The sequence below is a fragment of the Coenobita brevimanus genome, chromosome 32, assembly GCF_032717465.1.
Source record: "Coenobita brevimanus isolate Jiangsu-jjx chromosome 32, ASM3271746v2, whole genome shotgun sequence".
NCBI classification, from domain to species: Eukaryota; Metazoa; Arthropoda; class Malacostraca; order Decapoda; family Coenobitidae; genus Coenobita; species Coenobita brevimanus.
In genome coordinates, this window is record NC_136985.1 from 2,337,437 (window position 1) to 2,409,525 (window position 72,089).

General features: G+C 43.9%; 4 protein-coding genes across 4 annotated transcripts; 2 read left to right on the top strand and 2 right to left on the bottom strand.

Moving 5' to 3' along the window:
• The first annotated feature begins 390 nt into the window (after positions 1-390).
• LOC145395640 (uncharacterized) lies at positions 391-3,281 on the top strand. Its single transcript, XM_080269209.1, has 2 exons — positions 391-574; positions 2,975-3,281. Exons 1-2 carry the CDS (start codon positions 391-393, stop codon positions 3,130-3,132), a joined length of 342 nt encoding a protein of 113 aa, XP_080125335.1. The 3' UTR covers positions 3,133-3,281.
• Positions 3,282-9,468: 6,187 nt separating this feature from the next.
• Positions 9,469-14,955, bottom strand: LOC145395641 (peptidyl-prolyl cis-trans isomerase-like). The gene is made up of 3 exons (XM_080269210.1): positions 14,894-14,955; positions 11,743-11,922; positions 9,469-9,966 (listed from the first exon to the last, which is right to left on the bottom strand). Exons 1-3 carry the CDS (start codon positions 14,945-14,947, stop codon positions 9,469-9,471), a joined length of 732 nt encoding a protein of 243 aa, XP_080125336.1. The 5' UTR covers positions 14,948-14,955.
• Positions 12,034-13,020, bottom strand: LOC145395625 (uncharacterized). The gene is made up of 2 exons (XM_080269192.1): positions 12,409-13,020; positions 12,034-12,219 (listed from the first exon to the last, which is right to left on the bottom strand). Exons 1-2 carry the CDS (start codon positions 13,018-13,020, stop codon positions 12,034-12,036), a joined length of 798 nt encoding a protein of 265 aa, XP_080125318.1.
• A 7,507-nt stretch (positions 14,956-22,462) lies between the features above and the next one.
• Positions 22,463-35,759, top strand: LOC145395643 (uncharacterized). The gene is made up of 5 exons (XM_080269211.1): positions 22,463-22,632; positions 23,914-24,128; positions 25,973-26,182; positions 26,581-26,728; positions 33,497-35,759. Exons 1-5 carry the CDS (start codon positions 22,463-22,465, stop codon positions 35,757-35,759), a joined length of 3,006 nt encoding a protein of 1,001 aa, XP_080125337.1.
• The last annotated feature ends 36,330 nt before the right edge of the window (positions 35,760-72,089 follow it).

A 72,089-nucleotide genomic window follows, 5' to 3' on the forward strand; every position in this document is an offset into this window, starting at 1 on the left:
GGGTAGCCGCCCTGCTGGGAGAGGCAGCGCTTTCCCGTCACCTAGCGAGGCTGTATGATCTATTATGGTCTTGCTCGGCGATTTAATTTCCCTATATATAAAAAAATCCAAAATACCAATGAAGTGAGGGGAAGGGTGATCAGTACATATTAACTTAAATCATTATAGCACTGAGATATGTATTGCGTGCGTGCGTGCGTGTGTGTGTGTGTGTGTGTGTGTGTGTGTGTGTTTTGCCTGTCTGCTTGTGTGTGTGTGGGGTGTTTTGTCTATCTGTCTGTGACTGTTTTTATTGTGTGTGTGTGTGTGTGTGTGTGTGTGTGTGTGTGTGTGTGTGTGTGTGTGGATTCGTCTGTGTATGTGTTCAATTATTGATTCATTTTTCCAGCAATGACCAACTCTGTGATGATGATGATGATGGTGGTGGTAGCGGGGTATCCGAATTATGTGCCTAATTCGGCGTGTGGATGGTTATCTCCCTGGCACGAACCTTTCTACAATCCCTCACCCCAGCCGTCACCCTACACCCTTACGCTACACAGCCGCTTGGTACACCCCAGTACACTTGTTTCTGGTAAGTCAAGGTATACCCAGTTTGGATGATGGCAGGCAGTTTTGGTAGACTTCATTTATTCATCCAATCCTGTGTTGCCCCATGAGGAGCGTAGGAGGCCGGGGCTAGGCAAGTTGGTGCTGACATTTAAGATGAGAGTGACCAGCCTCACTCATCCCTGAGTGGCATTACGTGAGCAATAAACCCAAACCACCCCTTGGATATAAACCTGCCCCAACTCAATCCGACTGGAGTGCAATAATTACCCACTAAACCACCAGGCGCCAAAATTTGGTTATATGGTTGCCACCCAGCGTAGTACATGGTTTCCTGGTGTTCAGGAAACCATTTGGCTTGTCACTCAGTGTAGAGTCACCCACAGTCAGAAGGAAGAGGAAAGAATGAAGGAAAGAAAGACAGAAGAGGGAGTGTAAAGTCACCCACAGTCAGAAGGAAGAGGAAAGAATGAAGGAAAGAAAGACAGAAGAGGGAGTGTAAAGTCACCCACAGGCAGAAGGAAGAGGAAAGAATGAAGGAAAGAAAGACAGAAGAGGATGGAAGGAAAGAAGGATGGGGGAAAGGAAAGGGCAGACACCCGAGAGCAGCACTACATCGAGTGAGTGGATGGTGAGTGTCCCCACCTACCACAAACTTTTAATATAAAAATGCAAACTAGATTAATTTTGAGAAAGTTAATAAAATACCACAATTTAATCCATGTTAGTTGTTTTATATCTATCTATCTATCTATTGAAAGACACCATAATCCTGTAAGGGGTGGCCGTTTGTCTTTGAGTTAGTTGTTTTGTCTATCTATCTATCTATCTATTGACAGACGCCATAATCCTGTAAGGGGTGGCCGTTTGTCTTTGAGTTAGTTGTTTTATATCTATCTATCCATCTATCTATTGCCAGACGCCATAATCCTGTAAGGGGTGGCCGTTTGTCTTTGAGTTAGTTGTTTTATATCTATCTATCTATCTATTGCCAGACGCCATAATCCTGTAAGGGGTGGCCATTTGTCTTTGAGTTAGTTGTTTTATATCTATCTATCTATCTATTGCCAGACGCCATAATCCTGTAAGGGGTGGCCGTTTGTCTTTGAGTTAGTTGTTTTACGGGGAGGGGCACTAACCCTCCACCAACCCACTTGTTGACACGTAGGGAACACGCATCGTTTGGTTATATGGTTACCACCCAGCGTTGTAAATAGTTTCTTGGCTTACAGGAAACCATTAGGCTTGTCCCTCAATGTAAAGCCACCTGTAAAGGAAAGAAAAGCAATAAGAAGTGACAGGAAAGATGGGAGAAATAGGAAGAGAGGAGGACAGGTACAGAAAAAGAATGATAAAGGCTAAGGAAGAAGTAGGCAGCACTACATCAGGTGAGTGGATGATGGTGAGAAATAGGAAGAGAGGAGGACAGACACAGAAAAATAATGATAAAGACTATGGAAGAAGTAGGCAGCACTACATCAAGTGAGTGGATGGTGGTAAGAAATAGGAAGAGAGGAGGACAGGCACAGAAAAAGAATGATAAAGGCTAAGGAAGAAGTAGGCAGCACTACATCAAGTGAGTGGATGGTGGTAAGAAGTTGGAAGAGAGGAGGACACAGAAAAAGAATGATAAAGGTGAAGGAAGAAGTAGGCAGCACTACATCAGGTGAGTGGATGGTAAAGGCGGAGTTTTGTGAGAGGTAATAAATGGAGGTGATTGAGAATTATTACACTATTAAAACAATATTATTTAAAAGATTTATTTTGTTAATATTTACTACATCATCACCATCATCACCACCACCACCACCACTATCATCATCATCATCACCATCATCATCATCATCATAATCACCACCATCATCATCATCATCATCACCACCATCATCATCATTACCACCACCATCATCACCACCACCACCATCATCATCATCATCACCACCATCATCATCATCACCACCACCACCACCACACAACACCACCATCACCACCAACATCAATATCTTCATCACCATCATCATCACCACCACCACCACCACCACACCACACTACCATCACCACCAACATCAATATCTTCATCACCATCATCATCACCACCACCACCACCACCACCACCACCACACCACACTACCATCACCACCAACATCAATATCTTCATCACCATTATCATCACCACCACCACCACTACCATACCACACCACCACCAACATCAATATCTTCATCACCATCATCACCACCACCACCAACATCAATATCTTCATCACCATCATCACCACCACCACCATCATCATCATCACCACCACCATCATGATCACCACCACCACCACCACCACCACCACCACACAACACCACCATCACCACCAACATCAATATCTTCATCACCATCATCACCACCACCACCACCACCACCACCTCTCCCCCACAGTGTGCATCGTTGGTCAAATTCCACTGAAGGGCTACATGATCCAAGGCCAAACCGCCGATGGGAAGGCGTTAGGGTCTTGGATGGTCTATAGCAACGCCTCCCAGACCCTCTCCTGCAACCAGACCGTGAGTGTATTCAGTATGGACGGTGGGTGTTAGTGCCACAGTGGTGATATGGGAAGGTGGTAATTCTTATCTATAGGGGAGATTTTTATTATTATTATTATTATTATTATTAGTGGTGGTGGTACTGGTAGTGGTGGTAGTAGTAGTAGTAACAGCAGTACTGGTGGTGGTAGTAGTGGTGGTAGTAGTAGTAGTAGTAGTAGTAGTAGCAGTGGTATTATGATGATGATGATGATGATTATTGTTGGTATTATTATTATTATTATTAGTAGTAGTAGTAGTAGTTGTGGTAGTAGTATTAGTAGCTGTAGCAGTATTAGTAGTATTGGTGGTAGTAGTAGTAGTAGTTGTAGTGGTGGTGGTGGTTGTGGTAGTAGTAGTAGTAGTAGTGGTGGTGATTGTAGTAGTAGTAGTAGCAGTAGTGGTAGTAGTAGTAGTAGTAGTATTGGTAGTAGTACTGGTGGTAGTAGTAGTAGTAATAGTAGTAGTACTGGTGGTAGTAGTAGTAGTATTGGTGGTGGTGGTTATAGTCACGGCGCACGACTCTGAGGTTGTCATTATCGTACCCTGGCAACCTACCATTCAAAAGTGCGTCTGATTTCGTATCATATTATACACGAATCATATTATTATGCACGAATATATTATACACGAATATTATTATACACGAATATATTATACACGAATATATTTTACACGAATACTATTATACACAAACATATTATACACGAATCATATTATTATACACGAATCATATTATTATATATGAACACATTATACACGAATCATACGCATCTCATATTATACACAAATCATATTATTATACAAGAATATATTATACACGATTATTATACACGAACATATACACGAATCACATGCGTCTCATATTATACACGAAATCTTTTGAATGGTAGGTTGCCAGGGCACGATAATGACAACCTCAGAATCGTGCGCCGTGACTATAACCACCCTTCATCTTACCACACAGGACGACACCATCACCCACACCAGCAGTCATCTCAAATCCAGTAGTAGTAGTAGTATAGTCTCACCAATCCAAAACCAAGGTTTGGGTGGAGTCCAGCCGGGGATTTCCCGGCGTACAGCGTTGCCTTGTTTCCTATACTCTGATTGGGTAGTGGCTGACCTGACACCGTTAGAGCTCGCCGCTCACATCTCGCCACCTGGCCTGACATGACTTCACCCACTTCTGTGTGTGTGTGTGTTTGTGTATGTGTGTGTGTGTAAAGACAAACTGATTTAAGTTATAAATATAACCAAAATAATGAATTAAAAAATAGCATTCTCTCTCTCTCTCTCTCATATAATTTATGATTCCTAGTATGGGCCTGGATGTTGCCGCTCGTGAGTGTTTTAACTTATTTATTTCTATTAAGAAAATAGCGTATGTTCTACTGATTCCTTCAAATTATATTATAAACGTAATTGTTACATTACTTACCCAACTTAGAACTACCGTGAAAGTCGGTAAAAGTAACAACTTTATTTTTCAGCAACACTGTAAAATATGTATGCCACGTTTCTTTATTGATGTACAAGAGCCATATGCATTACACGTTTACCTTCCTTTGATATGTTAGAATACTTACGTTTATATTGTATTAGTATGTGTGTACCTATCTGTGATGCCTGTTACATATATAACAGAATCTACTCATCGCTCGTTTGGGAAGTATGGCATGGCTGCACCCAGCGCCAGACCCCACCCAAATCTTGGTTTTAGATTGGTGAGACTATAGTAGTAGTAGTAGTAGTAGTAGTAGTAGTAGTATTGGTGGTGGTAGTAGTAGTAGTGTGAAGGTGAAAAAAAGGATATGGAAAACACTAATAATACTTTCTACTTACGGAAGATGACACATAATAATAATAATAACAATAATAATAATAATAATATAATAATAATAATAATAAACAAAATAATGATGATGAACGATAAATGATTGAATGATGGATGTTGAAGATATTTTACGATTGATGATGGGGGTAAGACACAGATCAACACACACTCACCGCCCCTTATCTTCCCAAACAACAATAATAATAATAATAATAATAATAATAATAATAATGAATGACTGATGTTGATGTTGATGATATTTGACGATTAATGATGAGGGTACGATAGACAAATTACCACACACTCACTACCCCTCATCTTCCCAAACAATAATAATAATAATAATAATAATAATAATGATAACAATAATAATAAACAGAATAATGATGATGAATAATGAATGAATGAATGATTGATGTTGATGATATTTGATGATTAAAGGAGGTAAGACAGACACAGATCAACACACACACACCAGCTCTTATCTTCCCACGCAGGACGACACCATCACCCACACCAGCAGTCACCTCAAATCCAAGGTGCATCTCCACTGGCTGGCCCCAAACGACTTCCAGGGTCAGGTCACGTTCAGGTCAGTATCAGGTCGCGCGGTCATATTAGGTGGGTCACGTCACTTTTAGATTTCTATGAGGTTGGATGTGGTAGGATAGGTTAGAGATGATTGTACCTGTCACGAAGAAGTGCAGTGGAAAAGATGTATAGTTGTAGTACTATATTGTCTTTTTCTGCCACTGAACTAGGTGAAATAAGCTGCAAAAGGTCGAAAATCCGGCCCAAGTTAAGGTGAAAGAACCATAATTAGAGACTGTAGTAGTAGTAGTAGTGGTAGTAGTAGTGCAAGCAGTAAGTTATTATTATCATTATTAGCAGTATTTGTAGTAGTAGCAGCAGTTGTAGTAGTAACAGTAGTAGAAGTAGTAAGTTCGTAGCAACAGTTGTATTTGTATTATTATTATTGTTGTTATAACAATAATAATAATAATAATAATAATTATTATTAATAGTAGTAGTAGTAGTAAGTTAATACTAATAGTATTATAAATAGTACTTGTATTAATATTTAGTAGTAGTAGTAGCAGTCGTAGTAATAGTAGTAGTAGCAGTCGTAGTAGTAGTAGTAGTAAGTTAGTAGTAATAGTATTATAAATAGTATTTGTATTAATATTTAGTAGTAGTAGTAGTAATGGTAGTAGTAGTAGTAGTAGTAGCAGTAGTAGTAGTAATGGTAGTAGTAGTAGCAGTCGTAGTAATAGTAGTAGTAGCAGTCGTAGTAATAGTAGTAGTAGCAGTCATAGTAGCAGTAGTAGTAAATAGTAATAGTAGCAGTACATATCTTTGTCTCCAGGGGTGCAGTGGTGGCCAACTATTCAACCTACTGGACAGACATCACATCTCAACCCATCCACGTCCACACCCACACCTGAGCCGCTGTTTTACCTTCAGCAGTGACGCCAATAAATACACAGATCAATAAATAAATAAATAATGATAAAAATAAAGGGAATTCTCCATTATTACCCTATTTAGAAGTCTATTATTATGGTGTTCAACCCTAAGTTCTTTTTTACTCCAATTTGGCCAAGATTTTCGACCTTTTGCAGCTTATTTTTCGTAGCCCAAAGGTTAAAAATGATAATATATGATTCTACATCCTTTACAGTGCACTTCTTCGTGATTAGCACCATATTCTAGTGTAGATCTTCAGGAATTTTGGGACAAATTAGAGTAAAATGAGTATGGTAGTCTCATAATTTGATAACGCTGAGTCAATAGCAAACAATTTCAAACTTGTCGATCGCTGAACATCTTTTACAGTGCACTTATTCGTGACTAGCACCATATTCTAGTGTAGATCATCAAGAATTTTAGGCCAAGTTTGAGTAAAAGAGTATGGTAGTCTTATAAATCTTTAATGCCATCGCCTGCGCGCATTTTCAAACTTGTGGATCGTTGACGCATCCGTTGCTGTTTTGAATTTAAATTTGGCGGGATAATCAAGGAAGTCTGGCATTATTTGTTATTTTCATTTGTTTATCTCTGCCAAGTTAGAGTAAAATGAGTATAGTTATCTTTTAAATCAACAACACCAAGTCGACGGAACACATTTTCAAACTTGTTGATCGTTGACATGTCCGTTGGTTTTGAATTTAAATTTGGCGGGCTAATTAAGGACGTTTGGGATTATTTTCTATTTTCATTTGTTTATTTCCGCTAAGTTAGAGTAAAAAGAGTATAGTTACTTTTAAAATCGATAAGTCGAAAGAACACAATTATCACTCGTTGATGTGTCCGTTGCTGTTTTGAATTTAAATTTGAGGGACTAATTAAGGACGTCTGGCATTATTTTATTTTATTTTCATCTGTTTGTCTCCATGATCAAAGCTGGATATAAATAATTACTAAAGTTAGGGTGAAAATGGAGTGATATTCGGTCAGCGCTACTTTTTCACTATCTGGCATCACTACTATGAGTTTTTGAGAGAGAGAGAGAGAGAGAGAGAGAGAGAGAGAGAGAGAGAGAGGTAAGAATTTATTGAGAGGGCTGAACACTGCAATTTTAAGCCCATTCATACATCCACAGTAAACTCCATTTGCTTTCTCTTTTGCAACACTCACAATTATTTTTAGCCCAATTGCACCCAGTGTCCTCAATATAGGATGGAACTGGGCATTTTCAAACAACAATATAGGATGGAACTGCATTTTCAAAAGCTACAATACAGGATGGAACTGGGCATTTTCAAAAGCTACAATACAGGATGGAACTGGGCATTTTCAAAAGCTACAATACAGGATGGAACTGAGAATTTTCAAAAGCTACAACACAGGATGGAACTGGGCATTTTCAAAAGCTACAATACAGGATGGAACTGGGCATTTTCAAAAGCTACAACACAGGATGGAACTGGGCATTTTGAAAAGCTAATAAAGAAGGGAACCCCGGGGAAGGGACCTATGAACTTTGCAACTATGAGGCAATAAGCGGAGGGCGGTACGTTTGGTATCCTTCCAGCACAATCCCTCACACAGGAACCCTGGGAGTTAATGGATTAAATCAGCTATGTCTAATGGTAGCCAAACCAACATGAGACTTAGATGGATACTTTTCATTACATGGGAAGAATACAGAGGAATTAAATGTAAACGAGTGGATGTTTGTTATTGGTCGAGTCAAACGCTGGCAGAAGGTAAGCAAGTGGATGTTTGTTGTTTATTGATCATGAGTCAGATGCTGGTAGAATGTAAGCGAGCAGATGTTTGTTGCATATTAGTCGTGAGTCAAACATGGTAGAATGTAAGCGAATGGATGTTTGTTGTTTATTTGTGAAGTCAGATGCTGGTAGAATGTAAGCGAGCGGATGTTTGTTGCTTACTTATAGAGTCAAACACTGGTAGAATGTAAGCGAGTGGATGTTTGTTGCTTAGTGGTCAAGTCAGATGCTGGTAGAATGTGAGTGGATGTTTGTTGTTTATTCATCATGAGTAAAACGCTGGTAGAATGTATGTGAGTGGATGTTTGTTGCTTAGTGGTCGTGAGTCAAACATGGTAGAATGTAAGCGAGTAGATGTTTGTTGCTTAGTGGTCAAGTCAGATGCTGGCAGAATGTAAGCGAGCGGATGTTTGTTGCTTACTTATAGAGTCAAACACTGGTAGAATGTAAGCGAGTAGATGTTTGTTGCTTAGTGGTCAAGTCAGATGCTGGTAGAATGTAAACGAGCGGATGTTTGTTGCATATTAGTTGTAAGTCAAACGTGGTAAATGTAAGCGAGTGGATGTTTGTTGCTTATTAGTCATGAGTTACACACTCTTAGAATGTAAGCGAGTGGATGTTTGTTGCTTATTAGTCATGAGTTACACACTCTTAGAATGTAAGCGAGTGGATGTTTGTTGCTTGGTGGTCTTGAATCAGACGTGGTAGAATGTTTTGAATCTGCAATGGCCAGTTACCCTCTTACCAAAGCTGCTGAGGAAATTGTTTTATGTGTACGTGGTATAGTCATGACACTGTGCAACACACACAAAGGAAACTCTCTACCTATACCCAGGAAAGATTGTAGACAGAGATCAACTATTGTCACGGTGCACGATTCTGGGGTTGTCATTATCGTACTCTGACAATCTACCATTCACAAGTGTGTCCGATTTCGTATCATATAACACACAAATCATATTATTATACACGAATATATTATACATGAATATTATACACGAATATATTACACATGAATATTATTATACACGAACATAATATACACGAATCACAAGCGTCTCATATTCTACATGAAATCAGACGCACTGCTAAGGGGTAGGTTGCCAGGGCACAATAATAACAACCTCAGAGTCGCACGCTGTGACTAAACTCCTGGGGTGTAACACAACTCACTCCCAACCAAGCATCCAGTGGCAATATGGAGTCTTTACAACCTGAACTCCTGGAGGTTAATCTACAGGCCCACATCTGACAAAGTACACGATAGCAGTGCGGTAACTAGCGGCTGAGCACAATACCACAGTCCACCACAGTGATGCGGGTGTTGTTACTCTGTTCAAATACCTCTCTCACTACCTCCAGCCCGCTCTCCACCTCACCAAAGACATTAGGGTACTGCATGCCACCATCAAGGCTTCTGGTGGTGATGTTAAACTGGGCAGCCTTGGTAGCATCACCCAGAAAACCTATGACAGCACCAGCCCTGTCTGACATCCGGTACTCCCCTACAACATCCATTATCCCTGGCCCTCCATTCTCAGCATACTGCCCACCACTCACACAGTCCCCTGGGATGCTGTGGTCCTTCATCGGTTGTAGTTTGGTGTTGCGGTATGAAATGCCGAGCTGACCGGTACACAGCACGATAAATTGCTGAGACAAAGGTGTGTAGGGACTCAGACGGATGTGGACCCGCCCTTTTGTTGACCCTCCCCATGCCAGGTCGAGGAATGCAAAGGCGAAGGAAGGATCCACTACGGCCACCACCTCACTCACCTGCACAACACAACACCATCAGAAAGGAAGGAAGAATGCAAGACAGGAAGGGAGTAATGAAGGAAGGATGGAAGAGAGTAATGAAGGAAGGGAGAGAGTAAGGAGGGAAAGAAGGATATATATATATAATTTTTTTTTCAGATGATGAACAGAGGAAGGAAAAACAAATGAATAAAAAAAATAATCCATACACCAGATGACAGGTGTCCTCCATTCATAAAAAAATCTGTAACAGTTAGACTTGAACTGATGTAGGTTGAAGTTTGGGGGGAAACCACTCTGGGGATGCGAGTTCCAAAGAGATGCAGTTCAGGGAATAAAGATAAGCAGAAGTTGTAAAATATGGCTGTGTGACAGTCCAGTCATGTGTGCTACCAGATGCATGTGTAGCACGAGGGAAGACATGGAGAGGTGGCACCATGGATGCAACTTCGTCTGAGCATTTGCCATAAAAATATCTGTAAAATAGTGCAAGGGAGGCAACATTTCTTCTGACTTGCAGGGGAGGTAGTTCATTTGTAATATTAGGGTTATCAACAATTCTAACAGTTTTGTTTTGAATTCTGTATAGTTGTTTTGTGTAACTTCTCCACATCCATTCCACAAGGGTGAGCAATATTCAAGCTGAGAGCGCACATGACTCATAAATTATAGCTAACTGCTCGTCAGTGAAGAAGTTACAGACTCTACAATAATCCAAGTTTCTTCGAGGCGGTTTTAGCAAGTGATCTGACATGAGAGGTCCAGGAAGAAGTGTTAGGGAGCTTCCTTGATCGATGAGAATATGGAATAAGCAGATAAAAAAAAAAAATGCCTAGATTAATAAATTAACTCTTTCGGTTTCGTCTTCAGTACCCCGTACAAGATAGGGAAGTGTAAGCTGGGGGAGGGGCAGCGAAATGGCAGGGGACAACGGGACATGGAGGCAATTAGTCTGTGGCTATCCCTTACGAGATTAAGGCGTCTGGCTATAGAAAGATAGACAGATAGATAACCCAATATAGTGCACTTTGTGAGCACGTGACGAGCGAGCCAGCATTTGTACATATGCCTATCATAATTTCATCTTGGTGTAAACTTTCAACATTTCTGGTGCGGTAGTTGAACAATAGCAGGAGAATAACTGAGTCAAAATAATTACTTTCTCACATTTTCTCTCTGGATGTGCACATAGCGAGGCACTGTAGCATTTATCACATAAGCAATGTTCAGTTCTCTGCCCCTGACTTGCCGTGTCAACGAATTGTGTCGGTAAACGCTTGGCTATTGATCGAATGATAAAACCCAGAAATGGGGTGATTATCCTTGCTGATTTCACCCCCTAAAACACAGAAAAAAACGTTCATGTAAAATTATGAGTGTAATATCCGATATTTGTTAGAATTCATGCAAGAAAACATAGTGTTACAACAGGAAACCTTTTTTAATTCGATTTCATGGTGAAGCATGTCAACTGAAGCCCTTAGTACTGTACATTCCCTTGGAAAGCTGGGATTCCATGGGGTTTCTTTGGTCTCATGAGTAAATACCGTATATAGCTAAAAACAAAATTTATTTAATGTATCTACTATCTGCCGAATCTCTTCTCTACCTCACACAGCACAGTAGTTATTAGGCTCTGAAAACCATCGCGGTCGGGTCATGCCGTGTTGGGCCGCTCATTTCTCAGCTGAATGTAAACATCACTTTGCTCGCTCGCCCGTGATTATGCGTGGCATAAGGGGTAACAGGCAAAGAAGTATGACAGATGAGGGTACAAGTGTGAGTGTTAGTTACCGGAAGTATGCGGGCGTGGGAAGGCGGGGGCTGATCTTGGAGGCAGGGCAGGCAAAGTCGGTCATTATTCAGGGTTATCCTGGAGGAGCGGAGGCAATCACCGTCTTTCAGGACAGCAAATACCAGGCCAGCCTCTACCAGCCTTCTGGTGGACCAACTCATGCTAAGAAGCTGCCCAATCTGTGACAGGACCAGTACAATTTCTGTGTTAGCACATTATTACCTGTGATACCAACAATACATTATTAGCTACGATTATACCAATACATTACTACCCGTGGACAGTGGTGGTCAGGGTGGTGTGTACTGGGTCAGTACTGAGTAACATACTGTTATTTGTTCCATGCTTTTCTTGATGGTGTTGACGTTGTCCATGATAGTGGAGGCCGGGTCTGGGTGTGGCAGGGGGGTGGGGGTGTGTGTGGCATCAGTGTCCTCCGATGCAATGTCCAGGGCCGTCTTGATGTCCTCACACACCTGTACCAACACAATAGTAAGTGGTGGAGGCTTTGACTGATGCTTACCAACGATACAGTAGTGGTACATCACTAGGCTTCATACATCAACCCCAATTATGTGATGTTTATAGGAGAGCACATGCGTCCTTATCTTATACATAAGTCTGGTAGTAAAAGCATAAGTGAACTTGAGGGAGTGGCTTCCTACCTTCCAGCTGGTGGTGATAGTGTTAGCGTCTGGGAAAAGTTCCTGGCACCTGCGCCTCCAGTCCTCCACCTGCACACTGCTTTGGTCAGCATGGCCGATGGCTGCGCCGATGCCCTGTGCTGTGTTGGCATCGTCCAGATGCCTGAGTGTGGCTTCCAGTTGGCTCTCTCTTTCCTTTCCTTCGTCCTTCATGGCCACCACTCTAGCATCCTCTTGTTCTATCAGCGTCATGGCATCAGTATTGCACTGCATCAGGTCTTGTAAACTGCTTCGTAATTGGAGGTGTTGGTCCTTCCAGTCTGCCAGCTGGGTCCGGTACTGGTCCAGCTGGGACTGGGTGCCTTGGCAGCCAATGGCCTGTTTGCTGATATTGTTCTTCTGCTCCTCCAACAGGGACCATAACTTCTTGCTTGTCCCGCTGGACATCTCGTGTACTGTGCAGTCTCCTGTCTTAAATGCTGCTGCTGCTTCCTGTGCCTGTTGTACATGTTTGAGTCTTTGGATCACAGCCTCGAAAGCATAGCTGATGGGAATCTGATCCACGGAAGTAACAGTGTGGCAGATGCGGCAGTCAGGGCAGGACAGCTGGTTGGCTGCGATCAGCTGTGACATGCAGGCTGAACAGAAGGTATGTCCACAAGGCAGAGTACGTGGCCGACGCTCACTCTGGTCAAAGGGGATGTAGCACACACCGCACTCCACAGGGCTAGGCTGTCACACAACAACAATATTACTTTGTCAAACGTACTGACATGTTAAAGTTGTATCCTATCAAGATGTATTAACAGTACCATGATAAAGCAGTACCGTGACCTCCATAACACTTTTGTCTATATTGTGTCCTATAAATGATAAACTAATACCAGTGATATGAACATCCTATACCAGGTGGTGGTATTTGGTATAACAGCCGTAGTAACACATATGGTTGTAGTGACAGAGAGGTGTGTGTGTGTGTCCACTACAAATGTATCACACACACACACACACACACACACCACACACACACACACACACACACACACACACACACACACACACACACACACACACCACACACACACACACACACACACACACACACACTTTTTTTGAGACTTGTTGAGAGACAAATGAGGAGAGTAATAAAGGACAGGATGTCTGGATGGAGGGAAGTAACAAGTGGAGTCCCACAGGGCTCGGTGTTGGCGCCAGTAATGTTCCTGATTTACGTAAATGATATGGTAGATGGAGTGAACAGTTATACAAGTCTGCTTGCTGATGATGCAAAGATCCTGAGGAAAGCAGAGGTTGAGGAGGATTGTAAAATGCTGCAGGAGGATCTGGATAGGATACACGATTGGAGCCGGATGTGGGAAATGAAATTCAACGCAAAGAAATGTAAAATATTGGAAATAGGTAGAAGTACCAAGAGGCCATCACTGAATTATTTGATGGGTAATGAACCAATCACAAAAGCGAGAGAAGAGAAAGATTTGGGAGTGCTGGTCCAAGATAGTTTGTCACCAGAAAAGCACATTAACAAGATAGTTGGAGAGACGTATAAATTCTTGACTAACATAAGAGTAGCATTTCATTATATGGATGACGAGATGATGAAAAAATTGATAGTGGCCATGATTCGCCCCAGGTTGGAATATGCACCCTCCACGTCAAAGTGACAATAACACACACACACACACACACACACACACACACACACAATGATCCGCCCCAGGTTAGAATGTGCAGCAGTAGTGTGGAGCACACACAAAAGGAAAGATATAAACAAGATTGAGAGAATACAAAGAACAGCAACCAAGATGGTCCCCAGCCTGGGAGATATGTCGCACAGAGAGGATCTGGAAAAGCTGGATTTGCCTTCCTTAGAGGAAAGGAGAAAGAGGGGCGACATGACTGCAGTGTTCAGGACCATGATGGGAGTAGATAAAATTGACGTGCAGTGTTCAGGACCATGATGGGAGTAGATAAAATTGACAAAGAAGATCTGTTTGTATGGGATGGGATAGTACCAAGAGGATAATGAATGAAACTGAAGAAGCCCAAGCTGCTTGAAGGATATCAAGAAATATAGTTTTCCAGATAGATGCATAGACCTGTAGAATAGCCTGGACAAAGATATCAGCCAGTCTAAAAATAATAATGAGTTTAAAGCAGAGTCTGACTGGTTGAGACACAGAGACAGGACCCCACAAGTGTAGCTCATTTCCTGTATATCACAACTAGGTAAATACACACACACACACACACACAAACACTATTAAGAAATTTAAGGATATGATAAAAATGGTTTAATACACGGGACAGTACGAGCTTGACTCATTCCTGAAAAGATATAATTAGGTAAGACCAACACACACACACACACACACACACACACACACAATTTATTTAGTGTACAGTTCAGAGCGTCACTAAAATTAAGTTTCAACCCCAAAACACACACACATACAGTACACACACACACACACATGACCGTACTCACCGTTACGGGGTCGGTTGGATTCAGTTGTGACTGTTGTGACTGTTGCCCTCCCATTGTGCTGTTGACCTGTTAAATATAAAAAAAATAGATAGATACATAGATAAATAGATAGACTGACAGACAGGTAGATAGATTAACACAGATAAATAGATTGATAAACAGGTTGACAGGTAGATAGATTGATAGATAGATGGATATAGATATATAGACAAATAGATGGGTAGGTAGACAGATAGATAAACAGATAGATAGATTGATAGGTAGAGATTGAGATAGATTGATAGATAGATAAACTGGTTGACAGATAGATATACAGATAGGTAGGTAGGTAGATAGATACAGACTGATAGATAAACAGGTTGATAGATAGATATATAGATAGGTAGGTAGGTAGGTAGGTAGGTAGGTAGATACAGTAGATAGATAGATAGACTGGAAGATGGATAGATATACATAGGTACGTAGGTGAGAGAGAGAGAGAGAGAGAGAGAGAGAGAGAGAGAGAGAGAGAGAGAGAGAGAGAGAGAGAGAGAGAGAGAGAGATCCATTCACATCTTTATCACACACTATATTCACGTTTATTCTACAATGTAATTTATTTATATGACAGAAAGCGTTAGGAGGAATACACTGAGGTGGTTTGGCCATGTGGAGAGGATGGAGGGTGAAAGACTGACGAGGAGCGTTGTGGTGTGGATGTGATAGGAAGCGTTAGGAGAAACACACTGAGGTGGTTTGGCCATGTGGAGAGGATGGAGGGTGAGAGACTGACAAGGAGCGTAATGGTGTGGATGTGGACGTGATAGGAAGCGTTAGAAATACACTGAGGTGGTTTGGCTATGTGGAGAGGATGGAGAGACTAACTAGAAGAGTGTGAGTGAGGTGGTGAGGGAGACAGCGGATGAGATAAAGGGATGGACAAATATATGACAGACTCTTATACAATCTCCTCGTTAGTCTCATATACCTCTCCACTCCATCCCTCCATCTCATCCTCTGCCTTCCCCTCTCTCTCATTCACATACACTCTCCTAGTTAGTCCCATATACCTCTCTCCATCCCTCCACCTCCTCCTCGGCCTCCCCCTCCCTCTACCCTCTTCAGCTCACTCACATACTCTCCTCGTCAGTCTCTCACTCTCCATCCTCTCCACATGGCCAAACCACCTCAGTGTGTTCCCCCTAACGCTTCCTATCACATCCACATCCACACTACAACGTTCCTTTATATCCTCATTTGTCAGCCTGTCTCTCCATGTAACTCCACATCCACACCACAACGCTCCTTTATATCCTCATTTGTCAGTCTGTCTCTCCATGTAACTCCACATCCACACCACAACGCTCCTTTATAGCCTCATTTGTCAGCCTGTCTCTCCATGTAACTCCACATCCACACCACAACGCTCCTTTATAGCCTCATTTGTCAGTCTGTCTCTCCATGTAACTCCACATCCACACCACAACGCTCCTTTATAGCCTCATTTGTCAGCCTGTCTCTCCATGTAACTCCACATCCACACCACAACGCTCCTTTATAGCCTCATTTGTCAGCCTGTCTCTCCATGTAACTCCACATCCACACCACAACGCTCCTTTATAGCCTCATTTGTCAGCCTGTCTCTCCATGTAACTCCACATCCACACCACAACGCTCCTTTATAGCCTCATTTGTCAGCCTGTCTCTCCATGTCACTCCACATCCACACCACAACGCTCCTTTATAGCCTCATTTGTCAGCCTGTCTCTCCATGTCACTCCACATCCACACCACAACGCTCCTTTATAGCCTCATTTGTCAGCCTGTCTCTCCATGTAACTCCACATCCACACCACAACGCTCCTTTATAGCCTCATTTGTCAGCCTGTCTCTCCATGTAACTCCACATCCACACCACAACGCTCCTTTATAGCCTCATTTGTCAGCCTGTCTCTCCATGTAACTCCACATCCACACCACAACGCTCCTTTATAGCCTCATTTGTCAGCCTGTCTCTCCATGTCACTCCACATCCACACCACAACGCTCCTTTATAGCCTCATTTGTCAGCCTGTCTCTCCATGTCACTCCACATCCACACCACAACGCTCCTTTATAGCCTCATTTGTCAGTCTGTCTCTCCATGTAACTCCACATCCACATCACAACGCTCCTTTATAGCCTCATTCGTCAGCCTGTCTCTCCATGTAACTCCACATCCACATCACAACGCTCCTTTATATCCTCATTTGTCAGCCTGTCTCTCCATGTAACTCCACATCCACATCACAACGCTCCTTTATAGCCTCATTTGTCAGCCTGTCTCTCCATGTAACTCGACATCCACACCACAACGCTCCTTTATAGCCTCATTTGTCAGTCTGTCTCAAATACATTATCTCCAAAGCACTTCACTATTATAATGCTTTGTTTTTCATATTTACTCGTAATATTTAACTTGACTGGGAAGCACTAGATAGCAGAGAGTTAGGGCATATTTTTATACATGTTATTCTATACAAAGTTAAGATTAGGAGTGTTTATCAAGAGCGTATATCTGATAAACTCGACAGCTGATAAAGAAATGTGTATGTCTGTTCCCTAACTCGAACTGTCTCCCTCTGCGTTTCCTACTGCCTATGACCTCCAGTGTAGGTAGGTAGGTAAGCAATACTCCCAGTCCTTCATGTATGCAATTGGTCAACTTTGGAACTGTCTCCCTCTGTGTTTCCTACTGCCTATAACCTCCAGTGTAGGTAGGTAGGTAGGTATGTTAACCAATACTCCCACTCCTTCATGTATGCAACAGGTCAACTCTGGAACTGTCCTCCTCTGTCTATTTCCTACTGCTTATGACCTCCAGTGTAGGTAGGTAGGTAGGTAAACTGTTACTCCCAGTCCTTCATGTATGCAACAGGTCAACTCTGGAACTGTCTCCCTCTGTCTGTATTTCCTACTTCCTATGATCTCCAGTGTAGGTAGGTAGGTACTAAGTTAGCCAGCACTCCCTGTCCGTCACGTATGCAACAGGTCAACTCTGGAACTGTCTCCCTGTCTGTATTTCCTACTGCCTATGACCTCCAGTGTAGGTAGGTTGGTAGGTATTTTAACAAACACTCCCAGTCTTCATGTATGCAACAGATCAACTCCGGAACTGTCTGTCTGCATTGCCTACTGCCTATGACCTCCAGTCTTTCAAACGCAGTGTGTCCAGGCATCTCGAAATGAACGCATCTTGAATTTAGCTGTTAGCTTATTTTTGTTTTGTTTTTTTGGAGGGAACAATTTGCAGACTTCTGGCCTTGGGTTCCTTCTTCCTTGCATAAAAAAAGCTATTCGGACAACACAGATAGAATTACAGGGATTATAGTAATTTAGTCTTTACTGGGTGTTATATAGGATAGAAAGAGTTAAGAGAAATAACACTGAGGTGGTTTGGCCGTGTGGAGAGGATGGAGAGCGACAGACTATGAAGAGGAGAGTATGTGAGTGAGGGAGAAGGGGGCGACCGAGGATGTGATGGAGTACGTGGAGGTATATGAGGGGACTGTGAGATGGGGGGAGGGCAGCGAAGTGGCGGGGGACAGGTTGACATGGAGGCGATTTGTTTGTGGCCACCCCTCAGGGATTAAGGAGTCTGATAATAGATACATAGATATATCATACACACCATTTTTCGCTAAAGTAACTTATTTAACTGAGATGTGTCGAATCCTGCATCCTTTGGGCAGTGATATCCAGAACACCTTAAAAATGACCCTGGGTGCGCCCCTGAGCAGCAGTAACAATGAGTCTGTATTTCTCAGCATATTAACTCAGCATATCAGTAATGTTTATAAATAGAGCCAATTGTACGCCATCTATGTTGGGTCGATCAGTGACAGTAACAATAACATCAGCATATGAAATAAGAGAGAGAGAGAGAGAGAGAGAGAGAGAGAGAGAGAGAGAGAGAGAATCTTTTTCTCTTACGTTCTGAGCTGCCACAGAATCTCTCATTATATTCAAGCTCTACCTTGCCTTTCTCTCACCCACCACTTCCAACTCTCCCTCTCTCACCCAAGATTTCCACTTACCACACTAGCTCTACATGAACAACTGGAGAGAGAGAGAGAGAGAGAGAGAGAGAGAGAAATATCACCACTCGTCACCCGTTCAATATAGAGACTGAGAGGCCAGGAGGGGATCCGTACGTGATAAATTCCTGACAAAACCTTCCCCTCCTCCCTCCTCCCCCATGGCTCTCTCCCCAGCTAGGCGCCAAGGCCAGACATTAGCGTTGCCAATTTAGCGTTTTCAGCTAGATCTAGACACATTACCCTCCATTTAGCCACAATTTTTAACGTCTAGCGGCATAATATCCAGCTACAGGATTTATTAAAGCTATTTATTCTGATTATTGCCCCTTTTCCTAGCGATAATTTGGAGATTTTGCGGCTTAGCGATAATCAAGCGGGTTCTGAGCGCACGTTTAGCTGTATATGTGGGCTTGGCATCACTATCAAGCAGTCTCATGATAACGCCGTACATTAGCCTCTTGCATGAGCGTTGTTTAGCACGGTATTTGGTGTTTATATCCACGCAGATGACCTAGAGTGTATAATGCAGTGAAAAAAATACAAAACAGTGATTCGTAACAACATTTAACTGACATGGGAATTTGTTCATGGAAGTGTGCAGTGTAGCGGTTGCTTGGGAAATTGTTTGTTCACACTTTCACCACCCATAGCGCTACACGTCACAGCCGAACAACAATTGAACGATTTTTTTAGAAGGTAAGTAAAATGATAAAGTGATTTATTATTAATTAACCAGTAAAGTAATTAGTATTATTAATGTGATTTATAAGTGGCGTAAGATTATTTAGCCTTACCCATTCACTTATGGATTATTATTATTATTATAATTAATTTTTAACATGCTTTCAGAGGACCACATTTGATTAATTTTGATCTTACATCTCTACGATTTTCTTATATGAGAAAACATGATGAAACATGGTGCAACAGGGTGACATGAAAGCGGTTTGTTTGTGGCCACCCGTTACGGGATTAAGGCGTCTGGCTGTAGATAGAGAGACGGACAGATAGACAGACAGATAGACAGATGGATAGACGGACAGATAGATACATACAAACAGACATGGATAGATAGACAGATAGAAAGATAGATAGATAGCTAAATAGACAGATAGATAGATAAGGTTAGATAAATGCAATGGCTATCTTTAAGGGTGTGGATGATAAGATTTTTACACTATTGATAAGAGCAACACCTTATCTGATAACACTGCATTCCTTGTTCACCCTCAGACAGTTCCTCTACTGCTTCCACTCTTCCTCTACTCCATCCACTCTTCCTATACACCTTCCACTCTTCCTCTACTCCTTCCACTCTTTTCCTATACACCTTCCACTCTTTTCCTAACTCCTTCCACTCTTTTCCTCTACTCCTTCCACTCTTCCTCTACTCCTTCCACTCTTCCTCTACTCCTTCCAGTCTTTCTTGGCCTAAAATTGCCATCTCTCCATCATCAGTGCTGAGTTTGAATATATTACCACTAGAATACGATGCTAGTCACGAAGAAGTGCTATGGAAAGTATTGTATTTTCAACACAAGAATGATACTAGTCACGAAGAAGTGCTATGGAAAGGATGTAGAGCCGTAGTATTGTCTTTTTAACACTGGAATATGATGTAGAGCCGTAGTATTGTCTTTTTAACACTAGAATATGATGTAGAGCCGTTGTATTGTCTTTTTAACACTAGAATATGATGCTAGTCACGAAGAAGTGCTATGGAAAGGATGTAGAGCCGTAGTATTGTCTTTTTAACACTAGAATATGATGCTAGTCACGAAGAAGTGCTATGGAAAGGATGTAGAGCCATAGTATTGTCTTTTTAACACTAGAATATGATGCTAGTCACGAAGAAGTGCTATGGAAAGGATGTACAGCCGTAGTATTGTCTTTTTAACACTAGAATATGATGCTAGTCACGAAGAAGTGCTATGGAAAGTGCTATGGAAAGGATGTAGAGCCGTAGTATTGTCTTTAACACTAGAATATGATGCTAGTCACGAAGAAGTGCTATGGAAAGGATGTAGAGCCGTAGTATTGTCTTTTTAACACTAGAATATGATGCTAGTCACGAAGAAGTGCTACGGAAGGGATGTAGAGCAGTTCTTGTTAACACTAGAATATGATGCTAGTCACAAAGAAGTGCTGTGGAAAGAATGTAGAGTTGTAGTATTGTCTTTTTCACAGTAGAATATGATGCTAGTCACGAAGAAGTGCTATGGAAAGGACGTACAGCCGTAGTATTGTCTTTTTAACACTAGAATATGATGCTAGTCACGAAGAAGTGCTGTGGAAAGGATGTAGAGCCGTAGTATTGTCTTTTTAACACTAGAATATGATGCTAGTCACGAAGAAGTGCTGTGGAAAGGATGTAGAGCCGTAGTATTGTCTTTTTAACACTAGAATATGATGCTAGTCACGAAGAAGTGCTATGGAAAGGGTGTTGAGCCGTAGTCCTGTCTTTTTAACACCAGAATATGATGCTAGTCACGAAGAAGTGCTGTGGAAGGATACTGAGCCGTAGTACTGTCTTTTTCTGCCACTGAGCTACGTGAAATAAGCTGTCAGTTGGAGTGAAAGACTAACTAGGAGTGTATGTGGGTGAGGTGGAGGGGGAGACCGAGGATGAGGTGGAGGGATGGAGGGGATAGGTATAAGAGAGAAGGGGGTGTAAGTTGGGGGGGAGGGCAACGAAATGACTGGGGACAGGACGACATGGAGGCGATTTGTTTGTGGCCACCCCTTACGGGATTTAAGGCGTCTGGCTATAGATAGACAGAGATAGATATAGATAGATAAGCAGATAGATAGACAGATAGACACACAAAGGTAGACAGATAGACTGAGATAAATGGATGGATGGATGGATAGATATATAGATGGACAGATAGATGGATAGATAGATAGATGGATAGATAGGTAGATAGATGGATAGACATAGATGGATACATAGACAGATGGATAGATAGATGGATAGATAGATAAGTAGATAGATGGATGGATAGACACAGACAGATAGATGGACAGATATGCAGATAGATGGATGGATGGATAGATGGATAGATAGATAGATGGACAGATAGATAGATGGACAGATAGATAGATGGATAGATAGATAGATAGGCAGATAGATGGATGGATAGACAGATAGATGGATAGATAGATAGATGGATGGATAGATAGATAAATAGATAGACAGATGGATAGACAGATAGACAGATAGATAGATAGATGGACAGACAGATGGAGTACCGTGCTGTAACCATCATCTCTTCCATCAGAGATGGAGGGACGTTGGTTACAAGATTGTGACAACGTGCGTTAACTTTTACCTGGTCGTGGTGTAGTGGTATGCTGCCTGGCTCTCATCTGAGAGTCCCTGGTTCGATTCCCAGCATATTGGTAATTTACCAGATGATTTTTCCTGTGTACAGTACCGGTTTCTCCCTTCAGATACTTTTAAATTGACCGCCAAGAGGAGACCAGAAGAGCGATAGAGAGTGAGGACGAGATGGACCAGAGGAGGGAGAGGGACAGCGAGGACGAGGACGAGATGGACCAGAGGAGCGAGAGGGACAGCGAGGACGAGGAGATGAACAAGAAGCGGGAATTAGTCAGTCATCTCAGCATAGCACTTAAAACCACAGCCAAGGATGTGTTGCTGATGCTGTACAGACAAAGGTAGGCACAGCATCCTAACTACAGTACCTCCTATCCCATCCTATCCCACAAAGGTCTGTGTGTGTGTGTGTGTGAGGAAGAACACCATAAAGTATTGCCAACAGAAAAAAATAAGTTCCAAGTATTGCCAACAGAAAAAAATAAGTTCCAACATTTACCCTACTTTCCATTCTCACCAGGTATCCCCCCCCCCTCGCTCTATCTCTGTAAACATATTTGCATATATACAGGGTGTCCCGGGAGTTAAGTCAAAAACTTTGGGAAATGATAGAGGAGGGAATTCTGAGGAAAAAATGTTATATGAACATGTGTCCAAATCTCAACCGTTACGGAGCTACAGTTACTGATGACCTTATGGGTGAATTATGAAGGAGACCATTTTCGCCCATAAGGTCATCAGTAATTGTAGCTCCGTAACGGTTGAGATTTGGACACATGTTCATATAACATTTTTTGCTTAGAATTCCCTCATCTGTCATTTCTCAAAGTTTTTGACATAACTCCAGGGACACCCTGTATAAATATGTCAGCCAACCAGTCAATTTATCTACCCATCTCTATCTATATCAGTCAGTTCATCTATCTTTTTATCTATCTACTTACCTACCTGTCTTCACTGAAGCACTCCATAAAGTGTTGCCACCATCAGAAATAAACCAGTGCCAACCAGAACACCGTAAATTTGTCTAAGGACAATTTTGGTAAAGAAAAACTTGTGCCAACCATTGCCTACCAGAAGCCGAGCTATAAAGGCACCTTAAGGCCAAGGTGACTGATCTTGTGCAGGTCACCTTAGGTCATCACAGTCTATAAGTCCACCAAGTTTGGCGGCTCTGGCTTTAATCCTTCATGGACAATTAGCTGACATCCGGAATATCCGGAAAAGTCCAAAATTTCGACCCCAGGCAATCTCAGAGAATAATCAACTGATTGGAACCACACTCCCTTCCAGCCTGTGTCTGCCTTAAGGTTATATTGTGGTCAAATTTCAGTTTGCTAGCTTGTTTCATGAGATAGCGTAGCTGTCTCACTTTTCTATGTTCTGGATAATGTTCAGAGATCCAGTTGAAGGACTGCCACCATATTTGGCCAAAAGAAGTGAACAGCTGTCCAACTAACTTGACACAGTTTGAAGTCTCTAGGCCAAATAGCCTTTGGAATATTCCAATTTTAAAATAAGTAAGAATATTATTAATAAAAATAATACTGACAGAAGCAAAAAAAACTTGCCAGAGGGATGTGGGAAGTGTTAACTAACACACTACTTTTCTCTCTCACCAGGTACCCAGCCCAGAACCCATTCGTTGCCCCAATCGTCGCCCTGAAGCGCACAAGCCAGGGCAAATTTGTGCTGAAGACAAACAAGGCAATGGAGAAGACGATAACAGCCAATAAGGTGGAGGAGTTTGATGTAACCATCTTATTCCACCTTCTGAAACACACGTGTGGTCTGAAGAAGAATGAGAAAGCTTGGAGCAATAACACCACTCTTGAAGGTTTGTCCACTCCCCAACATTTATGGGTATAACTATTTTTCACCCAGAATCGCGATTTTCAGCGATTTTGGGTGGTAGCCCTTAAGTTTGGAAATGATCAGCCAGACCTGACCCAACCGTCACGCTAAGCAAAAGCTAATAACTTTACACCTATGTGAAGTAGAGTTTAAAGTCTTTCTCCATGTGATCCATTCATTCAATAAGTTTTGTTTTCAACTAAAAATTCACCCATAAAGGCATGGGAACCCCTTGGAATTTCCAGTTTTCCAAGGCAGTGTTCAGCTCTAATCAGTCAACGCCTCAATTACCAAATCAAATTAAAAAAGATTTTCCATTGTAACACTGTATTTTTTGGCACCGGAGCTAGCAATTAAATATTGGAGATCCTGCTTATAATTTGATATCAGAGGGAAATTGTGATAACATGACACTCAATGGGTCGTTGGGGGTCTACTGGTATTTACCCTAGGATGTGTCAGTGGATTTCACCCAATTTCAGTGAGATAAAGATTGGTACCTCACAACTGGAAATCAGTCGCTTAGTTTTCGAATTAGGTACAAATTAGGGTAAACTAAATACCACTTCTAAAAATCGACCTTGTCCTACAAAATCTCCTGTATCTTTTTTTTTTTGGTGTTAGCCTAGCCCACAAAAGATGTTTCTTGATTTTGTGTTTGAGCACTTTTGATATTATATCTAATTACGAAATTAGGCGATTAGGAAACTAAGTGATTTTTTTTTAATCGCCTTTTCAACTTTAACCCCTACGCGCTGGTTGACGTGTATAGCTGTCACAATTTTGGGCACGGAGCAACACTGGTAGACGTGTATAGCTGCAAGTATCTTCCCGCCACCCTTTGAACTTTAACTTATCCTTACTCATTGACAGCACCAACTGGAGATGAGGCGATACTTGCATTTGAAAGAGCAAGAGTTGGTGAGTCTTATGTATCTTTAATTTTTTCTCTAGCTGTTATTGGCAGATATCAGGATTTGAAATAAAGTTTTTTTTTTTTTCCCAAAATCACAGAAATCCCCCGTAGGGAGGAACGTGCAACATCAGAAAACCCCCGGCATGTAAGAGTAAATGACACACTGCACAAACAGGGGGGAGTAGAAGAAAATGGTTAACAAAGATTATAGAACTTTTTAAGCACTTTTGATTGGTACATGAAACATCCTAGTACGACCAGTAGTTACTCAGCTTATCGATTTTGCAAACTTATATTTCAAGGAAACGGCCCCAAAGTTCTTTTGGCTTTGAAGACACATAATGCACAAACAGGGGGGAGTAGAAGAAAATGCTGACACAGATTTATAGGACTTTTTACGGGCTTTCAATTGGTATATGAACGATCCTTGTACAACCAGTAGTTACTGAGCCTTTCGAGAAGTTCGAGAAGTCACTTGCAAGGTATACTCAGAAGGCCACAGCACTGTGGTCTGTCTTGTCATCTCCACCCTTCTTCCTCCGACTCCTGACAGTCTACTTGAGGGTGTTGGATCATGGGAATTCCTTCTGCTGGAACTGAAGGTTGGCAGTCATGAAGGCCGTAGTCTCGAGTCCCAGGCAGCATGGGAAGTAAGCTGCGTTGAAGCCAAAGTTGTGCTCATGCGCCACAACGTGAGTCCCAGACTTGACTGCACAGCCCAGCAAACTTGTGTTTGGCCACCATCATCCAAACCATGGTGTGGAGACTGTGATACATGGCGCTCACTCTTTCATCACGCGTTCACAAAGCACACTTCACTGGTTTTACGAACATTGTCTTTGTCCTTTATGGTACTGTACATGGTATATTGTCTTCAGTCCTGTCTTCAGTTCCCTCTCTCTCTCCTTTAGGCAGCATCAAGATCGTGCATAACCTTCGTAATGACAACGCTCACTGGACGGAGGCAAAGTGTACACTGGAGGAGCTTGAGAAGGCTTGGGTGGATCTGCAGGGTGCCCTCAGGAATATCCTCTCTCTTGCTGGCTTTACTGCTCACCTTCATCGAGTGGAGGAAGAGTTAAGGAATATCCGCAAAGACGACACACCACATAAGCTGCAGGGTCAGTGTTATGCTATGCTATGCTATGCTGTTTTATGCTATGCTGTTATGTAATGTTTTTCTGTTATGCTATGTTAGACGTTATGTTGTGCTACGGATGATGGTAAGAAATGGGAAGAGAGGAGGAGACAGAAAAAGATTGATAAAGGTGGAGGAAGAAGTAGGCAGCACTACATCAAGTGAGTGGATGATGGCAAGAAATAGGAAGAGAGGAGGACAGACACAGAAAAAGAATTACCTTGATGATGATGATGATGGTGGTGATGATAGTGATGATATTGGTGTTGATAATGATATTGATGATGATACTGGTAATGATATTGATAATGATGATATTGATAATGATATTGAAGATAATGATACTACTACTACTACTACTACTAATAATAATGATGACAGGGAAGGTGCGTGAAGAGCTATTGTCTCAGTACCGTGCCAGGCACAAAACACAGCTACAGCCGCTGGTGTGGGCCGGAACAGACTACGCCTTCCACCACTCTGTTACCAATACCTACACGCCCATCAGAATTACCACACTGAGACACGGGTAAGATAGATAGATAGAGTTAGATGGATAGATAGATAGATGGATGGATAGATAGATAGATGGATGGATAGATAGATAGATAGATGGATGGATGGAGAGATATTAGGGATGTATCGGATGTCAGAATTTAAACATCCGCGGATGCGGATGTGAACGCGGATATCACTTTTCTGTATCTTGCGGATGCGGATATTTTCAGGATATATTGTTGCATAATCATTTAACTAAAGCTCAGTCCTTGGAGACAGCTGCATATCCCTTATCCCGGCCTTGGGAACTGATTTTTTCCTACTTTTAAAATATTCATAATTGTAATGCTAGGTGTTTAGGGTCGGCTTCCCGTCCCTCTACCGCCTAGTGTGTAGCTGGGTTCTCTTTCTAGACTGGAGCTTAGACAAATAGGAGAGAGGCAGGACACAAAATCTCAAGGCAACAACCCTACATGTGTATTGCTAAATTCTACAGCGGAACGGGTAGATGTCACGAATACAGATACACTGGACAATTATAATTCTTAGGCCTAGATATGGGTTATTAGTATCTCTCAGGATACTACTCAGGTCAAGGTCGGGTAGGGTGAATAGCACTTAGGGCAGAGGGGTTATGCACTGTTATTGCAAGAAGTTCAAGTTCTATATATTGGTGGAATGGGTGGCGCTATTTCACTGTGGGTAATTATTACATTAACACTGGGGCCTGTGTATGATCTTAGTGTGGTGTGGCGTTACTATCTGTTAGCGTGTTCACTGTGATAGACCCGTATTTCACTGTCTTGCGTGTTCACTTTTTCACTGTTACCTTGCTTATTCCACCACTCTTTAATATTCCCACTGACTTCCTTTATACTGTTAATTCACCGACTTCCTTTATACTGTTAATTCACTGTTCTGCCTTTACTTCACTATGTCACGGACACTGTGCTTTCACTGTCATTCCTTTCGAGTTTGGGCTTCATGGCGGTCAGGTACAAGGGCAGCAGAGGCGACTCACTCGCACTACTGACGGGGCTGGGTTCCGCCAGGGGCCTCTGTGTTCAGGGGCCACGGAATCATGTGTAAGGGCGTCCTTTCTCGTCCAGGGCTGCTGGTGGCAAATGGTCTCGCGCTTTCGGGGCTTGGGGTGGGAGTCTGGCCCTCGGGGCTGGGGCTGAATAGTTGCCTGAACTTCTCGCTCAGGTACCTGATGGAGGATGAAGATCTCCGGCGTCGGGGTGTAGGGAGGTCCCGACCGGGGGTCCTAGGGGCGGTCTGGAGGTCCCAAGGGCTGCGGTCCCCAGAGTTTGGGGACGCCATCAGGAGGGGGCTGCGGCTTTGGCCTACACCGGGGTCCATCAGGCGAGTCCTCTCCAGATCCAGCTGCAGGGAGAAGAGCCCGGTGGTAGTCATGGGGCCTCTCTAGTACTCCTCCAGGCTGGAGGCTCCCTCTGGGTCATAGGTTGGTGAACAGGAGTCAGCACCTGACGGAGGGGCGGCTACCGGCCGTCTCCTACCGTAGGGCCCGGCTACTGGCCATGGCCTTCTAGGGGCACAGCTACTGGCTGTCACTAAGGCCCGGCTACTGGCCGTGGCCTAGGGGAGGGAGCGGCTACAGGCTGACTCAGGGGCACCTTCAGAGCAGCTTCTGGCCATCTCCTGACGAAGGCAGGAGCAGCTACAGGCCATCTCTTGTTTGCCTCCAGAGCAGCTACTGGCTGTCTCAGGGGTGCTGACTGGAACTAGAGTAACAGCTCCACCCTGTGGTTGTTGGTGGTCGGCTCGCCTGGAAGGTAGTCTTGTCTTCCTGCTATGGTGGCAGCGGGCGAGCTCCGGGTCATAGGGGCGTGCAGCCTGAGTGGACTTATGTCCTTATCGGCCGGAGTCCAGGCGCGCTATATATGCTCCTCGGTGGGCTCCTTCTGGGGGTGTTGAGTTGCCCTCAGTGACATTATACTGCACTATAATAATGAACTCAGCTACTGTAAAAAATACAGTGTTTTCAGACAGTGGTACTTTCAGCACCTTTAACTTACTGTGACACTTCCCTAGCCATAGTCTCCATAACACACACACGCACACAGCCATACACACAAATATAAATGCATTTTGACTCCTATTAACCCTGTTAGACATTACAAAGTACCAAGGTAAGCGTATTACCCATACGACTCTTATCGGCTTGGTGGAGTTAGTCACAGCACTTTGGTCTTGTGCAGACCAAAGCACTATAGAATAACTACAAAATTTTCACCCTTATGACCGCCTACCAGGGTAAACAGTAAACACAGCAAGCAAGTCGCATCACGGAAAAACACTGTTTTTGTTTATAACGAAGGCATACATTTCAGTTAAAGTCACGATAATGCTGTGACCCACCACATCTGCTTTATGTCTCCTTCAAATGCGGATGCGGATGTATATTTTTACATTAAGTGTGGATGTGGATGCGGATGTCGAAATGGATGCGGATATCCGATAGATCCCTAATAGATATATGCTACATTATATATGAAACAGACAGGTAGACATATATAGACAGAGACAGACAAATAGCTGTAGATAGACAGACAGACACAGATAGATATACAGATAGATAGATAGACAGCTAGACAGATAGACACAGATAAATATAGATAGATAGACAGCCAGATAGATAGATAAACAGATACAGACACAGATAGATAGACAGACACAGGCAGACAGACACAGACATATAGGTTTTGATGGAGACATAGATAGATAGACAGATAGATAAACAGATAGACAGACAGACATAGATGGATAGATATAGATAGATGGATATGATATAAAAGAATTTCGTTAATATATTTGCCGTGTATTACTCTTTTGAAGCTATATGGTACTTCTTTCACCTTAACACCATCCACTCCTATGATGTAGCTCTTATACTCCTTTCACCTTAACTTGGCCCAGATTTTCGTTCTTTTGCAGCTTAATTATTTCATGTAGCTCAGTGGCAGAAAAAAGACAATACTACGGCTCTACATCCTTTTCAGGGCACTTCTTCGTGACTAGCATCATATTCTAGTGTTAAAAAAACTATAGTAAAACTCTACATCCTTTCCATAGCACTTCTTCGTGACTAGCATCATATTCTAGTGTTAAAAAGACAATACTACGGCTCTACATCCTTTCCATATCACTTCTTCGTGACTAGCATTATATTCTATTGTTAAAAAGACAATACTACGGCTCTACATCCTTTCCATAGCACTTCTTCGTGACTAGCATCATATTCTATTGTTAAAAAGACAATACTACGGCTCTACATCCTTTCCACAGCACTTCTTCGTGACTAGCATCATATTCTAGTGTTAAAAAGACAATAGTAAAACTCTACATCCTTTCCATAGCACTTCTTCGTGACCAGCATCATATTCTAGTGTTAAAAAGACAATACTACGGCCCTACATCCTTTCCATAGCACTTCTTCGTGACTAGCATCATATTCTAGTGTTAAAAAGACAATAGTAAACTTCTACATCCATTCCATAGCACTTCTTCGTGACTAGCATCATATCCTGGTGTTAATCTGTTAAGGAGAAAGGAGGAGAGGGTGAGGGTGAGGATCATGAATTTGGCTCTCTGTTGTATGGCCTTTGGTTCCTTCTTCCTCACATAAAAAAAAAATATGGGATGGAAGGATGGGGTAGAGAGGTATATGAGAAATTAACTAGGAGTGTATGTGAGCGAGATGGAGGAGGGAGAGGGAGGGGGAGACAGGGGATGAGATGGGGGGATGCAGTAGACAGGTATATGGGAGATGGGGATGTAAGTTGGAGTGAGAGACTAACTAGGAGTGTATGAGTGAGGTGGAGAGGGGGAGGCAGGAGATGAGATGGAAGGATGGAGTAGAGAAGTATATCGGAGAGAGGGGTGTAAGTTGGAGTGAGAGACTGACTAGGAGAGTGTATATGAGTAAGGTTAAGGGGGTAGAGGGAGGCAGAGACCGAGGATGGGATGGAGGGATGGAGTGGAGAGGTATTTTGAAACAGTGGATGAAGCGCATGAAAATAATCTTCCATATCTACTCACAGATATATATGATTATAGTGGCGGCACACGACTCTGAGGTTGTCATTATTGTACCCTGGCAACCTACCATTCAAAAGTGCGTCCGATTTCGTATCATATTATACATGAATCATATTATTATGGGCGAATATATTATACACGAATATTATTATACACCAACATATTATACACGAATCACATGCGTCTCATACATGAAATCAGACTCACTTCTGAATGGTAGGTTGCCAGGGCACGATAAAAACAACGTCGTGCGCCGCAACTATAGTAATGAAGAAAGAATTTTATGCAAGGTAAGAAGCAATGGTGCCTCCCTTGCATTATTTTACAGAGAAGTTGCATCTATTGTGCCACTTCTCCATGCCTTCCCCTGCACTAGGCTACACGGGCATCTGGTATAGGCTACACGGGCATCCGCTAGAGCTCATGCCTGGACTGTCACACTGCCATATTGCACAACTTCTGCCTATCAGAATTCATTTATTCTCCGAACCGCATCTCTTTGCAACTCGCTTCACCAGAATAGCTTCCCTCCAAACTTCAACCTACATCAGTTTAAGTCTAACTGTTACAGATTTTTTATGAATGGAGGACACCAGTAATCTGGTGTATGGATTATTTTTTTATTTGTGTTTCCTTTCTGTGTTCATCTTGTTTAAAAAAGGAATAAGAAATATTCACCTAAAGAAAAACGTGATAAACAACAGTACTCAGTATGAAACCATCAGTCCCCTGTGTAAATATAAATTTGATCGAGTATAAATCATGTATAAATCATGTATCAGATTTACTAATATCATACATGCATATTTTTGCTCATTAGCCTTGTATAAAACTAATCACGAAATTGTAATCATAGGCATTAGGTACCTAGTTTTTACCATCTGACAGTGTATGGTAATATTAAACACGAGTAGACTATCTTCAAAGACCTGCAGCAATACTACTGCAGCTAATTTCTAAAAATTTCTCTTTGAAACTTATAGAATATGAATTGTTTTATTAAAATGCCTCTTGTACCAAAATTGAAAATTGCTAAACAGTCAGCTGATGCAACAGCTGACATGTGAAATCAACTCAAAATTTCAATTTGGGCAACTCTGTATTTCATAAGTCGCTAAAATGCCTCCTTATAGCCAAAACTGAAAGTCGTCTGACAGTCACCTGATGCAACAGCTCACATGTTAACTCAAAATTTGAAGCTGAACAACTTTGTATATCATAAGAAAATCAGTCAGAGCACTCCAGCAGCAGTTATTCCGACTTTCATTGAAGGAGAGAAATGCAAACGAAAAAGACCCCCAGGCGTACCACTTCTAGACCTGTCCGACGCTGCAGGTAATAACGGAAAACTTTGAATGCTGAATATCACTGATAAAGCAGTAATTTATCACTTTTTACTTGCTTAGTCACTTCCTACATTAAGCCAATATAAAGAGTTAGATGCCGTATTTTCAAACATGATGTGCTGGACCGCATGTCGCTAATCCAGACAATACACACACAGGTATCCATCACATAAGGTTGACTGGCGTCACTTTTTTTTTATAACTAGTAAAACCTCAGTATAACGGACTGCAATATACCAGAATTCGCTTTTATTGGACTCGAGTCAACCGGACTAAATTCTTATGTATCGGAAAATGTCTGATAAAGCCAGAAGCAGTCCAGACTGTGGCTCAGTCGGTAGAGAGGTGACCTGCAGTCCTACCGGACCCATTTCCGAATCCCGGCTGGGTCAGGGAACAGTTTAAGGATTTGAATTTCATTAAATCAGGCTTTACTGATCTACCAGAAGACCTGCCAACATGTCATAAAAATACCCCCGCTAATACCAATACACCAGTCCTGTATGAGACAGCCCTAGCATGTATTCAATATGGACAGTGGATGTTAGCACCGAAGTGGTGACATGTAGAGGTGTATGGTATGTAGGAGGACTACTGGGCCTTGATAGCAGGCTGTGAAGCCTATCCCCCCCCCCCCCCAAAAAAAAAAAAAAAAAAAAAAAACTGCCTGACCACTTCAGGTGTGTTCACCACAATAAGGTAAATAAAAGACATGTTTATCAGTGTACAGTACAATATTATTATATATTATACCATTGGATTAATGTAGTGAATGTATACTACAGTACAGTACAGCAATAGTCGTGAAGAACCATTGATGCAATCCAGACTAATGTCTGATGTATTGGAAAAAGTCCGGGTTAGCAGGGGGATGTCCAGGTGTCGCTTTTATTGAAATTTTGCCTTTTTCAGAATGGCTTTGGCGCCAGTTAGTCGGTTATAGTGAGGTTGTACTGTGTGTGTGTGTGTGTGTGTGTGTGTGTGTGTGTGTGTGTGTGTGTGTGTGTATGTATGTATGTATGTATGTATGTATATATATATATATATATATATATATATATATATATATATATATATATATATCCATCCATCCATCATCCAATCCTATGTCACCCCATGAGAAGTGTAGGAGCCCAGGGCTAGGCAGTTGGTCCCGACAATCGATGATCACAACATGGCATCTGGGATCTAAGGAAGTGCATTTCTTTTCTTCATCATACACAGTGGCAACACAGTTTCGTTCACTAAATCATTTTGCTTTCATACATTAAGGTATTTTCTACACAGTGTATCTGATCATTCAACGATGGACATGAATATACTTAGTGTAGAGAGCTAACTGTGGCTAATGATGTCACAGCTAAGTGTGGGTAATGGTGTTCTTTCCCCAGAGAGGTGACAGAGGTGGATGTAAATGACGTGCTGGTGAGGCGAGATGGTTCAAGGGTGAAGGTGGTGCAGGGTGACTGTGGCACAGGAAAGACGTCGCTCCTGCGTCACTTGGCCACCTCCTGGGCAGCCAGCACATCTGCTCCTTCCCCAGCTGTCAGCCACCTCAAGTACCTGCTACTGCTGGACCTGACTGCAGCAGCTCAGGGCACATTCACTGTTCAGGACGTGATCCAGGAGATTTTACCAAGAACTGTGAGTGACTGGCACGCCACCACCATCATCAAGGAGCTTGCCAAGGCAGAGGAAAATGTTCTGTTTATGATTGACGCTTTTGATGAGCGTTATGATGCATTCAAGGATGCCTTCAAGGAACTGCTCAAAAAATGCCCAAAGGCCACGTTCCTTGTGACAACGCGACCCCACTGCACTCAGGCCATCCTCAAGCTGAGTGAGAGGGCCTGCAAAATTGTTATCACACATGGATTTGGTCGGAGAGCTGCTTTTGATTATGCAACCAAAGTTTTGCAGATGAGTGGGAAAGAAGGTGACTTGCAGGATTTTATCAGTGCTATATTACCCTATGAGGAGATACTGGCAATCCCACAGTTGTTGTGTTGGTCGTGCTGGCTCTGGCTGAAGCATGGAAAACAACACGTCTCGTCACGAAGCAGTGTTTTTGCCAACATGACGGATTTTCTGCTCAGGAAAATGTGCCATATTAATGGAAAGAGAGTGTTCGCCGGGAAGCTGCCACCTGAAGGACAAACCTGGCTGCTTCACGTGGGCCGCCTGGCATTCATTCTGCTTCAGCGTGATGAAATTTCCCTAACTCATTCGTCCACAGAGATCAAGAAGTTAGAGGAAGAAGCCACGAAACTGAAGCTGCGACCTCACGAAGCTTTGTCTACCCTGATGCAGTGTGACAGCAGCATGACAGGCACAGGTGAGAAGCTTGTCTTTCAGTTTGTTCATGAGTCTCATGCCTGTTACCTCGCTGCACATTGCCTTGTCCACCACTTCCGTGGCAACAAGAAAGCAACACTGACCCCGCTTCTCAGGAATATGAATCAGAAGCAACAGAGGCTGATCTTGCTCTTCCTTGTTGGTCATTTGGTAAGTGGCCAGACAGACATACCACTGCAGCTGTTTGATGATATAGCAACTTTTGCCCAACAGTTTGTCAGTTTCTCTGATATCACTTACTACCTTGACCTGTTGGAGGAAAGTGGTTACAGTCAGCAGCTGGGCCGAGCACTGAGCAGACGTATACCAACACCACCAGGTGAGGAGCCATCGAGCCTACCCTCACACACAGCTTCATACAAGCGGTCTCTGGCTGGTCAGCTCTGGTTGCGTCCCAAGGAGCTTCAACGAAGTAAAGCTTTGAGGCAGATTCTAATGCAAGCCAAACCAGTGCGACTGTGGCTCCGGTTTTGTGATGAGCCTCATAATGATGAACTCGATCCAGTGTCGGGTCACAAGGAGACTAAAGGAAACCCTGACAAGGCCCTTAGTCTTTTGGCCAGTGTTTACAATGACAGTCATCTGCCTGAACTGAGGTTAACTGACTGTGAATTTATCTCCACACCAGACTGGCCTCAAACAGTCTGGTGGCTGTCCTTGCAGCGGTGCAACATCCACAGCCGTGTTGATTTACCCAGAGGTTTGCTGAAACTACATTTGTCTGAGTGTAGTGACATTGAAAACTTGGAACTTCATGGATGTGTCACGAAGTCAATGTGTATAGAGGCCTGTACATTCACAAGGAGAGTTGAACTGCCACAAAACCTACAGAGACTCAAAGTGTCCGTCTGTAGCCACACCAACCTACTCAGTCTCCCTCAGAACTTGAAACATTTCACTTTCGACGGCCACGACCTTCCCACGCTCCCTCACGGTCTGACCAGCCTACATGTATCTCTGGATAATTTTGGGGGGTATGTCTGTAAGTTGATGAAGCAGAGTCATGCGTTGATTCAGCAACTTGAAGAGGCTGTGCAAACACTGCCCTCACTCCGTCAGCTCATCATTACTGACATGTTCATCATCCCTGACACTTTCATGGAATTACTGCTGGAGGTTCAGGAAAGCTGTCCCAGGTGCCATCTACGTCTGGTGAGTTACTGCCCTTTGAAAGAGGACACGAGGGGTGTTATCAAGGACACTGTTAACAACTCCAGCCTCCCCAGTGTCAAAGCAACGTTTGGGGAAGAGGTAATCAAGAGTTCATCCAGCCTGGAGGACTTGCTCAGGAAGCTGTAGGAATGGCGATTTGGAGTTTTGTAGCAACATGTTGAAAGATGGAGCAGGTGCAGGTGCTGAAACAAAATTCAGCAGGCAGTAGTTTCTTGCTTTACTGAGATGAATGATATAGGTGTGTGTGTGTGTGTGTTGCATCTGGTTCCATCTGCCACTGTCTGAGAGAAGGGCAGCAACCAGAGCTGGTCACATTTCACTGAGCTTGCAAATATTCTGATGTACCCACAACAGAACTCCTACCCGTCACACTTGCCATTCCTACAACTACATCATACAGCTAGCTATGCATTAAGGCATATATATTACAGTTTTAATGATGGAACACACAACTGCTAAATAATATACCTGGAAACTCTCACTCTTGGAGAGTTTTGTATGCATCACCCTCGATTTCCACAGAGGACAGACACACAGACAAAAATTTTAATTTATATCTATACAGTATCTACCTCTCTATCTGTCTATCTACACACACACACACACACACACACACACACACACACACACACACAAACATTTTGTGGCTAAGGGTACACCAACACATTCCATTATGCATTACTCTGCCTCTCAGCTGCCATGGTCTTAGTTGTTTCACCTATTTTCCCACACTGATAAACATACTATAGTCGCGGCGCACGACTCTGAGGTCATTATCGTACCCTGGCAACCAACCATTCAAAAGTGCGTCCGATTTCGTATCATCATAATATACACGAATCAATATTTTGCACGAATATATTATACACGAATATTATTATACACGAGCATATTAGTATACACGAACATATTATACACGAATATTATTGTACATGAATATATTATACACGAATCACTTGCGTCTCATATTATACACGAATCACATTATTATGCACAAATATACACGAATCGTAGTATACACGAATATTATTATACTATCTATCTATTGCCAGACGCCTCAATCCCGTTTGGGGTGGCCACAAACAAATCGCCTCCAAGTCGCCCTGTCCCCCGCCATTTCACTCCCCTGCTCCCAACTCACACCCCCCTCTCTCATATACCTCTCCACCCCATCCCTCCATCTCATCCTCGGCCTCCCCCTCCCTCTTCCCCCCTCCACCTCACTCACATACACTCTCTTCGTTAGTCTTTCACCCTCCATCCTCTCCACATGGCCATACCACCTCAGTGTGTTCCTCATAACGCTTCCTATCACATCCACATCCACACCACAACATATTATACACGAATCACTTGCGTCTCATTATACACGAAATCAGACACACTTTTGAATGGTAGGTTGCCAGGGCACGATAAAACCTCAGAGTCGTGCGCCGTGACTACAGCCCATAGTACAGATTGTCAGTCTTGTCAACCACATAATAGGCTCAGTTTGATAATAGGTTTTGTCATAAGTAAAATATTACTACTAAGAGAGAGAGAGAGAGAGAGAGAGAGAGATTTTAGCATTAGTATCATCATCAATACCAGCAATTTTCCACTGTAATATCATAATTAGCATAAATAAATATATAGGACAATGGATGTCAAGTGCAAGAATTATTATGGCAACCAACCAACAGTGTGTTTATGGATGTACATGAATCACTATGGCAACCAATATAGGAGTTTTTATGAATGTCAACGAATCACTATGGCAACCAACCAATATAGGAGTTTTTATGAATGTCAATGAATCTGGCAACCAACCAATATAGGAGTTTTTATGGATGTCAACGGATCACTATGGCAACCAGTATAGTGTTTATGGATGTCAATGAATCACTATGGCAACCAACCAATATATATGTTTATGGATGTCAACAAATAGTTATGGCAAAGAATCAATATAGAACTGGATGTCAAGTGCATGAATCACTATGGCTACCAACCCATACATGCATTTAATATATGTGCAATTAATATGTAATGGAAATATAACTCTAGCATTAAGGATCTTCTCAGTGGATGTTTTTAGTGTGTTTTTCTTGAATTTGTCTCGTTTGTATTCTCGACGGTTATGGAAGCTCCTTAACACCTCTTCCTTATTGATTTATTTTTAGAAATGGCTGGCTAATATCGTTTTTGGTATTTATGGAGAGTCTCGTGATGTGGTGGCGACCATCATCCACTCACTTGATGTAGTGCTGCCTACTTCTTCCTTAGCCTTTATCATTCTTTTTCTGTGCCTGTCCTCCTCTCTTCCTATTTCTTACCATCATCCACTCACTTGATGTAGTGCTGCCTACTTCTTCCTTAGCCTTTATCATTCTTTTTCTGTGCCTGTCCTCCTCTCTTCCTATATCTTACCATCATCCACTCACTTGATGTAGTGCTGCCTACTTCTTCCTTAGCCTTTATCATTCTTTTTCTGTGCCTGTCCTCCTCTCTTCCTATTTCTCCCATCTTTCCTGTCACTTCTTATTGCTTTTCTTTCCTTAACAGGTGGCTTTACATTGAGTGACAAGGCAAATGGTTTCCTGTAAGCCAAGAAACCATTTACAACGCTGGGTGGTAACCATATAACCAAACCATACGTGCTCCCTACGTGTCAACAAGTGGGTTGGTGGAGGGTTAGTGCCCCTCCCTGTAAAACAAATAATTCAAAGTCAAGTGGCCACCCCTTAAGGGATTATGGCATCTGGCAATAGATAGATAGATAGATAGATTGTGACAGAATGATTTAAGTAATACAGAAGAGGATGGTAATCACAGCAAAATAAATCGCTAAGGAAGAGGTGATAGGGAGCTTTCTTCACCGACATGAGTATGTGTCTTTAACCGTTGGGCAACATACATAATAAACTAGTAATACTGCTATGAGTTTTAATATTTAACATTCACACAACTGTACCAATCTGCAGGCTTGTCAATGATGCTGGTACAAAGAACAGAAGCGTGCCATTATTATTATTATTATCATTATTATTATTATTTATTTATTATTATTATCCATCCATCCATCATCCAATCCTATGTTGCCCCATGAGGAACATAGGAACCCAGGGCTGGGCAAGTTGGTCCTGGCATTTAAGATGAGTGAATTATTATTATTATTATTATTATTGTTATTATTATTATTATTATTATTATTATTGTTATTATGCATGGAAGAAGGCACCAAAGACCAGAAGCCTGTAAGATTGTTCCGTCCAAGAAAAAAAGCAAGATAATGGAAAGCCAAATTCAAGATCTGTTCATTTCGAGATGCCTGGACACACTGCGTTTGAAAGACTGGCCATAGGCAGGAAACACAGAGGGAAACAGTTCCAGAGTTGACCTGGTGCATACATGAAGGACTGGGAGTAACGGTTAGCTCTTGCGTTAGAGAGTTGGACAGAAAAGGGATGAGAGTTTGTTGTGTTTGGATGCCTGAGTACGCTGCCTTTAATCGTTTTGCTAATGAAGTCTGATTTCTTAACCATTCAAGTCAATTTTGTGTATACATAATTGTAGAGGAATATCTGACACACCTTTAACCCCTACACGCTGGCTGACATGTAGAGCCCTCAAGATTTTGGGCGCAGAGCAACGCCGGTTGACGTGTATAGCCACAAGCGTGTTCCCACCACCCTTTGAACTTTAACTTATCCTTACTCATCGATGGGACCACCTGGAGACGTGGGGATACTTGCATTTGAAAGAGCAAGAGTTGGTGAGTCTTATGTAGCTTTAATTTTCTCTCCAGCTGTTATAGTTTGGCAGATATTAGGGTTGGAAGTAAGGGTATTTTTTTCCATCACGGATATCCAACATAGGGAGGAGCGTGCGACATCGGAAAACCCCCGGTGTGTAAGGGTTAAATATAAATATCAAACAGTACAGTATTACCCCCTGATCCAGTCACTACCAATCACTACCAGTGTGAGATACCCCCAAGCCTGACTAATGATGCTGAAAAATAAATCCACATATTTTGGGTGTATTTTCTGTATGCAAGTACAAAAGTTACATAAAGTATTAAAAAGTACAGAAATTACACACACACACACACACACACACACACACACACACACACAAAGAAGCAGATAAGAAAATACAGAAATGGTTCAATACAGAATGTAAAAATACAAAAGAAAGACGAGATTTGTTGTGGAATAGATACAGAAGACACAATAGTGAAAGGGCGTATAATAATTACAAACAGGCAAGAAACGATTATACAAGAATAAGGAGGGAAGCCCAAAAACAGTTTGAGGAGGATATAATAAATAAAAGTAGCGATCAACTAAAGCTGTTTTACAGCTATATCAGAAGCAAAACCAAAGTAAAAGATAAAATACAATCCATTACGGACGAGGGAATCACCTATACACAAGAGAAAGATATTTGTGAAGCGCTAAATAAGAATTTCCAATTAGTTTTTACAAAAGAAAAAAATTTTGAGAGGGACCATGTGGAACACGCATGTCCACACATACTACCAGATATACAAATATCAGAAAAACTAATACAGGAGGAGTTAAGTAGATTAGACAGAGGAAAAGCAAGTGGTCCTGATGAAATTTCATGTTGGGTATTACGAGAATGTGCAAAGGAGTTAAGTAAACCATTATTTTTAATTTTCAAGAAATCTTTGAGTCAAGGTAAACTACCTGATATTTGGAAAAAAGCAAATATTGTCCCCTTATTCAAGAAAGGAAATAGACAAAATCCACTCAACTACCGACCAGTATCACTGACCAGTGTTGTAAGCAAGGTATTAGAAAAGCTTATAAGAAAAGCTTGGGTAAATCATCTAGAAGAACGCAGTATGATAACAGAAAGACAGTTTGGTTTCAGAAAAGGAAAATCATGTGTTACTAATCTGTTGAGCTACTATGACAGAATAACAAACACAATACAGGAAAGAGAAGGATGGGTGGACAGTATCTATTTAGATTTCAAGAAAGCTTTTGACACAGTACCACACCAAAGACTTTTATGGAAACTGTACCATCAAGGAGGAATTCGAGGCAAACTGTTTTGTTGGATGCAAGACTTTCTCATAAAAAGAGAAATGAGGACAGTACTAAGGGGAAACTACTCATCATGGAAAGAAGTGACTAGTGGAGTACCACAGGGTTCAGTGCTGGCACCAATCATGTTTTTAGTGTATATAAATGATATAAACAGTAACACTGGAAATGAGAGCTATCTGAATATGTTTGCAGATGATGCAAAAATACAAAGGAGAATTACTAACACAGAATCTTGTAAAGAGCTACAAGAAGAATTAAATAAACTTCATGAATGGAGTAGTACATGGCAAATGCAATTCCATGTGGACAAGTGTCATGTAATCAAGTTTGGTAAAAGTGGAAAAAGACCTGATTGGGATTATAAGTTAGGAAATAAAACCCTATACACACAAGAAAGAGAGAAAGACCTAGGTGTGATTATCAATAACAGACTATCTCCGGCTGACCACATCAGTGAGAAGGTACGGAACATGTATACACTGCTTGCAAATATGAGAATAGCATTCACATACATAAATGAAGACATGTTAAGGATAATAACATCATTCATTAGACCAACCCTGGAATATGCATCAGTAGTCTGGAGTCCTCATCTAAAAAAAAAAACATAGACAAGATTGAAAAAGTTAAAAGGGCCGCTACAAGATGGATACCAAGCTTAAGGGACCTAAGCTACGAAGAAAGACTAAATAAACTGAATCTACCAACACTACAGGAGAGAAGGAAAAGAGGTGACATGATAATGCTATATAAATGCATATCAGGGAAGGATAAAATAGACATAAATGATTACTTAACATATGGAGAAGCATCAGCAAGAGGACACTGCAAAAAACTGCATAAGAAGAGAGGTGATAAAGACGTAAGGAAATTCAGTTTCCCAAACAGAGCAATTGATCAATGGAATGCACTACCGAATGAAATAGTGTGTGCCAAAACAATTCACATATTTAAGGATATGTATGATAATTATGGTTTAAGACACGGGACAGTACGAGCTTGACTCATTCCTGTAAAGATACAATTAGGTAAGAACAATTAGGTAAGAAGGTAAGAACACACACACACACAGTTTATTTCATTTGTAAAGGCTCCAACATGTTTGCATGCATTGGCCTTGGTCACCTAATGGCAGCTCTCCATGCTCCTCGATCTCTGGCAGCCTCCTTATTCCCTGAGGTCACACTCTATGATGTCCCAGCTCTTTTTTGGCCTGTTTCTCGCAACCCAACATTCACACTTCTTACTTTCTGCACCCAACTATCATCCCTCATCTTCTTCACGTGCCCAGATCATCTCTACCCTTCCTCAACACCAATACACTCCAGTTCCATTCTTCCTCCGAAACCCCTCCTCACTGCAACAGCAATACACCAAACCATCTCAAACTATCCCCACCTCATCACAACACCAATACACTCCAGTCCCATCCTTCCCTTCAACTCTTCCATCATAAACCCAGCTCCCACCAGTCCTTGCACTCAGGGACGCACTGCACATCCACCTAATCATTGTTATTTTTGTACGTCTGAGCCTGCGAATATCCTCTTCCTTTACAGCCCAGGTCTCACTACCATACAGCATTACACTCCTAACACATGCTGCATACAAAGATCCCTTAGCATGGAGAGAGAGCCCTCTCAATGTCAGGAGAGGCAACAGCTCCCTGAACTTCTTCCAACCACTTCTCACCCTAGCCACAGAGCTGCTCCAGCCCCATCTCCAGCACATAACATGTCTCCCAAATAACAAAACTCTTCCACACACTCAAGAGACTCACCAGCAAGATCAATCCTTTCACACCTGACAATCTGAACATGCTCTCCCAAACACCCAAAATCAGAAATATTTTGCAGTCCACCTCTACATCTCTTATGCCTCCACGTATCACAAACACTGCACAAGATGGAATTACTTCTCACACCGTTGTGGCAAACTGTAAATGGCCAAACTCCCTTTGCTTTGACAATACCGCCACCGGGCCAAGATTTCATCACTTCTGTTTTATCTGCATTTACTCTCAAACCCCTGTGTCCCACTCCATCTCTCCACTCCCTAAAACTTTCCTGTCTCCATTTCATTCTCTGCAATCAACAGCAAGGGATTATCCCCCCGAGCCAGACCTAGATAGATCATATAGTCCCGCTAGGGTTACAGGAGAGTGCTACCCCTCCCAGCAAAGGCAGCTACCTCAGTGGGGCACAAACTCTCGACCTCGTGATCTCGAGTCCGGCACTCTAGCACTGAGCCACCCACTCCCCAGTCAACACCAAGTCACTAGCATACAACATCTCCCATGGGAGTCCATTTCTGAAGTCAGATGAGAGCTTCAAACACCACAACAAGGGGCTCAAGACTGACCCCTGATGCACACCAACATTCATGAGAAACTCATCACTTACAGTAAATCTCCACTCACTCTCACCTAGGTGTGAGCACCCACATACATGGCCATAACCACCCTAACCAGCCACTCCTCCATCCCAAGCTTTCTCACTGCATACTTCACCTCCTCCTTCAGGACTCTGTCAAAATCCTTCTCCAAATCAACAAAAACATTGTACTGTATAACTCCCCTTTCTTTCCTGTATATATATATATATTTTCCTGAAGCTTTCGAACAATGAATATGGCATCAGTGGTCCCCCTGCCTGGCATAAACCCAAACTGCATCTCATCAATAGTCACTCTTTCTCTAATCATAGCTTCTAAAACTCTCTCCATTACCTTCATTATCTGATCTAAAAGCTTTGTGCCTCTATAATTTCCTCTTTCCAGGGCATCACCCTTCCCTTTATACACATTTACAATTACACTCTTCAGCCAATCATCTGGGACAACACACTCATAAATAATCCTGTTTATCAGGTCAGTGACTAACCTCAACCCTATATCGCCTGAGGCCTTAAACATTTCGGCAGTCAACCCAGACACACCTGCCGCCTTCCTCAACTGCATCCTGCCTATTGCCATGCTCACTGCAGCAGCATCAAAGACCACGGGCCAAACATCAGATCCACTAACTCCAAACCTTCCCTGTTCCAAACTCCTCATTCAGCAACAGGTTATAATGCTCTCTCCAGGCATCTATAACATCCTCACTGTTCATCACTACCTTTCCTTCATCATTCTTCACACACTGCTCACCAATGATATCTCTGTTTTCCCTCTTCATCAGATTTGCCACCTTCAATGCCATATTCTTCCTTTCAACAGTATTTTGTTTATCTCGTAAAAGTCGACGAGACTCAGAGTTTGCCCTGTATACCTCCTATTTAGCCTTCCACTTGGCAGCCAAATATTCCTCTCTATTATCACCCTTCTTCCATTCCCGGAAAGTCTTCTTTTCTTAACTGCACTTTGAGTTTGTACACCCTCATCTCACCATGTTACCCTATATCTTTGATGGATCTTTGTCCATCCACACACTGACTCAGTAACTCTCAAGAGACTGTTCTTGAGAGCTCTGTACTGCTCATTAACACTTCCGTCAACAGCCCCCTTTTCAGCCACCACTCTACTCCATTCACTATAGAAGGCATCCTTTACTGCTTGGTTTTTCAACTTCCACATTTTCCTCCTGGGTGCATAGGTCCTGTTCTTCACCACCAGCTCCTTAAGCACCAAGTCACTTACCAGTAATTTGTGTTGCCTCACACACTCTTTGCCCCCTATAACTTAAACATCCCTCACTAACCTCCTATCAGCCTTCCTGACCATGAAATACTCAATCTGGCTACTATTTCCCCCAGACCCAAATGTAATCAGCCTCCTCTCTTTTTTCCTGAAATGTGTGTTGCACACAATCATGTCCATTGCCTCCCCAGATTCAAGTCTTTTTCCCCATCCACATTCCTTGTGCCATAAGCGCATCCCCCATGTACTCCTTGATATCCTTGAGCTGCTTCACCCACATGACCATTTAAATCCCCACTTGAAGCCACAGTCTCATCACCCACCACACCACCAACCACACGTATCGTCATCCCAGAATTTATCTTTTTCCACATCATCCAAGGCAGCCTGTGGAGCATATGCAGATATAACTGAAATCGTTTGTTTACCAAACAATATTTTCACTGTTATAATTCACTTTCATTACATTCATGACACATTCCACCCATTTCTCCTCAACCAGCACACACACCCACACCATCATATTCATCCACACTTCCCTGCCAAAATAGCTTCTATCTGCAGTCTCTTCCAGCAAACCATTCCAGCTGACACTCCCTAAACCTGACTTCCTGTATGCAACTGACATCCACCCGTCCTTTACTCATTGTCTCCACTGTTTCCCCCACTCCACCCTTCAAACTATCCACATTTCACGATGCCACTCTTAACCCACTGTCTGATTTATTTCCTCAGGCTTGCTACATTTTCTATCTTTTATTTTTGTCACAAGTTGGATAAATAAAAGAGGCAGACCACAGTCTCTGCCCACCTGCACAGTCCCAAGTCCAGGCATGAGGCCTGGGACCCATAGCCCGCCAGACGTAGCCTGTGGCAGTGGCGGTGGCCTTGAGGCACCCTGCCGGGACAGCTACAGGGACACCCTCTGAACATAACTTGGCACTGTAACCTCCCTGACTTTATGCAGCCACCAATAGGGCAGCCTCCTGGGGCACTACTCTCAGATTCGGGTCATTCGGGTCCCTCTCCATTGGGAGGATGTGGTAGCCTGGGAACCGCAATGCCCTGTACTCTATGGCACAGATCTGAGCCCCATCCCATCCACGTCCCCAAAACTGCACTGGCGGAGCCTGCACCACGCCTCGCCTCAGGTTTGCCGCTAGGTAGTGGGGGAAAGTTTTCTGGCTGTATGTCCTAGCTGGCATCAACCCGTGGATTGGTAAGGCACGTTGTGTGGTGTGTAAATCATGAGACAGTTAAGGAGAAGTGTTTGGGAGAGTATGTTGGCCTACTGTCCGTGTTAGTGCCACACACAAGAAGTTCAGCAAAAGGGGTCGGTCAGGGTATCCTGATGGCCTGTGAAATAGGAGTTCCAGTTCTCCCTATCACCAGGATTTCCATCCTTCTCAGGAGTACCAGGGTACCACCCTTATTAGCTGGTGCTACAATCTACTCCTTTTTACTGTGAGATAACATGTATCTGTAGTGTAACACAAGGAAAACTGAGTACTGTATTTATAAATATTTGTGAGTGGAGTCAATCATCATGTGGGGGTAAATGTCATGGGGTGCATAGCCTTGATCCACTCATGGGAGTCCCTTTGTGTAACCCTCCAGGCACCAACTCTTCACCCCTGAGAATCTCTTGGCAGGAAAGATTGACCTGCTATAGCCCAGAGATTGCCCAGTGGGCAGGATCAACCTCAGGAAAATGAGCCACAAGCCCATGTACCTGGAGTTGGCACTGATGTATTATGTAGCAAACAGGCCTTGATTCAGTCTCATGGTAGTCATGCATTAGCCACCTGGTTTATATCCCAAGACACTGTGAAGGCACTTATTACCAATGGAGTCAATTTGCCACTTCAAGTTGCTGACTAGTGTCCATATCATAGTTTGTCTGAGACCCATAAGGCAAGACAGAGAGGAGCAGTGCCTTGAAGATGCGAATTTTTGTCCTACACATGTAAAGACAATGCCAAATACCCAAGCTGAGTGAATTCATAACCTGGTAAGTCAAATCAATGTGGGGAGAAATCTCATCATCTGCCCTACTGTTGTAATCAACCACATTACCATAATATGTGACCCTTTCCAAAACATCCACATTCTCACCACATGTCTGGACAAACTGAACTGCTTCCCTCAACATGCCACCAAATGCCTGCACCTTGGTCTTGGCCCAAGAGACCTTTGATCTCAATGGCCTTGATTCTTGTAAAATTCCTCGAGGGCACTCAGTAATATCTCCAGAAACTCCACTTAGGTAACTGCATCATAAGCGAAGTCAAAATAAGTATCCCTGAAACTGACTCACATCCCAGCCATGTACCCAATCTATGCACATGTTGACAAGCATGAGAGCAAGGATACATCCTTGTCTTACCCCAGTACTTACTGGGAAGATGTTGACTGTTGCTCCTCCATACTTGACATCACTCTCAGTGTTTGAAGAGAGGCCAGCAGTCATTCGGCTTATTCCTGAAGGGATTCCAGGAGTCGTGGGACTTCCCACAGTACCTCCTGATTAACTGAGTCAAACGCCTTCTTGACATCCACATAGGTTGCCAGCAGGCCTTGTTGATACTCAAGGCAGCGTCCCATAAGAACTTGAAGAGCCTGGATGCAGTCAACTGTAGATTTCTTGGCCATGAATCCAGATTGCTCAGGCCTCTGAAACTTTAGAAAATAGTCCCAGAAATGCATCATGAAAATGTGAGGAAGAACCTTGCCTGGCATACTGAGCACTGTAACAGTAACATGGTAATTACTACAGTCACACTGGTTTCCTTACCCTTTCCAGATAGGGGTGACCAAACCCCTTGTCAAGTCAGGAGGAATGATACCAGTCGGCCAAATGGCTTCTATCACTGCATGTAATGCCTGATCATGGCTTCACCCCCAGCTTTGACCAGTTCCACTGAGATGCCACAAACACCAGCTGCTTTACCGCCTTTCAACCTTGCCACTGCCTTCTTGATTTCCTCTAGAGAAGGCACGGTATCATTAATTGATGGGAAAACATTTAGTGCCATCATCCACTCACTTGATGTAGTGCTGCCTACTTCTTCCTTAGCCTTTATCATTCTTTTTCTGTGCCTGTCGTCCTCTCATCCTATTTCTCCCATCTCTCTTGTCACTTATTGCTTTTCTTTCCTTAACAGGTGGCTTTACATTGAGTGACAAGCCAAATGGTTTCCTGTAAGCTAAGAAACCATTTACAACGCTGGGTGGTAACCATATAACCAACTCATACGTGCTTCCTACGTGTCAGCAAGTGGGTTGGTGGAGGGTTGGTGCCCCTCCCCGTAAAACAAATAACTCAAAGTCAAATGGCCACCCCTTACAGGATTATGGCATCTGGCAATAGATAGATAGATAGATTGTACACCAGCCGATGGAAACTGTCCACTGGGAGGTTCAGCCATATACAGCTGCTCAGAGTACTCAGCCCAATGAGCCCTATACTCACTCGCCCCCTATATGAGCTGTCTATCTGCTGTCAAAACAGTTAACCTGAGAGGCAGGTCTGAAGTGGAGCTTCTTCAAGGCTCAGTAAGAAGGTCAAAGGTCATTTGCATGAAAGCTGCCTTCCACCTCTCCAGTGATTTCCCTGACATACCTCTCCATGTCCTATCTCAGCCAAATTGTGCCCATCAAGACTTCAGAAGTCTGTGCTGCTCCTGATCCCCAGCCAGTCTGGCAACATAATTCTCCTCAGTTGTGGCCAGTGACCCAGTGACACAAAATCCCTCCTCTGTCTCTGGCACTTTCCAGTGCACTCACTAGCTATTGCCAGGGTAGCACATTTAAAGGTGACCCAATCATTCAACAGGTCCTCAACAGTGATGAATACCTCTGACTGATCTGAGACTGCCACTGCATACTCTCACACACTCTTCATCCCTGAGTTTCTCAACATAGAACTGTTCTTGGTAGCATCTTGAGCTTCTCTCAGTTTTGATTTGTGGCCTTAGAGTGGGAACAACGTCTGTGATCAGTGGCAAAGAACTTTGCACTCCTAAAAACTCTGCAGTTCTGAAGGACCCTCTGGCAGTACTTGGTTGTGGTCAATCTCCTTGCATCCCCTCTAGTACTGGAATACCAGGTCCAGTGGTGAAGATCTGGCCACTGGCACCAAGATCCAGCAATATTCAAAGCCTTCCATCAGTGCCAGTAACCTCATTGCAGTCACCCAGGATCAAGAGTGTATCCTGTGAGGGGCACTGCTCAATAACCAAGTCAAGTTAGCACAGAACAGCTCTCTCTCTTTAAGACAGCTTTTCTCAGTTAGAGCATTAACTGCATTAAGGGAGGTCAAACCAAAGGAGTGCTTCAGCCTCAACAGTATTATATGTTGATCAACCAAAGTAAACCTGTCAGCAATAGAAACAAAGTGAGCAGTAACTGTCACAGCAACATTTCTAAGTTGGGCACCAATGTCACAGCCAGGTCAGTAGCATGTACAACCATCGCTACTGATCGCACCATGCCAGGGTCCCCTCACTTCACACGGAGCAGCTATGCCAGCTCCCAATTGCTCCAACTCTTGCGACAACAAAGGCAGTTGGTCATCCTTCAAAAGGCTGAAAATGTTCCTAGCCCACACTGAGGGCCTTCTGAAGGTTAAACTCGTACTTGGTTCTACAGGTTTGTGTGTCCTCTGTGCCACCATGAAATGAATCAAAAACAGGACTGGGGCTATGGTGTCCCCACCCATCATTTGGCTGCTGATGTCCCATAGGCTTTACCTAACAACCATCACAATTGGTGTAAGCATGACAGGGCCCCAAAAGCCCTGCCAGGCTGGTACCCAAGGATGGACCCCCCAGCAAAACTGGGTCAGGCTCAGGCAGCACTGCTGACCCTGATGCATCTTCCTCTTAAATCACACGAGATGCAAGTTTTTACAGGGAGGGGGGGGTGCAAACCCCACCTAAACCTTCCAAGTCAGGGGAGGGCTCACCACTGGCCTATAGACAAGGGAGTGAGATCCCTGACAAGGGCTATCCAAGTTTGATTGAAGTTTTCCTTCTCCTAGGTGGACTGCCAACCAACACTAACAAGTTCCACCCACCCTGATAGAAGCCACTGACTTAAATTGTGTAGCAGGATGTTTTTCATGCTGCAGGGTGTCTAGCTACCCAGCTCTTTGGCCCCTAGACAACTGGAGGAGCCAGTTTGGTCGCCAACGACCTGACCATGAAACAGACAGTATTGGGTTACATGTTACCAGCAGCAGAACAATGTCTGACCAGAGAGTCAAGTTGGTAATTTTTTCAACCATGTGGCCAATGAAGCTAAGCATAGCATATATAAACTAACACATAAGGCAGTGTTATAACAAATACTGACCATAAACTAGTAGTACAGAGCTTATTCAAACTAATAAAGAAATGTATGATCTTTAAAAACTAATTTATTTCAGTAGTCATAGATCATTCATAAATTAAGAAGTGTACAGTAAACTCTCAATTACCCGTTTTAATTCAGCCAAGCCCTAGGCCAAGTAAAGTGAAACGCCTGATACTGCATAGTACCCCCATCGGCTCCACATTCCGCATCGAGCCAAATACAGTCCATAGGCTTAATACTAAAAAATTTGGGCGGTGGAAGACTCTGTTGTCTAGAAATTTTGCATTTTACATGGAGAGAAAATGATAAATGAGGATGTGAAGGAGCGTTGTGGTGTGGATGTGGATGTGATAGGAAGCGTTAGGAGAAACACACTGAGGTGGTTTGGTCGTGTGGAGAGGTGGGAGAGTGAGAGACTGATGAGGGGAGTGTATGTGAGTGAGGTGGAGGGGGGGAGAGGGAGGGGGAGACCAGAGATGAGATGGAGGGATGGAGTGGAGAGGTATTTGAGAGAGGGGGATGTGAACTGGGAGCAGGGCAGTGAAATGGCGGGGGACAGGGCGACATGGAGGCGATTTGTTTGTGGCCACCCCTTACGGGATTAAGTCATCTGGCAATGGATAGACAGATAAACAAATAAAATACCTTTTGGGAAAAATTCTAACTGGTGGGGTGGCCATCTCACGCCACCCTTTTGGCCCCTAGTCTGTCATTATGCCTATGTATTATGGGATATTAAACACAAGTACACAGTAAGTATAACCCACACAACAGCCCCTTATCTTAAAATCTATGCAGGAAAGGCTTAGTTGACTTGAAGAGATGTGGTTCCGAGGCAGTGCAAAACAGTTACGGTGCCCCAGCCCAGCAACCTCCACACCGCCCGACTCCATCACACCACCACCACCATCAGCGCACTCCACATCAGTCATGAACCCCTCAAAGTCCAAGGCAGACACAACAGATGCACCATCACTGTCATCCTCGGCTGATATTGAGGGTACTGGATCTTACTGTGCTAGAGTAAACAAGGTGGTGATCACAGTACGATGCCTTATGTTCAATTCCTTGGCATGCCTGTCTCAGCAGCAACAGAGGTTTTCTTCGGCATCAAGAAGCTACTGAGCTCTCACTTTACAGTTTTCGTTCACTGTCACTTGATCTTTAAATTCGACAAAGGCTGCCAGGATTTTGCTTATGTTCTGGAATGGCTGATCTTCAGAATCCATCGCCATGGCTTGTGACATCACGACCCATGTCGCTTCCTCACACACTCTTCAAGGGTAGGTCATGCTCAGCGCAACACTGGATTCAGCTCACTTTGCTGCCCCGATTTCACGTTTTCAAAACCAACTCACACTGCCAATTTTTTATTTTTTTCACTCCCCTGTCCCACTTTAGGTATTTTGCGTCACAGAAACTCATGTACATGAAATCAGACGCATTTTTGAATGGCAGGTTGCCAGGGCACGATAATAACAACCTCAGAGTCGCACGCCGCACCTATAGCTACGTACATGATACAAAGGAGACAAGCTGCCAATGCCAGGCTGCATATTTACGCAACCATTCTATTAATTTCCACAAAAGGGGCTATTGTCACTAAGAATATTTTGTTATTTATTAAAAATGAGAATGAGATGTGTAAATGGAAATAAGCAGAGCTGAAAACATGAACCAAAATAGGCTGACACCATACATATGCATATTTACGTAAACATTTTATTATTTTATTGTTTTCCATAGGAGCTACAGGCACTAAACATTTCCATTATGTGTAGCTACAGAACGTGGTGAATGTTTTTGGCGTATCCGATACAGCCAGGACTCCGAGGGCTTGAATGATGAGTGAATGGAAGCGTGTCCCATTAGACAGGGCAAATTTGGGCTGTCTGGACATTGCTACTCCTCACCCTGCCCTTGGGTGGGAAAGGAGGTCCGGATGATGATGATGATGATGAAGTGTTAGTTGTGCACTTACCCTGAAATACTATGATGGTGGTGATCCAATGGCTATGCATATGTGAGGGGAATGTTTCACAATGCAAAAATGATGAAACAGTATTACCACAGCCAGACACTGTGACTGGAGTGAGGAGTGGTTGGAAGAAGTTGAGGGAACTGTTGCCTCTCCTGCCATTGAGAGGGCTCTCCCTATGTGCTAAGGGATCTTTATATGCAATGTGTTAGTAGTGTAATGCTGTATGGTAGTAAGACCTGGGCAGTAAAGGAAGAGGATTGCACAAATGAGCCCAAAACAGTGTCCATATATGTTCCGACTCAGCATTTTGGGCCACTATAGGTTTGTCCATATATATAAGAACACAGCTCGTGACAGGTTAATTACTGATACAATAGTTATATGTGAGTCTGTTGTCCCAGACGACTGGCTCAAGAGTGTGATGCCCATGAGTGAGGAAATTACTGAGGCATAAAACTTTTGGACTATAAAATGAAGGTAGCCTAATGGATAGAGTCTTAGAAAGTATAATTAGGGAGTGAATATTGATGAGAAGCAGCTTATGTCAGGAAGAGGGACCATTGATGCCATATTCGTTGTTCAACAGCTTCAGGGAAAATACATAGGAAAGAAAAGGGATCTGTGCTTTGTTTTTGTTGATTTCGAGAAGGCCTTTGACAGAGTCTCAAGGGAAGTGCTGAAGTTGGCAATGAGAAAGCTTGGGATGGAGGAGTGGCTGGTTAGAGTGGTTATGGCTATGTATGTGGGTGCCTGCACCAGGTGAGAGTGGATGGAGATTTAGGTGATAAGTTTTCCATGAATGTTGACATACATCAGGGGGTCAATCTTCAGCCCCTTATTGTTTATCATGGTACTTGAAGCCTTCTCACATGATTTCAGAAATTGACTTCCTTGGGAGATGTATGATGATGATGATTGCAGAGAATGAAAGGAAGGGAGGGGAAATTGTTAGGAAAAGGAGAGACAGAATGGGGCACAAAGGTCTGAGATGAAATGTGGATAAAACAAGTGATGATATTTCGGGCTGGTGGCAGCACTGTCAAAGCAGAGGGAATATGGCCATGTACAATTTGTCACAAGGGTGTGGCAAGTGAATCCTTCTTGTGCAGTGTTTGTGATGCTGGGAGCATAACAGGTGTAGTGGTATTAGAGGTAGGCTGCAAAGTAATGCAGATTTCATGTGTGCAGTGTGGTGGTGGGAGCAGGTAGAGACTGTCAGACATCAAAGGACTGATCTTGCTGGTGAGTCTCTTGAGTGTGTGGAAGCGTTCTGTTATTTGGGGGACATAATATGTGATGGAGGTGGGGCTGGAGCTTGGTCTGTGGCTGGGGTAAGAACTGACTGAAGAAAGTTCAGAGAGCTGTTGCCTCTCCTGACACAGAGAGGACTCTCCCTCCATGCTAATGGATCTTTGTGCACAGCATGTATTAAGAGTGTAAAGGTGTATTGCAGTGAGACCTGGACAGTAAAGGAAGAGGATATTTGAAGTCTAAAACATACAGAAATGACAATGATTAGATGAAAGTGTTGTGCATTCTTTAATGCAAGGCCTGGGGTGCTAGGACTATGACTCTGAGTTGAGGAGAAGGAAGGATCTGGAATGTATTGGTGTTGTGATACGGAAGGGTAGACTGAGACAGTCTGGGCATGTTGAGAGGATGGAGGATGACAACTGTGTACAGAGGATGAGAAGTATGAAAGTTGGGGGTAGGGTTGTTAAAGACAAACCATAATATACCTAGGATGAGGTCACACACTGTGGCCTCAGGGATAAGGGACTGAAGAAGGGGGCTGCTAGAGATCAAGCAGCAAGCAGTGTGGAGAGCTGCCATCAGGTGACCAAGGTCGATGGATGCAAGCATATTAGAGCCTTGATAAATGCTACAACACAGTCACACAAATGTCTTGATTTTAGAATGAACCAGTAGGTGACTGGTGAGACCACGCTTATAAGTAAACAGTTGATCACATTCACTACACTTGAAATTCTTAACTCCTGAATGTCTCAGTAAGTGCTGCCTGAGGATACCTTTACTCCTAAACATTTTGTCACATTCATTACATTTGAACTTTTTCACTCCTGAATGTACTGACATGTGCTTATGGAGATTCTGCTGCTGGGTAAACAGTTTACCACAGTGATCACACTTGAAGCTCTTCACTCCTGAATGTATTAGTAAGTGACTCTTGAGACCCTGCTTCTGCCTAAACAGTTTACCACACTCATCACACTTGAAGTTCTTCACTCCAGCGTGTACTAGTAAGTGCCTACTGAGATTCTCTTTATACCTAAACAGGTGACCACACTGTTCACACTTGAAATTCTTCACTCCTGAATGTAATAGTAAGTGTCCACTGAGAGTGTTTTTATGCCTAAACAGTTTACCACAGTGATCACACTTGAAATTCTTCACTCCTGAATGTGTCATTAAGTGCTTCCTTAGAGCATGCTTATGCCTAAACAATTTACCACAGTCATCACACTTAAAATTCTTCACTTCTGAATGTATTAGTAAGTGGATATTGAGGTTAACTTTCTGGAAAAACAGTTTACCACAGTGATCACACTTGAAATTCTTCACTCCTGAATGTGTCCGTAAGTGCTCTTTAAGGCCATATTTATACTTGAAAAATTTACCACATTTGTCACAGTTGAACTCCTTCGCTCCTGCATGAACGGGTAAGTGTCCGGCGAGGTTGTTTTTACGATTGAACTGTTTGCCACATTCATTACACTTGAACATTTTCACATCGGGATGAATTTGTAGCAGGTGCTGTGAGAGGTGGGTTTTACGGCTGAACGCTTCACCACATTCACCACACATAAACTTCTCACCTAAATGACTTTTTAGGTGGTGGGTGAGGCAACATTTTCTCCCAAATATTTTACCACATTTCTTACACTCAAATTCCTTCCCTCCTGAATTAACTACTGTGTGCAGTTTAAATGTCCTCTTACATGCAAACAGCTTACCACAATCTGAACATCTGAATATATCACCTTCAGCTGAGAGGGTGGCTGGGTCCTGGACATGCATATTTTCAGTGGTGGACATTTCCTCACCCACGTCGCATTCACCCTTCTCATCTGGGTCTTCCTTCGCCTCCAGGATTTCTTCACCCACATCAGAGTTTACCTTCTCACCTGGTTCTTCCTTCACCAACTCCAATATTTCCTCACTCACATCACACTCCACCTTCTCATCTAGTTCTTCCTTCGCCTCCACTATTTCCTTTCTTCCATCACAATCTACCTCCACATTTGGTTTTTCCTTCAATAACTCCAATATTTCCTTACTTGCATCACACTGTACCTCCAAATCTAGTTCTTCCTTCACTAAGTCCAGTATGTCCTCATCCACATCACACTCTACCTCCACATCAGGTTCTTCCTTAACCACCTCCATTGTTTCTTTACTCATATCACCCTCTACCTTCACATCTGAATGTACCATATTCATATTCATTACATCATCCATTGCAACTCTTAGAATGCCTCACTAATTACTGTAACCTTCCTACTCTGCTCCAGCCTCACCATTTGCCTTACTATTTGCCATCAACATGGTTACTGACCAATATCAATATTATGCTAAACATATTCCCATTACTACTGAATATTAGATGTCACCACATAACCCATACAATTGCAGATGAAAAATACCTGTCAACACACAGGTCAATATAACTGAACAATGTGCTAATACACAGATAAATACACCTGACCCAAATTTATATACACAAGATATTACCATCAAATTATTTAGCAATACACAGACCAATTACCAATTTACCTCCATTTAACAACCATCTTGTAGTCTCTATGAACAGTTAACTGATCCAAGCTTCACTCTTACAGCAAACCAAATGACTCATTTATTGCACTGAAGTACAGAAACACAGTAGTAGTAGTAGCTGCAGATCAATCTCACTGTGTCTGACAGAGCAGAACCATAATCTGAAGGTAAATGGTTGTCCCTGCAGGGCTGTCCCTCACAGTGAACTGATGTTCCCTTGCAGCAGACAGTGCCTCGCTGTGGCAAGTACTACCCATAAATTGTTGGCTGAAGCACCACTTGTGGGATGTGCTCAGACAGCATAAGGTGTGACAGTCCTGTGCACACTACGCATTTATTACTCAGGCAGCTCCCTGATGACCACACTGTTGTGTCTGCTTCACTGATGTAACTTAAGCTATGGATCTGGAACAAGAGCTGCCATTAGACCAGTAACTATATGAACTTGATGAAACTATTGCACTTTATTCATACAGCCAGGAGGGACAGCATGATGTTTGATTCATACCACAACAATGCATGGGGCTGAGGCCAAGCCTTAGGCTTTGAGGTCAAGACCAAGGTTTTCAGAAAACCACAAGGTCAAGGCCAAGGCTGGTTTTATTTCAACAGGCCTCAGGGCCATGGCTAAGGTCTGTTATGGGCAGCCTTGTGAATCCTAAACCAATATATGTATAGTTTTGTTTCGTTCATAAAGGCTCCAACATGCTTGCATGCGTTGGCCTTCGTCATCTAATGGCAGCTCTTCATGCTGCTTGATCTCTGGCAGCCTCTCTATTCAGCCCTTATGCCTGAGGTCACTCTCATTTATTTCCACCTAACTCCTGATTATACTGTAAAGTACTTGAGGATAGGATCATGTGCATTCCCCCCGGCCTGCCTGAAGGTGTTGCATAACTCAGTCACCCAGTGGCCACCCTGGGGTGAAGATGTTGCCCTGTTTCTCTCAACTACCCCTCTTCTCCCACTGCTTAGCTGGGCAGGAAGCGCGCTTAGTCACCCGAGTGTTGTCACCTGCTGACACGTCTGACAGCAACCCCAAATGGGATGAGGTGGAAGTGAGGAGAAAAAGAGGCTGAAAATGGAGCACATGGGACCATGGGCATCACATGCAACGCTGGCATTTGTATGGGAAACGCCTCTGTGTCTACCACACCTCCGAACACTTCTAAGTGTCAGAAATGATTGCAAACATGTTAGTACCCTGATTTAGTATATATGAAAATACTGTACAATATTTGTGTAATAGTGAACAAAGAGACAATGGCGAGTGACACTGCTGTGCATTACACACTGGTGAAACTGAAGGTGACTCTTGTCAAAACTTATTCTGGATTACTGTTGCTTTATAAGACCAAAGATAAGTCCTTATAGAGACAAAATTACCTTGTAAGTGCATAACTAGTACAAAATGATAGAGAAATAAGTTATTGTTTAATGAGGTCACATGCTACTTTTTTTCTCAAGTGGCAACTCTATGTAATTTTGTTGCTTTAGTTCCTTGTAAGTGATTCTGTAGTAGTAATAAATGATATCAAGCGATGTACTTAGGGAGAAAATGCAAAAATTAAAAGGATGACATTGTGTTGTAAACTCAATCACTATTACACTCACGTGGCATGCTTAGCGCCAAGTGTCATTTTGTTCTTGCACGATACATTCATACCATTATACAGTGCAACGCGTACCCTTACTTTACTGTACCACGCTAGACCGGATATCAGCTATATTGTACACTTTAGGGCCCCTGGACAAATCATCGTACACAAAGGATACCATCTGGTATAGGGAAAAAAATTGTATGGACTTACCTGACTACTTTGGTCCCATCGGACACATTATTTATATTTAACGTAACCTATCCACTGCATGGAGCATATGATGCAGGCCTACCAGACAGCTTCCCACACACAGTGTGACTCAGAACGCTGTAACCAAGACTGGCGGCAGTTTTTCCCACCTGCTAGGGCTTGGTTGGGGAGGAGTGGGAGGGAAGAGGTGGTGTTGGGATATTTCTGAACTATTATCAGTAGGCAGGGATGGGATGGAGGCTGTGGACACACTGTACTGAAAAAGGGTGGCATCAGTCTTGCTGCATCATTTGTTGTGTTAACAATTCCGTCTCTGCATCTCACACCTTTCAAATGTAAAATGTGTTACCCCATAGTGACTGCGAAAAATGGCTTCTCGTAGGAATCATCTTCTCCCCCCTCCACTAAGAAACGAGAAAGGAAAATTATAAGCTTTGCCATGATGATTTAAGTGACTGAGGTGACAAGAAAGGGACGAGCAGGGGCGACATCAGCCACAAGTCTGGGACTAAGAGGTTGATTTTACATGACATCCTGAAGGCCAAGGACAAAGCAAGGGAGTTTTTTTTTGGAAAAAAAGTGTAAGGAAGGTTAAGGATGTGTTCAGGATCAGGAAACTGCCTAATGGGAAACTAGACAGAGATGTGTAAGTGGTACAAGCAGGAGTGAGCTGAAGGTGTTCCTGTGCATGGCCTGGATATCCAACAGGCAGCACAAAGGCTTGCCACTCACCTTGGAGTTGAAAATCTGAAGTGTAGTGATGGTTGGCTGTGGAGGTTTAGGAGGCAACATGGCATTGTTAAGATGGACATAACTGGGTAGATTCTCAATGCAGATGTCAATGCTGTGCAGCAGTTTGTCCAGCAGCTTCAGAAGCTGATGGAGGACGAGGCCTGCATGACAGTCAAACCTACAAGCAGATGAGACTGGGCGCTACTGGAATGCTCTTCCTCGAAATACCCAAGCTTGCAACAATATTTGGGGCACTTCATGGCATAAAACAATGAAGGAGTGTCTCTGCATTTTGGCCCGTGCTAGAGCTGATGTCTCTCATTGCCTACAGCCAGTTACATTAGGTACAAACAAGCAACCCAGTCACTCAAGGACATCATGGCCAAGCTTCCTGTGGAGTACCATGGGAACAAATCTGCCTGGTTTACCCAGGATATCATTCATGACTGGTTCCACCACAACTTCGATCCTTCTATGAGGCAGCACCAAAAAAGTATGGCATCAGTCCTGACAACATGAAGGCAGTGCTGCTGCTGGACGCTGCACCAGCCCATCTTTCCTCCACCAAACTCTGCAGCAAGGATGGACGAATCAAGGCACTGTTCCTGCCACTGCTCTATATCCAGCCTATGGACCAGGGAGTTATAGAGAGTGCAAACAGGTACTACAGGAACCTCTACCTGCACCAGTACCTCGTTGTGACCGAGGATGGGATGGACCAGGAAGGCTATGAGGACACCAGGGGCAAGAATACCCTGCATAACTACACAAAGTACACCGTCAAGGATGCCATTTTAAACTGGGCAATAGTGTGGAGGAAAGTGTGTTTTGCCACACTGAAGAATGGGTGGTACAAACTCCTCAGAACACCCAAGATTCCAGTACCACTGCATGATTTTGACGGGTCTGAGCCACCGAGGATGGCAAAACTGTTGGCAGCTGTGGGGCAGGGGAACCTTGCTGACAAGGAGCTGCTGGAGTGGCTGGATAAGGATGCTGCTGTGCCTGGCTACCATCATTAGACAGAGGAGGCAACTGCTGCTGAACTGCAACAAGTCACTGGCCAAGGAAGAAGACAAAGAGGAAGAGGAAGTGGAGGCACCTGGACTGTCACTGGCTGTAGGCACTGCTGCTGCAGACACAATTCTCACCATCATAGACAGGGTTGGGGGTCTACTGCCTACCATTAAGAGGTCATGCAGCTCATCAGGCTGGAGTTAATGCAGCAGCAGCAGCAGCTAAGGAAGGTCCAGGCTAAGCTCCTAGTTGTTCAAGCCTGTACCCTCTTTGGCTGCCATGAGGATCTGCACAGGGTCAGAGACCTCCAATGTGTCTGTAGATTGAACACCCTCAGCCAGCCTCCACGTTGCCTCAGCATCCTGCAGTACGGCCTCCAGGACCCCAACCCCCAGCACCTCAGGACTCTTTACCACAGGTAACACCAGTCACCACAATCCATCTTTGCCAACAGTGACGGTGAATGTCAATTAACTCAGTCTACAACACGTGAGGAGAGTGGGAGTGGGAGCAGTCTATATCCATCTATACAGGTACAGTGTACAAAATATGAGTTTCCAACCCTTTTTACCCTAACCTGGCCCTCTCCTTCTCATGATTGCTGAGTTGTTTTACAATGCTATAGTAATACTGTGCTAGTCATGAAGAAGTGCTGTGACAAGGGTGTGAAATTATGGGCCAAGTTAGTGTAATATTGGGTATAGTTTTCCTTTTTACTACCAGAATATGCTATTTTACTCATTTACTTTCTGTTATGTGCCTGATATTCCACTTCAATGGAGGACGGAGACCATCAAACCTACTAGATTATTGGTTTACAGGATCAGGCTTCCCCCCAACTGATCCAGTACACAGAGGGTCTACTGTAACTGAAAATTACTGCATAACTTGTATTATTGTGTTATAAAGAATGAATTCACCTCCCAAACTTTGTCCTATCCTTGGTGTGGTGGCCACTTGCAACTCTGCCTTGTGCTTGTCTGGATGATTCACACTTGCCGACTGCAACAAAACACTTCCTCTTCAACTCGCTCTCCCCCTGGCCACGGACTGCCTCAGACCTCCAGTTTGGTTCAAAGGTTCGTGCTGAGACTGAAGGTTTTGAGACTAAAACATAAACCTGTTTGGCTAAGTCTAAGTGAGTCAAAACAGCTCATAAATACATCCAATTTTTCCTGTATTTACCTCACCAGCAACATGGGTTAAAAAACAGACTGCCACAGCCATCTGTTTTACACACTGTTTACAATGACTGGTGGTTATGTTTAATTTCTTCACATGTAGGCAACAGCTGATATTTGTTCCTGCAGTACTGGTTATATGATGGTAGGCTTATTATCCTGTTACAAATATCATATAGCTGTGTGGCAATTTGATATTCCCGTTTAATCTCCTAATGCCGGGCTATTTATAGTATGATCGCTCACTCGGTGTGGTAAAGTTTCTGAAAAATAGCCTGTTATCAAACCTTAATATTTCTGTATCTACAGCAGTTTGGGTAACAAATTAATGCCCACATTACTCACCAACTCTTCTTCTTGCAAATGAGTGTATCCACAGGTTTGTAGGTCACTGCACTGAGTAATGATGTGAGGAAGAGGACTGACTTTTGGCGCAAGTAGCAGGATGTACTGATGCGTGTACATGGGAACCCGACTATGGCCTTGCTCTCAACGTGGTAACTTCTCCATTACTAGATAAACTAGACACAGTGGTGTCCAAGGCACACCCTATGACACTATCACTGAGCCCTTTTCTAGTACCCTTGGAAAGAGGCTTGGCAGCGGTGGATGAGGCACAAGTCCAGGTGAGGCAGGAATCAAACTGGACAAGAAGGTTTAACAGAATATCATCCAGCACCTGCCAAAGTCACAGAGATGACTGAAGTATGGTTGGCTGGGCTGAGGGGACTCTCTCCCTTGCTTTAGGTGATGAGATCAAGTGGAGGCCACTTCAAACTACGACATGAACACATCTGTGGTTCGTAACGACACCTGGTGGGAACTTGGTGCCAAATTGCCGTTGGTTCAAACCGACGGTCGGCAGTTAGGGGTTAATATCCAATCAAGTGCTGAAAAAATGTTCCTCTCCTATATTCCCCCCTTTACAACTCCACATCCAATTCCCCATTCTCTCTCTCATCTTTGCTATCCTTGTCTCAGTCCAGTAGTTTAGTCACATGCTGGTTGACCTACTGCAGTCAACCTCTCTCTCTCCCTCTCTCTCAAGCTGGCTAACTGATTCACCTCATTCCTTATTGGATCATGGTATTTATCACCTGAGTGTTGCATAATCATCTCCCTCTTTCCTCTATGTTTCTCCTTCACCCCCTCTTCACTCCCACCTCCCCTGTCATCTTCCCTCTACTCATTCCCCCCCCCTCTCTCTCTCCCCCTCATATGCTGTATCAAAAGGTAAGAGAGACACTCTGACAAATGAGAAATGAAGGAGCGTTGTGGTGTGGATGTGATAGGAAGCATTAGGAGAAACACGCTGAGGTGATTTGGCCATGTGGAGAGGATGGAGAGTGAGAGACTGATGAGGAGAGTGTATGTGAGTGAGGTGGAGGGAGGGAGAGGAAGGGGGAGGTCAAAGTTGAGATGCAGGGATGGAGTGGAGAGGTATATGAGAGACTGGCGAGGAGAGTGTATGTGAGTGAGGTGGAGGGGGAGAGAGGGAGGGGGAGGTCAAGGATGAAATGGAGGGATGGAGTGGAGAGGTATACGAGAGAGGGGATGTGAGCTGGGAGCAGGGCAGTGAAACGGCGGAGGACAGGGCGACATGGAGGTAATTTGTTTGTGGCCACCCCTTATGGGATTGGGGCGTCTGGCAATAGATAGATAGCATGCCTACAAGGCTATAACTAGACTACAAGAATCAAACAAAGAAAGCCAATGAGAACAGTGTCAACCTAGATAATGGCTCTGATCAAATACTGTCTATCTATCTATCAATCTATTGCCAGATGCCTTAATCCTGTAAGGGGTGGCCACAAACAAATCACCTCCATGTCACCCTGTCCCCTGCCATTTCACTGCCCTGCTCCCAGATCACAGCCTCCTCTCTCATATACCTCTCCACTCCATCCCTCCATCTCATCCTTGGCCTCCCCCTCCCTCTACCCTCCTCCACCTCACTCACATACACTCTCTTCATCAGTCTCTCATATACCTCTCCACTCCATCCCTCCATCTCATCCTTGGCCTCCCCCTCCCTCTACCCCCCTCCACCTCACTCACATACACTCTCCTCGTCAATCTCTCATATACCTCTCCACTCCATCCCTCCATCTCATCCTTGGCCTCCCCCTTCCTCTACCCCCCTCCACCTCACTCACATACACTCTTCCCATTAGTCTCTCACTCTCCAGCCTCTCAAATATGCTGTAAAGTAATTCTACTGTTGTGCTTGTTATTCCACAGACCAATGTTTCAAATGCAATACAAGTGTTCCTCATCACATTACCTGCCAATCCCTTACAGCTTCACTACTGTGGCGGCGCACGACTCTGAGGTTGTCATTATCATACCCTGGCAACCTACCATTCAAAAGTGCGTCCGATTTCGTATCATACTATACACGAATCATATTATTATGCACGAATACACGAATATTATTATACACCAACATATTATACACGAATATATTATACACAAATATCATTATACACGAACATATTATACACGAATATATTATACATGAATATATTATACACGAATATTATTATACACCAACATATTATACACGAAACTGGATGCATTGTTGAGGGGTTGGTTGCCAGGGCACGATAATAATAACCTCAGAGTCCCGCGCCACAACTATAATGTGTCCCTCTGTCACTGTCTCCTCCCCCATGCCGTCATCCCTTCTGACCACCTTTTCCTACCCCATTACACACCACTCCATCCTAGGCACCAACCCCACTCACACACATTTCCTCTTCAATGTTTTCTATCTATCTATCTATTGCCAGACGCCTTAATCCCACAAGGGGTGGCCACAAACAAATCGTCTCCATGTTGCCCTGTCCACCGCCATTTCATTGCTCTGCTCCCAGCTCACACCTCCCTCTCTCATATACCTCTCCACTCCATCCTTCCATCTCATCCTTGGCCTCCCCCTCCCTCTCCTCCCCTCCACCTCACTCACATACACTCTCCTCATCAGTCTCTTGCTCTCCATCCTCTCCACATGTCCAAACCACCTCAGTGTGTTTCTCCTAATGCTTCCTATCACATTCACATCTGTTTTCCTACACTGTAATTTCTTTTCCCAACACACTGCTGGAGGTGGGGCTTGTGGCTTGGGTGAGGAGTAGATGGAGGAAGTTCAGAGAGCTGTTGCCTCTCCTTCCGTGTTAAGGGATCTTTGTATGTGGCAGGTGTTAGGAATGTAATGCTGTATGATTGTGAGACCTGGGCAGTAAAGGAAGGGGATATTCACAGGCTCAAATGTACAGAAATGACACTGACTGGATGGATGTGTAGTGTGTCCTTGAGTGCATGGCTTGAGGGGGCTTGGATTATCTTTGAAGAGTTGAGATGAAGGATGGGACTGGAGTGTACTGGTGTTGTGATGAGGAGGGGTAGACTGAGATGGTTTGGGAGGAAAGATGGGACTGGAGTGTACTGGTGTTGTGATGAGGAGGGGTAGATTGAGATGGTTTGGGAGGAAGGATGGGACTGGAGTGTATTGGTGTTGTGATGAGAAGGGGTAGATTGAGATGGTTTGGGAGGAAGGATGGGACTGGAGTGTATTGGTGTTGTGATGAGATGGGGTAGACTGAGATGGTTTGGGCATGCTGAGAAGATGGAGAATGACGATGGATGTACAAGGTGGAAAGTGTGAATGTCGGGGATAAGGCTGCGAGCGGCAGACCAAAAAAGACCAAGGTCGCAGTCAAAAAGTGTGACCTTGGGAATAAGAGACTGAAAAGGGAGGCTGCCAGAGATTGAGCAGCATTGAGAGAGCCGCCATTGGGTAACCAAGGCTATACAGGCATGTTAGAGCCCTTATAAACAGCACAAACACACTCTTTGCTTTTCCAAAACTCACTAAGAACATTAATATCAAGAATATGTATATACAGTACAGTATTATTATGTTTGTATTCCAAGTACTACTAAAGAGAGAGAGAGAGAGAGAGAGAGAGAGAGAGAGAGAGAGAGAGAGAGAGAGAGAGAGAGAGAGCAGATGACTGGTATGATCAGCCTTTAACCTGAGACCTACTTCAGGTCATTTTTATCCCTTTCTTGTACCATGCCTCTCCCCTCCCTCTTTCCTGTGTGTGTGTGTGTGTGTGTGTGTGTGTACACTTAATCTACATATGGAGCCATCATGTGTATTTAGCCTTGGAAATATCACATGACCTTTACACCTGTCACTTGGATTTGAGGTTAAGGATACAGCAAGTTTTGGAGGCCGAGGTAAAGGACATGTCTGGCTTGAACTGTTATATATTTGTTTTTCACTTGGAGGGGAACATTCACCACGTTCTGTAGCTTCACATAAACGTATCCGACTGAATAATAATAATAATAATAATAATAATAATAATAATAATAATAATAATAAAACTTACAGCTGGGGTCATCAGAGTGCACATCAGGTGCTCTGGTGCACTGACTGCTGGTTGTCTTGTACAGTAGACATCCACTCTCCAGTTGCTCTCTCACCACTCACCTGAAACACACAATTAACTCAGTATTTTGCCTGGTGGACAAATACTGTACCAACAGCTGATACCAGGTGGGAGGTTGTGAAAAAATTTATCTATCTATCTATCTATCTATTGCCAGACGCCTTAACCCTGTAAGGGGTGGCCACAAACAAATCGCCTCCATGTCACCCTGTCCCCCGCCATCTCACTGCCCTGCTCCCAGCTCACTTATCCTCTCTCATATACCACTCCACTCCATCCCTCCATCTCATCCATGGCCTACCTCATTCACATACACTCTCCTCATCAGTCTCTCACTCTCCATCCTCTCCACATGGCCAACCACCTCAATGTGTTTCTCCAAATGCTTCCTATCACATCCACATCCACACCACAACGCTCCCTCACTTCCTCATTCGTCAGTCTGTCTCTCTATGTGACTCCACAGGCTCCTCTTAACTAACTCATTTCCACTGCACTCACTCTTGATGTCTGTCCCTCCAACAACGTCCAAGCTTCACTTCCAAACGTTAGAGTTGGTATCACAATACCTGTACTGTCATGTAGTAACTTTTTCACTTCCATTATTATTATTATTATTAATATTATTATTATTTAACCATCTTACAGCAACGGGTTCCATGTAAACAACTTTATAAGTGACCCAGACCACATGTGTATGAGATGGTTACCACAGTAATGAAGAGACGGCCTTGACTGACACCATGGCACTGGTATGTTTGGCAATCTACTGTACACACTTTCTTATAACTCCACAGATATCAGTGAAGGAGACAGCCTTTAATTTAACAAAAAAATAACTCTGGAACTCTCTCCCTCTCTGTATTTCCTGCTTCCTATGATCTCCAGTCTTTCAAACAGTGTGTCCAGGCAACTCGAAATGATCGGATCTTGAATTTGGCTCTCTCTTGTATTTTGTTTTTCTCTTGGAAAGAACAATAATTGCGGGCTCGTGGCCTTTGGTTCCTTCTTTATTGCATAAAAAAAAATTAAAAAGGGGAAAATGTTACAATAATTTGGAGTTAGCTTTTTTATGAAGGAGGAGGAGCGAGTCGGGGGGAGGGCAGTCAAATGGTGGATGACAGAGTGACTTGGAGGCGTTTTGTCCGCGGCCACCCTTTGCAGGATTAGGGCATCGGGCTATAGACAGATAGATAGATAGATAGATAGATAGCTTTTTTATTTCACTATGATAACATGTAATTAAAATGGGAACTGTTACAATAATTTCTAAGTAAATATAGCTACGGGTATAAAGAGTTCATAGCATTAATAGGATTTTTATATTTACCAAGACAAAAGTAGATGGTTAGGGATGTTAATTCACCAGTTATGAGGAAGGTGAAAGAAAAAATGGATGACAGAGTGGCAGAAATTGATGTAGATGTAGCAGCACCATACTCCACATTGCAGATTATTTTTTTATTTACACTGAGGTGGTTTGGACATGTGGACAGAATGGAGAATGAAAGACTGACTAAAGAGGGTGTATGTAGGTGAAGTGAAGGGAGGGACAGGGAGGGGGAGACCAAGGAGAGGTGGAGGGATGGAGTCGAGAGGCATAAGAGGAAGGGGGGAGTGAGCTGGGGGGAGGGCAGTCAAATGGTGGGTGACAGAGCGACTTGGAGGCGTTTTGTCTGTGGCCACCCTTTGCGGGATTAGGGTGTCAGGCTATAGATAGATAGATTTATTTTTTTTTACAAGCTGAAGGACACTATGCCATGGTACAGTAGCAGGAGTAGACTGTAGCACCAGTCGAGCAGGGCAGTACTCCCGAGGTGGATGGAAAGCTGATGACAGGGAGTGCTGGAGCTCCCATTTCATCAGCCCTCACGACTAGTTCCTGACCATCCCCCTTTGCTGAACTTTTTCAGTGTCTCAGTTACACAGAGAGTAGGCCAGCATGCTCTCCAGTACAAATTTCTCTATCTACACCAAACTTCATGCACAGTACACACTACACTTCCTATTCTAAATTCAACAAAAATGGCGTCTTGTAATCAAGCCTCGGAGGCCCCAGGGGGGGGGGGTCCATAAATGCCCCCACCGTCCGCCCCTCTCCCGGTGACGACTCGAGGTGCCTGGAACCACTGTCTGACTCTCTTCTTCTTCATTTCTGCAACATTCGTGGCCTTTCCTCTAACTTTCGCTCTGTTGAGCACCACCTCTCCTCCTCTAAACCTCACCTTCTTTTTCTAACTGAGACTCAGCTGTCTGAGGCAACTGACAGCAAACCCTTTTCTGTATCCTCCTACTTTCTCTATACTCATTTCAAAGCCAAAGGTGGCTGTTGTGTATACATACGCAACGACTTATCTTGCTCTTGTGTTCCTGAACTTGATTCTTCTGAATTCTCCACACTCTGGCTTCGGCTTTCCTGTCATTCTCTGACTAAATATATCTGTGCTGTTTACTTATCCCCTAATTCTACTGACTATCAAAAATTCTTCGACTATCTTACTTCTACGATGGAACACATTCTGTCCATTTCTCCTTTCTCTGAAATCTCCATTCTTGGAGATTTCAACGTTCACCACCACCTTTGGCTCTCCTCTCCTTTTACGGATCCACCTGGTGAACAAGCCTACATCTTTTCTATCCTTAACCCCTAAAACGCGGATCGTCGCATTTGCGACGGTCAGCCCAAAGGGCAGAACGGAGGATCGTCACGTTTGCGATTTGAGTTAATTTTGAATAACCGCGGGCAAGCAGGCTCCAGCTGGTATTGTCTATCAGTCCCGCCACCCGTGAGCTACGTTTAGCACACTTGACCTTTGTACTACTGACCTCGGTTGTTGCCAAGTATCATTTTTTTTACCCACCCACGCACCGATGCGCGGCCCTCCCTCGTTGTGCAATATGGCAACACGCGGACGGCTCATACGTGTCAATCTGCGCCGTCATCTCGCAAGCACTTTCTGCTATTGGGAAACGCTTGTTTCCCCAGTTGTCACACTGTCATTTTTTCGCGCGGTTTGCCCCAGAATAGCGTCAGTCCACGCGAATTCCACGGTGACACCATGTCCAACTCGAGCTCTTCCGAGTCTGTGCCTTCTAGCCCTCCGAAAAAGGGTTTTGTTACCTCAACCCCCTTCAAAACCTTACCAGGAACTACTAAGGGCCTAAGTGACTCTGCAATAGCCAGTGAACTGTTGAAAGCCTCAATGGACTATGGCAGTGACGTCGGTGTGTGGTCCAGCCTGGCAGAGTCTGACACAAAATCCAGTGCAGAGTCTGGGCCAGAAGTGATTGTTTCTGTGCCTGAAGAGAGTGTGTCAGTGCCTAGCACCTCAGCAGGGAAGGCTCCTGTGAGAAGGGGCCTTGAGTATGGGAAGGGGGCAAAAAGAAAAAGGAGCGGTGACCCCAGCTCACCGCCACTGTCCCCTACGCCACGTCACGCCACCGCCAGCCCGCCACGTACTCCCAGCCCCATTCTCTCGTCCTCCTCCTCTGCTGCCCTGTCTCCTGAGTCGTCAGAGTCGCCTTCACCACCTCGAAAGGGAAGTAGACGTGCTACTTTACGTTCTAGAGGTTTCCGTAGGCCAAGTGTTCGTGTTGGTAGAGCTAAAACTTTGTTCCCTAGTATAAAGCTAGCTCGTAGTAAGGAAACTCGCACTAGGCAACTCGGCAGTCACGCCACCGCGAGTGACCTTGAGCCCAGTGATAATGTCCCCACCACCACCACCACCACCACAACACCAACACGACCTGGGATAGCCTCAGCCTCACGTACTGTCGCACCGCCTGCCTCACCCACTCCCACACGACCTGCCTCACCCCCCGCCGCCCCAAGCACCTCCCAGCCTAGGCAGGGAACGCTGGATGCCTTCGTTTGGTCAGAGGGATCAGATTTTGTGCCGGAGGATCTGCCCTTTGATGACAGTGGGTGTGGAGTTCAGGCTGACTTCCCTGTCGACGAGGATGGTGAATGCCTGGACTACCTGTTGGCCTTCCTTGACGACGAGGTTATGGAGCACATCTGTACCGAGACAAACAGGTACGAGGGGCAATGTGCTACAGTTCGCGAAGGAGAAGGTGAGGCGGCCACGCCATCCACGTCGCGGATGGCAGCATGGGTGCCTCTTATGATCCGAGAACTTTTTGTATTTATTGGATTGATGTTGCTAATGCCCCACAACTGGAAACACAAGCTAGAAGAATACTGGACTTCCGACGAGCTGTGCCCAACACCCATTTTCAATAAATACATGAGCCGCGATCGTTTTAGGCAGCTGATGACTTACATTCACTTCGAGAACAATGATGAGCCTTCCCAAACTGACCCATTATGGAAAGTGAGGGGAATCCTGAACATGATCAAGGATAAGTTTACGAGGTTCCTGCGCCCTTTCAAGAAAGTCGTGATTGACGAGTCCTTGGTTTTGTTCAGGGGCCGTCTTCGGTTTGTGCAGTACATTCCAAGCAAACAGCACCGCTTTGGAATCAAGTTTTTCGTGCTGTGCGACTGCAAGACGGGGTTCATCCTAGACTTCGTCATTTACACCGCCAGCAATGTCGACTTGGATAAGACTGACCCCCTTGGATTCTCTGGTTCTGTGGTGAAAGTGCTTTTGGAAAAGTACTTTGGCGAGAATCATGTCCTGTATACGGACAATTACTATACCGCTCCTAAACTCGCCAAGTACCTTTCTGAACACGGCGTCGGCTCCTGTGGCACTGTCAGAAGCAAAAGAGCACATTACCCTGCCTTCCCCGAGGCTGAAAAGTCAAAGCGGGGAGACGTGCACCTGAAGAAATCTGACAAGATGCTTGCGATCAGGTGGCATGATAAGAGAGTCGTGAACATGCTCACTACAGTACACAAGGGGGAAATGCTGGCAACAGGGAAGGTCGACAGAAGGACTGGCAAGCCTGTGATGAAGCCTGATGCTGTCATTGACTACAACATCAATATGCGGCTGGTGGACAAGTCGGATATGATGATTGGAGAGATTGACTGCCTGAGGAAAAATCGTCGTTGGTACAGGAAGGTGTTCTTGCACTTGATTGATATGTGCATGTTGAACGCCTTCATCCTGTATAAAATCAAGAACAGGAAGCCAGCCAACTACTCTCTCAGAAGATTTTCCAAGACTTGTGTCTACCAGTTGCTTCAGCGTTACGGCCAGGTTCTTTCAACAGGTCCAAAACGCCACCCTCAGACACCTCCAGACCGCCTACAGTGTATGGCCTACCTTCAGCAACACCGCCTGGAGCCACTGCCAGCCACTGCAAAGAGGGGGAAAGCACTGAGGAGGTGTCATGTGTGCAGCCACACTACCAGGCAGGACAGAACCTTTAGGCGCACCTCCTTGCAGTGCAAAGAGTGCAAAGTTCCCTTCTGTGCTTACCTGTGTTTCTTTGACTACCACAGCCTAAGTAGATTTTGAAAATAAGGGCAAGATTCTTTGAAATAATACTGAGAGTGACAGTGATAATAGTGTTTAGTTTTCTTTTACGTGCTGACAGTGACAGCCTGATGAGTGTAAATTAGTGTATGTACTTGTAAAAGCACTGACAGTGACAGTGTTTTTTGGTGTAAATAATTGTACATAGTAATAATATAAGTACAGTAATCACTCTAATATCCGGACGCCCAATAACCGAACATCCCCACTACCCGGACCTTATTGTCCTGGGATCAAACATTCCCAAAATGGTCCGAAAATCCAAAAAAATTGGAAAAAAAAATCGATTTTTTGCCGTCCGTAATTTGAACTTGCCGCGCGTGCCGCGTGAGAGCATTGTTTTGGTTCGTCATTCCTCCGACGTCTGATAGAGCGCCGCTGCATCCTCCCCACTTCCCGCCTGTTTCTCACCGCGACAAGACTTACGCTGTTCGCCATGGCTGCCCACATGCTCGCTTTTGTGGTGGTGCCGTACTTGCTGCAAGGCCTCCTGCTGCTCTCTGCCCTACTCTTAGTGTGTGTGATGATGGCCCCGCCTCCTGAGAAAAGGAAGAGAGTGGTGTTGACTCTGGAGAAGAAACGGGAGATATTGGAGAAGGTTGATCCGGGTTGGTCTTCCTCACGCATTCTCCGCGAGTTCAACCTGGCCCGGTCGACTTTGTTTGATATCAAGCGTTCCCGAGACAAGCTCATGCAGTACACGGCTGACTTCTCGTCGAGAAGCAAACGCAACGTGGAGAGGAAGGTTATGTTTACCCCGAAGTATGCAGAGATCGATCGCTCCACGTTGATTTGGTATCGACAGCAACGTGCAGCTGGTGTGATGGTACGTGGAACGGAGCTGAAGGCTGCTGCTGAGAAGTTTGCAAGGCTTCACGACGCCCCTGACTTCAAGGCATCCGAGGGTTGGCTCTTCGCGTTCAAGTTACGACATGGCCTTACTAACCGTAAAGAACATGGCGAAGCATTGGACGCTAACGAGGATGGAGTGGACGAGTTTCGGCACAAGGTGAAAGACTTGATCGACAGGGAGGGCCTCACTCTCGGTCAAGTCTATAACGCTGACGAAACTGGCCTATTCTATCGCTCGGTGCCAACGAACACTCTGGCCGATGAGACGGAGAAGCGTGTACCTGGCCACAAGCTTTCTAAGGAACGGATATCTGCTTTGTGTTGTGCCAATGCTAACGGCATGCACCGGCTTAAGCCCGTTATTGTTGGCCGTGCAAAGCAGCCTCGGTGCCTTCGTGGGGTGATGGATGTCCTTCCTGTCGTATGGTACCATTCTTTGAAAGCATGGTTCACAGCTGTGATTTTCAAAGACTGGTTTCACCATCACTTCGTCAAGGAGGTCATACATTACCAGACGAAGACACTGGGAATTCCTCGCGACCAGGTAAAGGCTCTCCTTCTCCTCGACAATGCACCTGCCCACCCGTGCGACAAGGACTTGGTTGCTGAAAATGGCCGTATTAGGTGCATGTTTCTGCCACCTAATACGACTGCTCTCATTCAACCAATGGACCAAGGAGTGATCGTGGCAACAAAGCGCCTGTACCATCGGAAGTTCCTGGACGAGGTGATGGTTGTTCTCGAGGACGAGGACGAGCACAGGGAAGGACGTGACACTCGAGGCAAGCGGACTTTGGAAAACCTTCGCCGCTACAACATCAAGTCTGCGCTGTACAACTGGGCTAGTGCAAGGAAGGAAGTCCCTGTGAAAACTCTTGAAAATGGTTGGTCTCGTCTGCTTCTCGGAACAGATGTGGAGTACGATATCCTAGGGTTTGACATGGATGACTTCCATGCACGGCTACGTACGCACGGCGACGATGTTGATGTGGACGATGTTCGTGAGTGGTTGGACGATGATGAGGGCGATCCTGGGTATCAGACGTTGTCTGATATCGAGATCGCGTCTTCGGTTGCTGGTGTCAGTCCCGAACTTGAAGATTCCGACGACGAAGGCGATGATGAT

Coding starts and splice junctions, on each gene's coding strand:
- LOC145395640 (XM_080269209.1), top strand. CDS start 391: ATGACCAACTCTGTGATGATGATGATGATGGTGGTGGTAGCGGGGTAT. Junction 575..2,974: donor CCCCAGTACACTTGTTTCTG/GTAAGTCAAGGT, acceptor TCTCCCCCACAG/TGTGCATCGTTGGTCAAATT.
- LOC145395625 (XM_080269192.1), bottom strand. CDS start 13,020: ATGTCACAGCTGATCGCAGCCAACCAGCTGTCCTGCCCTGACTGCCGC. Junction 12,220..12,408: donor CTATCACCACCAGCTGGAAG/GTAGGAAGCCAC, acceptor GTGTTGGTACAG/GTGTGTGAGGACATCAAGAC.
- LOC145395641 (XM_080269210.1), bottom strand. CDS start 14,947: ATGGGAGGGCAACAGTCACAACAGTCACAACTGAATCCAACCGACCCC. Junction 11,923..14,893: donor ATCCAACCGACCCCGTAACG/GTGAGTACGGTC, acceptor GTCCTGTCACAG/ATTGGGCAGCTTCTTAGCAT. Junction 9,967..11,742: donor CCCACGCCCGCATACTTCCG/GTAACTAACACT, acceptor TGTGTTGTGCAG/GTGAGTGAGGTGGTGGCCGT.
- LOC145395643 (XM_080269211.1), top strand. CDS start 22,463: ATGGACCAGAGGAGGGAGAGGGACAGCGAGGACGAGGACGAGATGGAC. Junction 26,183..26,580: donor CACACCACATAAGCTGCAGG/GTCAGTGTTATG, acceptor TAATGATGACAG/GGAAGGTGCGTGAAGAGCTA. Junction 26,729..33,496: donor ATTACCACACTGAGACACGG/GTAAGATAGATA, acceptor TTCTTTCCCCAG/AGAGGTGACAGAGGTGGATG.